Raw genomic sequence first — 72,089 nt, 5'->3', positions numbered from 1 at the left:
CCTCGCGAGGCTGTTCTTCCTTGTATCATTCATCATCATCAGCCCAAGAGGCAATCCACCACACCACACACTGGAGTAGGGTATTACACCACAACGGTGGCCCGAACCAGTATAAACCCTGTGTCTCTTGTGTTGTTCTTTCCATAGCTTAGATCTTAGCGAGGCGGAGGGGTGCAGGTAGGTAGGAAGCGAGATCTCCGCGCGCACCCCAGTGTTCGAACCTCAAGGGTCTGTCGAAACCCGAAATCCGACAGAAAAGAGTAAGAGCCTTAACGGTAGTAGCTTTAAGTTGAGCATAAGACTCAGTGAGGGTAATGAGGTCACCTTTAACAATCTTGAAACTAGTCACAAGGAGCTCATATTCCTCACCGTGATCAACTAGGAGCTTCTCATTTTTAACCTTGAGGGCATCTTTATTCTCAAGAGCAATTTCCAAGGCATCATTAGTTTTAACAAAGTCAATTTGATGGGAAGACATGGATTCCTCAAGAGATGCACACATGGCACTCTCTTCATGTAGTTCATGCTCAAGGAGATTTACTCTCTCTCTCTTTTCCTCTATAAGGATGTTTTCAAAGTTCTCAACAAAATCATCATGTTCTACAAGTGACTTAAGGAGATCGCCAAAATGAGCATGAGCCTTACCACGAACAGTTTTCATGAAAGCCATTAAGGATTTCTCATCATTATCCACACTATCCTCACACTCATCCTCCAACACCTCACATGAGACATTGGGAGTGTGTAAAGTGGGTTCAACATATTTGGACATTGTTTTTACCTCTTTAGCCATGAGGCAAGGATAAGTGAAGGGCTTGTCCTCGTTGGGGGAGCCAAAGAGGTCGGTGGTGGAGAAGAAGGTAATGGCATGCACAACAATGATGGGCGAACCCACATAATCATCATCACCGTCGTATTTGTCTAAACAAGAGGCTTGTCATCTTTCCTCTTGGTGAACTTGGAGAATTTATTCTTCTTGAGAACAAGCTTCTCGGACTTGTCTTCTCATCTCTCATACAAGCAAGCATGCACAAAGTGACTTGGGATATCACAATTGTAGCTATTTCTAGCTCCAAAGGATCTTCAATTGAGATTCTTCCCCTTGTTTGCCATGGTGCCCGAATATTTCTAGGCCAAAAGAGCCAAGTCTTACGCAAAGTTATTTTCCAACCACGAGATATCAACATCTTCCTCACCACTTTTTTCAACAACATCTTCTTCTATTGATGGTTGCACAACCACTTTCTTTGCCTCCAATGCAAGGTTTGTGTTCTTGGTTGCTTGAGCAATGGCAAAGGTCTTCTTGGACTTGGTCTCTAAAATAACATAACTCGAGAAGGCTGATACAACTTGAGTCGCGGTCAACTTGTGGTAGTCTTGGCCTTGATGGATCATCATCACCATAATGTGTTCCATGAGAACCATGGCATTAATGAACTTGTCCTTGATGAAATCGTAATTTTCCCAAGAGTATCAAAAGGCTCTCAAATTTAGCACAAGGGACTTCAACCTATATACACCTCATCTGCAATTTCACCATCATTCTATCACGACCCGATCTAAGAGGGGCCCCAAATCTCTATACTTCATGTGCCAGTCCCTGGATCGATTGCTGGCGCACAAACTTGATGATGAAATACTAAGAATAACACATGTCACAGTATTACATCATAAATCTAGTCTTTAATAAAATACATACCTGCTAGCTCATGGGCTAGCTTAGAATATAGTCATCTAGCGGAAATAATATTCTAGTCTTGTGATGACCATCCACACACATGCAACAGTTGAGTATAGCGTCATAACCCTATTTCCTAACTCTCGTTCATCACAGAAATCCTGCAACATGAAACATTGCAGCCACAAGGGTCAATACATTGAATGTATTGGCACTTAACAAACTTTGAAGTAGCAACCCTACGAGTGTTTAACAAGCCAAGGGGACTGTGGTCGTCTTATTTTTTGAAAAACTATTCGTCTAGCTTCTACTTTCTAGTCAAGGTATTTCAACCATCGTTTCCTAATGAACGTCTTAGGACTTCTCCAGATGGTTTACTTTGAGAGCCCCTCGGGATCATGGTTTCTCAAAAATGACATGAAAGTCACTCAGGATTGTGGGTAAACAACACTGCCATGTGAAAGCGTATGTTATCTCCCAGAGGGGGTGAATGGGAGATTTTTAGAAATTTGTCAAAATCTGAAGAATTTGACGAAGATGAGAGTGAAGAAATAGAAATGGAAGGGAAACTAAGTCATCACAGAATCAGAGTACATGCAATTAGGATACGTAAGAGTGAAGAACATGCAATCATACAATCAAACATGCATGAAGAATATGTACTGAGGAAATGAAGGATAGCGTGATGAAATACTTCAATTCAAATTCATCAGAGCAAAATCGCAAATTCTTTAGCAGTGGAATAATGTAAGAGAGGGTGAGGAATTTGTAACCGGGTTGGCTCGGGGAAGACAAGGCTATTTGCTAGACCAGTTCTAGTTGCTACATCAACTGTACATCTGGTTGAGGCGGCTGAGTCGCAACTGAGAGGACACACAGTCCTCACCGTATTCCTCTTGAGTTAAGACTCGCAGACCTCACCCAATAACTCATGGTAAGTCTTCAAGGTAGACTTCTGAAACCTTTACAGACCTGTTCACCAGCACACCACAATGACTCTTGGTGTACTTAGAACTTGACGCCTAACCGTCTGGAAGAATGACAGTCTTCAAAGGTAACAGGCGTTGGATCACACACATCAATCTCTTCGGTGATGCTCAATCACTTTGGCTCTGTGTTTTTCCTCATTTAGGATTCTCTCAAAGTCGTCAGAGGATGGGTTTCTATAAAATGAAAAATGTCAAGTTCTCTCAAAGCAGCCAACCAACAAGTGGTTGTGGGGGTGGCTATTTATAGCCAGGGGCAACCCGACAAGAATTGTCATAAATTCCCTTCTCTAATTCAACCGTTGTCAGGATATGGATCCATTCGATAGCTGGCACGCGGTGCAACAATGGTCAAAATTTGAACTCTCAAATTCGTCGGGGCACTCAATTTCCTCACTTTTAGGCAGATTGCACTCGCGAACTCCTAACTCCTCAGCATGACCAAATTTGTTAGCGACCAGATGAACATCATCACTGTCGCTAGCAAATGTGTCAGCTGTACTAGAGATTTCCAAAGGCTTCACTCGAAGCAGCTTTTGTGTATGGGTTCGAATTAGTTTGAGCATCACTTTGGAAATATGAAATATGTTTCACCTTGACCCCCTTTGATAGTATGGTTTTTCCTATGACTCAAATACGAAGAAAAGAAACTACGAAAACAAAAGTCCACAAGCTTCAAAGTCTTCACATCAATTTCTTCAAAGGCCATACCAATTTCATCACCAAATTCTTCATTTGAAGAAATCCATTTTAGGGGTCGTCTTCCATGTGTTAAACCAAATATTCAGGGACTCTTTCTCATGTGTATACTCACAAACACATTAGTTCATCAACCTATTTGTCTTCAATACTCCAAATCCACTAAGGGGGCACTTGATGCACTTACAATCTCCCCCTTTTGGTGATTGATGACAAATTGGTTAGGCTTTCAACAGGAGTAAAAATAATTGAAGTGTAAGTACAGAGTTTGAAGAAATTGGTTACAAGATATTTAGGAACTCCCCCTGAAGATGTGCATATGAGGAATTTCTTTGTATTGAAAATGCACATGGCAGGTTCAAATTGTGGAGATCTCCCCCTATATCTTGGAAACCAACCATGCATGATGATAAAACATTTGAAGAATATGAATGCATGATGCAAATTGGTGTCTGACAAAACCGTGCATGCATGAGCAGATATATTTAAGATCAGAGCATGCACGTAAAATGTAGAAAAATAATCAGACGACCAACAATTATTAAGTTACAACTCATCAAAGAGCAAAACCAACAAAGTTCGAGAGTTGCAACTTAAGCCAAAACAACTCATATATCGATCCGCTTGAAGACTAACTCAAACTTCTCCCCCTTTGTCATCAAATGACGAAAAGGTGAGGAATCTAAGGACTAGCACCCCTGAAGAAAAACGTCGTGAAGAGGTCGAGTGAGCGCTAACATTGTTGCGGTCGCGCGGTGCGGAAGGACCACCAGCAGTGTCTTCAACAGCTTCATTGTTGTCAGTTGTGCGTGATGAAGATTTTGACATTAGCATCAAAGGAGGAACTTGAGTTTTCTTGAACTTCTTCCTTGGCGGTTCAGCCTAGTCAAAGTTCATTTGAAATTCCATGGGAACAAGTTCTTCATCGGATTTGAGGAGAGAGAGTGTGGCCCATGATCTATCAAATATCTCATGAAGATAGTAGCGGTTTTTGTGCACTATGTTATGCGTCACAGTCATGTTGGCTTGAACAGTAGCAAACTGATGCTTAACCCAGCGATGCTGCTTGTCAACTTTCTGATGAAGACTGATAAGCAACTCATGATCAGTGATGACATGTGGTGCTTCAGGTGAAGTGGATGGCCTTGAAGCTTTTTCTACAGTATCCTGGCTAGCAGATTCATCGACTATGGAGCTGGAGATAGGCTAACGAAATTGTCCATCAAGGGGACGAATTCCTTCATCATTGATGCTCTTTCCTTTTCCAGGTACAGTGGACAGAGTGCTTTCAAGAATTTTGACTTCGGGCATATAGCTCAGGTAATTTTGATGGCCATGCTTGTAGTGGATTGAAGATCGGGATATGATGAATCTCATAATCCATGGTGCATATGGCTTCAATTCAAAATGACACTGAGCAACAGTGACCAAAGTTCTGAGGAAGAAATCATGAATGTTGATGAGAGTCCCATGAATGATGTGGAATAGTAAGTTCTTCATAACTCCCACAACTTCTTCAGTATTGGAATTGTGGCCTTTGATGAGACTGAGGGTCTTTGCCAATATGCGATAGACAGTCTTCGACACATAGAGAAAATCCTTCACTAAGAAGGTTGTTCATGGAGCATTTCCTTCATCCCTTGGCTTCACAAGCACTTGCATCAGATTGTGGGACAACTCTGGTTCTTCATATATTTTCTTTTCTCCTTCTTAGGGTGGATCAACTAGAAGAGCACAAAGTAATTCGTCAATTGGTGCTTTGTAGTGAGTGTCTTCACTCATCCAGTCCAGAGCCAAAGTTGCAGTGTCGTCAGCATTGCCTATGAAGTGTACAGTTGCATAGAATTAAAGAATGAGTTCATTCCAATCGCATATGTCAGTGTAGAAGTTTAGTAGTCTGACATCATGAAGAATAGCCAGAACTGGCCGAAAATAGGGAGTTGACTCCATATCCACATGAGGAATATGGCAATGCGGGAATACTTCGTTCTTGTCAAATAGTAGTGAGGGATAGTAGTTCATCTGCGTTCTTGTCCAGAACCTGAAATGCCTGAGTTTGGCTGAGTCATATGGTGACTCGCCTATGAAGAAATTATTTTCTTCAAAGAATTTGGCACTATCAAACTTTGGTCCTTTGAGGCCTTTGCCAATCTTGGGGATCACAGGGATGGGTTGAAGATTCTGCCTCTTTGTGCTCACATCAAAGATAGGCCTCACAGAGCCGGTGGAATCATTTGGATCAGTGATTGCAAGTGATTTTGCAACTTCGTCAGTAGTGGCTGTTGGTAAGTGTTAGTGTCTGCTGAGGGGATGGAATCTGCACGTGGAGGTTTTGCATTGATGACATCAATATCAGGGTCATCTTGAGTGATTTCATCAGCTGCTCAGCTGGAATTTCTTCATGGATGCTTTGAAGCGATGGTTGTCGTTCTTCAGAGCCAGTATGTATATCTTCAGGCGTAGGCGACTGAGGCTCTCGTGTGAGGGGAGTCGTGATGGGCAAATTTGGGTGAGCTGCTTCCCAATAATCATCATGGATTGGAGGAGTTGTTTCGCCATTGTTATCCACTTATTCCTCATGTTCTTCAAATAGCAGAGTTTTTTCAAGACTTTTTTAGTATCTTGAGGCATTAGTACATCAGCATCAACCTCAATCACTTCATCCATTTGCTCAGTGGTAGTAGAAGAATGGGTATCTTCTTCATCTTCATCAGCTTGAGGGATTAGATAATCCACCCCACAAGGAACCATTTGAAGGTTTTCCATATTACGAGCAGGGGGTGATGATGAGATTGGTATAGCATCAATTGGAATGACAATTGACAATGTAGCCATCTTCAATTTCTTCACAGAATCAGGCGCAGGCGGAACTGGCGCCTTTCTCTTCTTTGCTTCTCGCTCAGCATCCTTGGCCTTCTTCACTCCTAATGCATAAGGAAGGGTGATAAGCTTCAAAGATGAAGTTGTGGTTGGTGCTGTTGTTGAGGAACTGGTTGGAGCATTTTCATCAGGTGTGACTGATGCAGTCACCCTTGTAGGTTCTTCAGGCACGACAGTTGTAGTCTCCCTAGGAAGTTTCTCAGGCGCAACATTATCCATTGCCCTTTCACTTTCTTCAGGCACAACTTCTTTAGTTTCCCTAACAGTCTCTTGAGGAGATGGAGGCGCGGTCTCACTAGCATGTGCTGTTGGAGGTGGAGCCGAGGAACTTGATGGGGGAGCCATACCACACTTGTCGATTTCTCACTTGTTGTAGTCTTCAACAACCTTGGTTGAGGCGATGATGAATCTCTCTTTGACACAACAACAATGACTAGCTTGTCTCTCATATTCTTCAGGCAGCTGATGAATTTTAGATTGCAATTGCACAAGCTATTGAGGGGATATAGACATCATCTTCTTCCTAAGTTCCTTCTCCTTCTGGATTTTTTGTTTCTTGATACGTCCATTTTGCATCATGCTTTTATATCGATATTTATTGCATTATGGTATATTATTACACATTATGTCACAATACTTATGCCTATTCTCTCTTATTTTAAAAGGTTTACATAAAGAGGGAGAATGCCGGTAGCTGGGATTCTGGGCTAGAAAAGGAGCAAATATTAGAGACCTATTCTGCACAGCTCCGAAAGTCCTGAAACTTCACGGAAGTCACTTTCAGAATATATAAAAAAATACTGAGTGCAAGAAGTTCCAGAGAGGGGCCACACCCTGGCCACGAGGGTGGGGGGCGCGCCCCCTGCCTCGTGGGCTCCCTGTGGCCCTCAGATGCCCATCTTCTTCTCTATGGAGTCGTTCGATGAGAAAAAAACCATAAGCAAGCTTTCGGAATGAGACTCCGCTGCCACGAGGCGGAACCTTGGCGGAACCAATCTAGGGCTTCGGTGGAGCTGTTCTGCCAGGGACACTTCCCTCCGGGAGGGGGAAATCATCGCCATCGTCATCACCGACGATCCTCTCATAGGGAGGGGGTCAATCTCCATCAACATCTTCACCAGCACCATCTCACCTCAAACCCTAGTTCATCTCTTGTACCCAATTCTTGTCTCTAAGTCTGGTATTGGTACCTGTGGGTTGCTAGTAGTGTTGATTACTCCTTGTAGTTGATGCTAGTTGGTTTATTTGGTGGAAGATCATATGTTCAGATCCTATATGCATATTAATACCCCTCTGATTATGAACATGAATATGCTTTGTGAGTAGTTACGATTGTTCCTGGGGACATGGGAGAAGTCTTGCTATTAGTAGTCATGTGAATTTGGTATTCGTTCGATATTTTGATGAGATGTATGTTGTCTATCCTCTAGTGGTGTTATGTGAACGTCGACTACATGACACTTTACCATTATTTGGTCCTAGAGGAGGGCATTGGGAAGTAATAAGTAGATGATGGGTTGCTAGAGAGACAGAAGCTTAAACCCTAGTTTATGCATTGCTTTGTAAGGGGCTGATTTGGATCCATATGTTTCATGCTATGGTTAGGTTTACCTTAATACTTTTGTTGTAGTTGTGGATGCTTGCAATAGAGGTTAATCATAAGTGGGATGCTTGTCCAAGTAAGGACAGCACCCAAGCACCGGTCCACCCACATATCGTATTATCAAAGTACCGAACGCGAATCATATGATCATGATGAAACCTAGCTTGACGATAATTCCCATGTGTCCTCGGGAGCACTTTTCTCTATATAAGAATTTGTCCAGGCTTGTCCTTTTCTACAAAAAGGATTGGGCCACCTTGCTGCACTTTATTTACTTTTGTTACTTGTTGCTCGTTACAAATTATCTTATCACAAAACTACCTGTTACCTATAATTTCAGTGCTTGCAGATAATACCTTGCTGAAAACCGCTTATCATTTCCTTCTACTCCTCGTTGGGTTCGACACTCTTACTTATCGAAAGGAATACGATAGATACCCTATACTTGTGGGTCATCATTTCTTCACCATCTTTGCCTGAGCAATCTTGTATTTCTCATTCAATATGAATGAAAAAATCATGTGTCTCGGACTAGGTGGTAAGTTGAGGTTGTCAAGAGGCATCTCTGGGTTGGTGCACCAGACGTCAATGAAATCAAGCAATTTCTTCGGGTCCAACAACATTGGAACAGAAAAATTATTGGCAACCACAGCTTGCTCTTGCTTTCTTCTGAGGAACTCTGTGAGCTCATCTTCGTCAGGTAGCCCATGTTCGTCAACCTGAGGAGGCACTACAGCCTTACTGTTGGGACTTGGCCTAGTTCCATGACCAGGAGTTGCTTTTTGCTCCAGCTTGGGCATTGATGGAGTTGGTTGCCCACTAGCTTAGGCACTTTATGTAGAAATTGAGGCTATTTGAAAGCCCTCGGTGCGCCGGAAAGATGCGAGCACGACTAGTGTTGAAGCTCTAGCTACAACCATCAAGGAACATGAAGTAGGAGGATGCACTAAAATTTTGACATATTAGATGATGAAGCCTTTGTTACAGCCGGCTGGGCCACTAAGGGCTTTGGGATAGACGGCTTGGGTTTAGTAGCAGGCTTCTTCTGCATAGCCTTCTTGGGAGCACTAGCACTACCACTTGCTTCAGCTAAGGCCTGTGAGGCATGGTTGAATTCTTCAACTGCCTTCTGAGCCTGTTGTGCTAGTTTTTCTTAACGCTTGGCCCATTCCTTGGGGAATTCTTCACCCCTTTTAATACTTGTGCGATCAGCAACTTGTCCAAGAGTAAGCGGTGGCCGCTTGCATGGAGGCTTCATAGCAAAATCCTTCATATATTTGTGAGTGACATATTTGTACTCTCTCCACTCATGCATCCAGTATATTTTGATTTTCTGTGTGCGTGTTTTGCGCAGCTTTTTAGTCTTAGGGCCATATATGTTTTTGTTTGGTGTACAATACCCTGCATACAAGTCATCATGAATCTCAAAAGTTGTGTGTTCTTTCCTTTTGCCACCCTTCTGTGGCCTCTTTCCTTCAGCCATTTTCTTCAACTGAGGTTTTTGAACTTGTGAGGACTCTGATGAACTTTGAAGATTTTCCTCAAGCTTTGCTAGAAATGAATTAATTTGATGAGAACCTATAGATTCGTCGGCAGGCATTGTACCTGCGAATAGAGTATAGTTGCGAGGAAATAGGGAAGAGTCACATGTGTTCTAAGAGATTTTCAAAATAAACCAGTTGAGGAAATTGACCCTTATCATCTTGAAGAATTTCATCAAGTGTTCTTGACTTAGGTTCCAGAGTTGTACAAATTGAAGTAATTGCACAATTGAGGAATCTAGTTGTTAAGTATAAGTGTATAACTATGATGAAATAAACAAGGCTGGCCAAAAGGTTATACTGAAGAATTGAAAGAGTGGTAAAAACATCACTTCAAGATTTTTGAGTAGAGTGAAGATCAAAGCGGGGCAGTAAATAAGCATTTAATTACCCTAGTGATGAAGTCGATGAATTGGATGATGAGGCGATGAAAATCTTTAGCTCAGATCTTTCGTGTCCTAATTTGGCGATGAAAGACGTCTACGGCGGCGGCGGAGGTGAAGAAATCTGTGGCCGGCATGAGTACGTCGACGAGGAAGTCGAGGCAGTGAAGCTCTTCTTCTCCGACGGCAATGAGATTTTGCGCCGGCACTAGAGTTTGAGGAATGAGAGCGACTGGAGCTAGGAGTCGAAGTGAAATAATGTTGACAAGGTCAAGGCTATTTATAGCCGCAGTGAAAACTCAGGGGTCCAAATTTTTTGGACGGATAAGCCCCTAACCATTCGCATCTCGGTGACACGCGTCACACATGCATTTTCACACTTATTCATGCGTGTGAAGTGCGGGATGAAGTTACTGTGGTAACCGCCATAAAAACTTGAAAATTTTAAAATGTGTTCGCAATTTCTTCGGCCATCAAGGACACAGTGAAGACTTTGAACGGTGTCAAGTAGAACGCATATGAAGAATTTGTGAACTGAGTGGGTTGAGCTTAGCATAGAGGGGAGCGAGTCCCATCACATCCACATAGATGAAGAAATCAATTTGAAGAATTAGCAATATGTGGATGCTGTCGAGGACATGAAAAGCTTGAATAAAACATAGATAATAAGTAGTGAAGAATAACCTCAAATGACGAATTTGAAAAGTTTGACGAAATTTCAAATGACGAAAAAACTCAAATTTGATGAATGTCATGAATATGTGGTGGCGTTACCCACCATATAAGAACTATGATGACTTCAGACACCGCATACAATTATCGTAGGGTTCTGAGAGTCAAGTTCTTCATTAATTTCTTCACACTTAGAGGGTTAGTCTTCATTGATTGAAGAAAAATTGTTACTTCGTGTGTTTTGAATCAAAGTCATAAAAAATGCATAAGCGTTAGGATGTGTGTCCACTTCAGAGGACATTAGAAGATTCTAGGATGTTTAGCTCACACGACAACTTGCAGAACCTCTTTTCATCCAAGCGTTAGCGTGTGAGCTAAATATCCAAGAATTCATTTCACAGTCTGGTGGTGCGATTCCTTCAGTGTCGCTTGAAATCGGGCACACATGCAAACTCTAAGAATAATATCTAGCCTAGATGCACATTGGTAAAGAAGCAAACCAATGATGGAGCGATATACCTTCTGATCGAAATCTTTACCATTTTCGCCAGTGCCGAGTTGACCATTAGTAGGCATTGGAATTTTGAGGCCTTTGCAGTCTTACATGCCAAATTTCTTCAGGCAATCTTTAAGGTATTTCTCTAGAGAAATGAAGATGCCATTGGGTTGTTGACAAATTTGAAGAGCAAGGAAGAATTTCAATTCTCCCATCATAGACATATGATATTCTTCATGCATCATATATGCAAATTCATCACTGAAACGCTTGTTAGTGCAACCAAACATAATATCATCAACATATATTTGGCATATGAAAAATTCACCATCATAAGACTTAGTGAAAAGAGTAGGGTCAAGTGAACTGGGTTTGAAACCCCTTTTCTTCAGGAATTCCTTCAGTGTCATACCAAGCCCGTGGGGCTTGCTTGAGGCCATAGAGTGTCTTGTTTAGTCTGAAGAGTTTGTCAGGATGCTTTGGATCCTCAAAACTGGGTTGTTGAGCAACATATACTTCTTCCTCAAGCTTATCATTGAGGAATGCACTTTTCACATCCATTTGATATAAGATAATATTTTGATGGTTAGCATATGCAAGTAATAAACAAATAGCTTCAAGCCTAGCAACAGGTGCAAAGGTTTCACCGAAATCAATACCCTCAACATATGTGTAGCCTTGTGCTACAAGACGGGCCTTATTTCTTACCACTTGGCCACTTTTGTCTAGCTTGTTGCGGTAGATCCACTTAGTGCTGATGATATTGTGCTTGCGTGGATCAGTATGATTCACAAGTTCGCACACATTGTTGAGCTCAAATTGTTGTAATTTTTCTTGCATGGCCAGAATCCACTCAGGCTCCAGAAATGCTTCATCAACTATGGCGGGCTCTGTGATAAAAACAAATACAAAATGCCCACAAAAGTTAGCTAAATGTGAAGCCCTTGGGCGAGTGAGAGGACCAAGTGCATTAATGTTGTCGAGGATCTTCTCAATCTACACTTCATTCGCCACTCGTGGATGGGCTCGACGAGGGCCGTGATGAGGTTGAGTATTTTCCTCAGAGTCATTTTCTTCAGGATTAGTAGTTTCTTCATGACAGGGAATGATCACTCCTTCTTCAGGTATTTCTTCACTGGTCACAATTTCACAAGTGCCCATCAGCTTGATAGATTCCTCAGGAGGCATTTCATCTTGCACAGAGGCAGGTGCTCTCTTTGCGAGCTTTTAATTTCATCGAACCGCACATCTATAGTTTCAACAACCTTGTTGTGGTAGGTGTTAAATACTATGTAGGCGTGCGAGTCCTTTTCGTAGCCAAGCATAAAACCCGCATGTACTTTCAGTGCAAATTTGGAATTGTGATGTGGGTCTCTAATCCAGCATTTAGCACCGAAGACTTTGAAATAACTTATATTGGTCTTTTTATAAGTGAGGAGCTCATATGAAGTGTTCTTGAGGAATTTGTGAAGATATACCCAATTGATGATATGACAAGCAGTATCAATTGCTTTAGGCCACCATCGACGAGGTGTCTTGTATTCATCAAGCATAGTGCGGGCCATCTCAATGAGGAAAAAGGTCTTTGTCGGTGTCAAAACCGGCGGATCTCAGGTAGGGGGTCCCGAATTGTGCGTCTAGGCCGGATGGTAACAGGAGGCAAGGGACACGAAGTTTTACCCAGGTTCGGGCCCTCTCGATGGAGGTAAAACCCTACGTCCTGCTTGATTAATATTGATGATATGGGTAGTACAAGAGTAGATCTACCACGAGATCGGAGAGGCTAAACCCTAGAAGCTAGCCTATGGTATGATTGTTGTTGTCTATGTTGTCCTACGGACTAAAACCCTCCGGTTTATATAGACATCGGAGAGGGTTAGGGTTCCACAAAGTCGGTTACAATGGTAGGAGATCTGTATATCCGTATCGCCAAGCTTGCCTTCCACGCCAAGGAAAGTCCTATCCGGACACGGGACGAAGTCTTCAATCTTGTATCTTCATAGTCCAGGAGTCCAGCTGAAGGTATAGTCCGGCCATCCGGACACCCCCTAATCCAGGACTCCCTCAGTAGCCCCTGAACCAATCTTCAATGACGACGAGGCCGGCGCGTAGTTTGTCTTCGGCATTGCAAGGCGGGTTCCTCCTCCATGCACTTCATAGAAGATTTTGAACACAAAGATAGTGTCCAGCTCTGCAAAATAAGTTTCCACATATTGCCATAGAGAGAACAATATTTACACAGATCCAATCTGCTGACATATTCTGAAGTGCGACACACCACGGCCAAGCCTTTATCCGAGTCGTTTCATTATCCTACCTTAGCGTGTTATGCAAGGCGGTTTCCTTGCCACGTCTTGTCAAAGCAGAGATCATGTCCCCTTATTCCGGGATTCTCATCAATACGGGCGTGGGTAACCCAACCGCGCCATTGATTACGGCGGTTGGAGATAAGCGAGTTTTACCAGGCCGGTGGGGACATGTAGTTGCGTCCACCCATATAAGGGGATAAGGATCCACCTTTCCACCTACGCCTTCTTCCTCCTTTGCCTATCCATTCTTGCGCACTTGAGCTCCAGCGCCTAAGTCCGCACTCACACCTCAACCTTCTCCAGCCATGTCCGGAGCGGGAGGCAAGTGGATGGTCTCGTCCGTCATGGAGGGTCACATCAAAAAGCTGAGGAAGGCTGGATACCTGTCTAATGACATCGCGTACCGGCTTCCCGAAAAGGGGTAGCTCATCCCCACCCCTAGGCCCCATGAGAGGGTGGTGTTCCTCCCCCATTTCCTCCATGGACTGGGCTTCCCTCTTCACCCATTTGTCCGGGGGCTCATGTTCTACTACGGCCTGGATTTCCACGATCTGGCCCCGAACTTCGTCCTCAACATTTCGGTGTTTATCGTCGTGTGCGAGGCTTTCCTCCGCATCCGCCCCCATTTCGGCCTATGGCTCAAGACTTTCAACGTCAAGCCGAAGGTGGTGCGCGGCAACCAGCCGGAGTGCGGAGGCGCCATGGTTGGCAAGATGGCCAACGTCTTATGGCTCGAGGGCTCCTTTGTGGAGACCCTGAAGGGGTGGCAATTGGGGTGGTTTTACATCACCAAGCCGCGTGACCCCGAATGGGTCGCACCCCCCGAGTTTCGATCCGGACCCCCTATGCGGCTCACCTCCTGGAAGGAGATGGGCCTGTCGTGGGGCAAGAAAGGAGAGCTGACCAGACTCCAAACTTGCATCCAAACCCTAGTGGATAAGAAGCTCAAACTTGTCAACGTAATCCAGGTTATGCTCATCCGCCTGATCCTCCCGTGTCAACAACGGGCTTTCACCCTGTGGAGTTCGACCCAGCGTGGCACCAAACTCTGAGCAGGCTCTTCGACACGATGTACGAAGATGCCTGGAAGGTGTTTTTCAAGGGCACCGAGGCCCCCGCATCCGCTACTAAGGATCGCGGATTCAGTACGCAGCGTCATGCTCATGCGGTAAGTTGTTTTTTCCTTTTACAGGGTATCCGTTTTTCATAGTTTGACTCCATGTGGGATCTAAGCTCCCTTACCTTTGACAGGATTGGCAGGTGACGTCCGGACAGATCAACTGTCCGGCTCCTTTGCCCGAAGGCCCAGCGGACGCTCGCTTGGCGAAGCTGCTGGTTCCGGCACCCTATGTGGTGCCGGAGAAGAAGGCCGCGAAAAAGGCCACGGGGACTCGAAAGAGTGCCCAGCGCCAGGAGGTGTCGGATCCATCATCCGGCGGTTCTGAGGCGCATTCCTCTCGTGAATACGAGGAGGAAGAAGAAGAGGCCTCTCCCCCTCCAGCGGGAGGAGAGAAGAAAAGGAAGGCCGCCCTCTCTGGGGAGGCCGGAGGGTCCAAGAAGGGGAAAACCCTTCCTCCGGACTACTCCACCGACGCCGACGACGGCGAAGAGGAGTGGCAGCCCAGGGCCAAGCCCCTGGCAAAATCGTAAGTATCCGGATACTGGAGTAATTCATAGTATTCATTTATTGCATAGCTTTCCCTTACGCCGAATACGTTTATGCAGCCCGCCCAAAGACCGGCTCGATGCATCGTCGAGCGGCTCACTGGATTCATCGGATGTGAACTCGCTTCCGATGGCTTCCTCCCCCCGCCCTACGGACGACACCGAAGTGTTGTCTCAACAGGTCCCAAGCCGGGAGGAGGTGGTCCTGGAGGCGCCGCAAGGCGGCCTCCCGGACTCTAGGAGTAAAGGGGATGAAACCCCCAGGGCTCCAAGTCCGGCTCCAGGCCAGACACCGCTCCAGAACCTTCAAAGGTTCCAGAGTCCAGCGGGGGACCTCCTTCCAGGAGGAGCAAGCCCACCACGCTGGTGACCCCTGTCCAACCGGAGGCGATGGACAATATGTTGGAGGCGCTCCAAGGCGCCTCCATCGACGAGGAGCACCGCGCTATTATGAGTGTGGTGGTCCAGAAGGTTCAGTCCGCCAAGAGCGGACTGACTGAAGCTTGTACTAGCCTTTTAACAAGCTTTGAGGTAAGTAAAGAATGTGTAAATAATATTACCGCATAGACAGTAGCCCCTGATGCTCTGTTGGGCGTTCGGGAAGAAAAGCTGAATAGAGGATCAAAGAATTTGCAGGAGTCTAACAAAAGGAGTCAATATGCGTACGCAGGCTTCTCTGCTGGCGTCCGCCGCACTGACTACGGAAGTGGACACGCTGAAGCAGAGCCTCGAGAAGTCCGAGCAAGAGCTCGGGCGTGCCAAGAAGCAGCTCGAGGAGAAGGAAGGGAAGAAATACCTTGTTTGAGTATGTATAAAAAAGGTGCAATTGCAAAAAATGACAGGACTATCGTGGCTGTTGTAGGGGCCACGTCTGAGGTGGCGACCCTGAAGCACGCGCTGGCCGAGGCCGAGAAGAGGGCGGCCACGGAGCGCACCGAGTGGGAGAAGTGTGAGGCCGAGGTTGGCAAAGTGCGGCAAGAGCTCCAGGTTATCATGAAGAAACATGAGAGTTTGGAGCTTGACTCGAAGACGCGAGCGTCCGAGCTCGAGGCGGCTATTGAAAATGCTAAGTCTGCCAAGACCGAATCCCAGAAGACCCTCCAGGAGTTGCATGAGGTGAAGAAGATAGCGGCGGGTAAGGCATTCTTTATGCAAAGGAAACATATAAACGTGAGTTACTTGTTACTTACCCGAATCCGGAGCTCTCCTGGAGCGTTCGCAGATATTCCCCGGAGTGTGTCCGATGCCGCCACATTCTATCGAGCCGAGGAGGGCAGCTCGACCGAGAAGGTGTTCTGGTCTCAGTATGCTGAGGCCGGACACCCCGTACCCCTGAGCGACCAGCTGAAGCAGCTGGTCGAGCTCCACAATGGCGGCCGAACAGGCCATGAAGGGCCTCTTGGTCCGGCTGTGGCCTGGAGAGGCTTCGCCTGGGAGCTATTTCAGGCTGGTGCGGCGGCTGGTGGAGGCCTGTCCAAGGCTCGGAGTCATCAAGCGCTCTGTCTGCATTGAAGGTGCCCATAGGGCCCTTGCCCGTGCTAAGGTGCACAGGGGCAAGCTGGATGCCGAGAAGCTTGTGAAGGACGGGCCACCGCCGGGGAAAGAGCATCGCAAGCCCGAGAATTACTATAAGGATGTACTGAAGGGTGCCTGCCTTGTGGCGGATGAATGTTCTAGGGATGTAATTTTTGAGTGAAACTTGCTCGTTTTCTCCTGTGCGCTGGAAACTTCTTCATATGCGCTAAGCAATGCTGTTTGTAATTTAAAATATTACCTTTTGTGCGGCTGTTTATCAATTATGAGAGATGGCAAGTCGTCGGCTTCTGCCCCCGTGCCGCTAGTGCTGGGGTGTTCGGGGATAAACCTGAGCGCTCTTTTTTCCATGTTTGGGTCCTTCGAGGGAGGCGCTCAGCCCAATGAACAAGGCAATCGGAATATAATGCGTGAACACTCTCACTTAGCCATAGAATTCTATAATTTTAAATTTCGGCAAAGCAACTGGTATTCGGAAGACCGAGTTCGGGGCGCTATCCATGCCTTGGCCGGACAGAGCCGGCTCCTCGCCCTAAGAGGCATAAGTCTTTAGGGACTCGAAAGACCTCTCGAACAGCAACCAGCTCTCGCCTCATCATGACAGTCAGTTTTAGCTTTCTCCACTAAGGTGCTCGGCCCAACTCAACTGGGGCACAATCGCAGTGGTTCTCCTAGTGCTACCTTAGCCGATATAGCGGAACGTAAGGCACCAAAACATAGGAGCCGGGCAAACCCAATTATTGACCCAAGACATGATTCGGAGCCGATGCATATAATGCTATAAGTTCGGGGTGCCGCACTTGTTAAAGTGTTCGGACTTCTCACACCATATTGAGGGGTACTAAAGCCCCTGGCGTATTTTGGCCGTACCAATATGTACGGGTGCAACATGTCTCTAAGGAGCATATATATATGTATATATATATATATATATATATATATATATATATATATAAGGTAATGCAAAAATAGACAAAAGCTATGCATTGTTTATTAAAAAGGCGCTGCGGTCAAAGCAGAACAATACAAATAATGCGATAAGTGGAAGGTTGGACTATTTAACATGTCCGTTCCAGGGGCAAGCTGCGGAATAGTATGCGGAACAGGTGTACTGCTCGTGATAGAGACCACCTGGGAGTTCCGTGATGCAGCGTGGCTTGTCTGCTTCCCTGGTTCTTGCATCGTTTGTGCGGTAATTGAACTGCTGAACAGGCCTTCCGGAGGATGGAGTCCTGAAAGTAAGAGAAAATTAAAAAATTGGCAGCCCCTGGTATGGTTTAAGACGCATTTCGGGCGTGCCGTAATTGTGCCCCTCCCCCTGTACCCATGGTATCTCTAGAGCGTAGTTATGTATGCGAAGTACTGGCGTCGTCTTTTTGCGGGGGTTGGGGTTGGGGCCGCATTGCTACGCCTGCTCGGATCGTGCCAGGCGGTCTTGTTGTAGGTTACTCCGGGCGCGCTTGACGGTGTCCGGTCATTTAATGGCCGGACTGGAGAACGGCCTGGAGAGGCTGCTTTGTACTTCCGCTGCAAGGGCCCCGGTGTGCTCCTCCGTTCGGAGGGAGTGTTCGGTGTTTCCATTGACCGTAATTACTCCTCGAGGGCCTGGCATCTTGAGCTTAAGGTATGCGTAGTGCGGTACCGCATTGAACTTGGAGAATGCGGTTCGCCGAGCAGTGCGTGATAACCACTGCCGAACGGGACTATGTCGAAGATTAACTCCTCGCTTCGGAAATTATCCGGAGATCCGAAGACCACTTCAAGTGTGACTGAGCCTGTACAGTTGGCCTCTACACCTGGTATTACGCCTTTAAAGGTCGTTTTGGTGGGCTTAATCCTCGAGGGATCTATGCCCATTTTCCGCACTGTATCCTGGTAAAGCAGTTTCAGGCTGCTGCCGCCGTCCATAAGGACTCTAGTGAGATGAAATCCGTTAATAATTGGGTCTAGAACCAATGCGGAAAATCCTCCATGACGGATGCTAGTGGGATGGTCCCTTCGATCAAAGGTGATCGGGCAGGAGGACCATGGGTTGAACTTTGGGGCGACTGGCTCTACCGCGTATACGTCCCTTAGCGCGCGCTTCCGTTCCCTTTTGGGGACGTGGGTTGCGTATATCATGTTCACCGTCCGCACTTGTGGGGGAAAACCCTTCTGTCCACTGTTGTTCGGCGGCCGGGGCTCCTCGTCGTCATCGCTATGCGGCCCCTTGTCTTTGTTTTCGGCATTTAACTTGCCTGCCTGCTTGAACACCCAACAATCCCTGTTCGTGTGATTGGCCTGTTTTTCGGGGGTGCCATGTATCTGGCACAAGCGGTCGAGTATTCGGTCCAAACTGGACGGGCCCCTAGGATTCCTTTTGAATGGCTTTTTCCGTTAACCGGATTTAGAGCCTCTGAATCCGGCATTAACTGTCGTATCCTCAGCATTGTCGCCGTTAATGCGGCGCTTCTGCTTGTTGCGACGCGACCTGCCATTGCTGTCCCTGGTGTCTGAATTACCAGGGTTTTTGGTCATGTTGTTGCTACGAGCGAGCCAGCTGTCTTCTCCCGCGCAAAAGCGGGTCATGAGTGTCGTGAGTGCTGCCATAGATTTCGGCTTTTCCTGTCCAAGGTGCCGGGCCAGCCACTCGTCACAGATATTGTGCTTGAAGGCTGCTAGGGCCTCCGCGTCCGGACAGTCGACTATTTGATTTTTCTTTGTTAGGAACCGTGTCCAGAATTGCTTGGCCGATTCCTCTGGCTGCTGAATTACGTGACTTAGGTCATCGGCGTCTGGGGGTCGCACATAAGTGCCCTGGAAATTGTCGAGGAATGCAGCTTCCAGGTCCTCCCAACAACTGATTGATCTTGCTGACAAGCTGTTAAGCCAATGCCGAGCTGGTCCTTTAAGCTTGAGTGGGAGGTATTTGATGGCGTGGAAATCATCACCATGGGCCTTGAGGATATGAAGGAGATAATCCTCGATCCATGCCGCAGGATCTATTGTGCCATCATATGATTCGATGTTCACGGGGTTGAAACCCTCAGGGATTTTATGATCCATTATTTCGTCTGTGAAGAATAGTGGGTGTGCGACGCCTCTGTACTGGGCTATATCACGACGTAGCTCCAATGAGCTTTGTCTACTGTGTTCGGCCCTGCCGAATTTGTGGCCGGCGTGACGGTTATCGTCTCGAGCTGTGGGGCTCCCACGCGATCCGTAGATCGATCTTGTTTGCCTTGCCTTGTCCTCCAACATATCTCGTAAGTCCGGCGCATATTCCCGTGCCTTGGTACGGGGTGCGGCTTGAGTGAAGGGCCGAGAGGCCTCTCTGTCACGGCCACGAGGTGGTCGGTCGGCCGCATCAAGTGCTTCCTCCTCTAATTGGGGTAGCAACCTGCGTTTTGGGTAGCTCTTGGAGGGGCGTTCGAGTTTATGCTCTTCGGCCGCAAGGACTTCAGTCCATCTGTCGACTAACAAATCTTGATCAGCTCTAAGTTGTTGCTGCTTTTTCTTGAGGCTTCTTGCCGTGGCCATAAGCCTGCATTGAAAACGCTCTTGCTCGACGGGATCCTCTGGCACGACGAATTCATCATTGTCGAGGCATGCCTCGTCTTCAGAGGGAGGTATATAATTATCGTCCTCGACCTCTGTGTCAGCCACCTTCTCATGAGGGCTGGTTTCTCCATCCTCCTGTGCTAAATCTTGCTGGAGGGGGTTTTCTTCGACGCTTTCTGGAGTATTATTATCTCCCATGCTGGAATTGCCGCATTTGTTTTGGCGGGATTTTGAGCGGCGCCGCTGACGCCGGCGCTTAGGCTGTTTCTTGGAGGGGTCATCCTCCGCTGTTCCGTCGCCATCTCCTTTTTTTGGGGTGTCCACCATGTATATGTCATATGATGAGGTGGCTTTCCAGGGCCTAGTAGGCGCTGGTTCTTCATCATCTCCTTCATCGGCGTCCATACCGTCGATGTCTTCGGAGTCGAAGTCGAGCATGTCGGTTAAATCGTCGACAGTGGCTACAAAGTGGGTGGTGGGTGGGCTTTGAATTTCTTCATCGTCCGAATCCCAACCTTGCTGATTGTAGTCCGGCCAGGACTCTCCTGATAAAGAGAGAGACTTCAGTGTCTTCAGAATATCGCCGAAAGGCGAGTGCTGAAAGATGTCCGCGGTAGTAAACTCCATGATCGGCGCCCAATCGGATTCGATTGGCAGGGGCGTGGAGGGTTCGGAGTCCGGAGAGGAGTCCGGCTCCTTGGAGTCACGAATCTCGCGGAGTACGGGGCCGGTGTTTGGCTCAATCGCCATTGGGATCGCATCCCTCGAGGTGGCGTCCAACCGCCCATCCTCGATCGGCGCAGTTGGCTCCGAATTAAGGGTCGAAGCCGACGCGGGTGCGGCCTCCAGGGCACTGTTCCGTGGCAGAGATAGATCATGCTTGTCGGGACAGTGCGGCGCGCTCGGCAGTGGCTTGAATCCGTCGAAGATCAAGTCCCCGCGGATGTCAGCCGTGTAGTTTAAACTTCCAAATCTGACCTGACAGCCAGGGGCGTAGCTTTCGATCATCTCCAGATGGCCAAGTGAATTGGCCCGCAGTGCGAAGCCGCCGAAGACAAAGATCTGTCCGGGGAGGAAGGTCTCACCCTGGACTGCATCGTTATTGACGATCGTAGGAGCCATCGAGCCTGACGGCGACGACACAGAGGAACTCTCAATGAAAGCACCAATGTCGGTGTCAAAACCGGCGGATCTCGGGTAGGGGGTCCCGAACTGTGCGTCTAGGCCGGATGATAACAGGAGGCAAGGGACACGAAGTTTTACCCAGGTTCGGGCCCTCTCGATGGAGGTAAAACCCTACGTCCTGCTTGATTAATATTGATGATATGGGTAGTACAACAGTAGATCTACCACGAGATCGGAGAGGCTAAACCCTAGAAGCTAGCCTATGGTATGATTGTTGTTGTCTATGTTGTCCTACGGACTAAAACCCTCCGGTTTATATAGACACCGGAGAGGGTTAGGGTTACACAAAGTCGGTTACCATGGTAGGAGATCTGTATATCCGTATCGCCAAGCTTGCCTTCCACGCCAAGGAAAGTCCTATCCGGACACGGGACGAAGTCTTCAATCTTGTATCTTCATAGTCCAGGAGTCCAGCTGAAGGTATAGTCCGGCCATCCGGACAGCCCCTAATCCAGGACTCCCTCAGTCTTGATAACCCACAAGTATAGGGGATCGTTTGTAGCCTTTTTCGATAAATAAGAGTGTCGAACCCGACGAGGAGCTAAAGGCAGAACAAATATTCCCTCAAGTTCTATCGACCACCGATACAACTCTATGCACACTTGACGTTTGCTTTACCTAAAACAAGTATAATACTACTTGGCAAGAATAAAACTATGAGTACTTGGCGAGAATAAAAACTAAGAATAAATTGCAAGATAATAAAAGTAGATAGCTTTTGTCAACAAGAAAGTCATTTGTCCCGAGGTGATCGATAACTAAACCGGTAATCATTGTTGCAGTTTTATATGAGGGAGAGGCATAAGCTAACACAATGTCTCTACTTGGATCATATGCACTTATGATTGGAACTCTAGCAAGCATCCACAACTACTAAAGATCATTAAGGTCGTGAAACCCAACCATAGCATTAAGTATCAAGTCCTCTTTATCCCACACGCAATGACCCCCAAACTCGGGTCTGTGTATTCTGTCACTCACGCCACCCACCATAAGCAAGCCATTAACATATTGCAACACCATAAAGTGGGGATCCCTCCGTTTGCGTGACACGAAGGGCACCGTAGGACAACACCAAAATAAAATATACAACTCAAACCAATCATGATCATCTATCAACCCATAGGACAAAACGGATCTACTCAAACATCATAGGATAACCACATATCATTGGGAAATAATATATAGTGTTGAGCACCATGTTTAAGTAGATATTACATCAGGGAGAAGGGGTGTTACACCGCAGCATAGAGGGGGAGAAGGTTGGTGTTGACGGTAGCAAGATTCTTGATGTAGATCAGTGTCACGATCCTTGCCCCGGCGGCACTCCGGCACCATCGGGAGAGAGGGGGAGAGAGAGCCCCTCCTTCTTATTCTTCTTCCTTGGCCTCCCCCCTAGATGGGAGGAGAGTTTCCCTTCTGGTCGATGGCTCCCATGGCGGCAGAGGGGCAGGATCCCCTCCTAGATTGGACATATCTCTCTGTTCTCTTCTGTTTCATGTTCCTATTTTCTGGCCCTTCACCGTTTCTTAAATTATCGGAGATCCGTAACTCCGATTGCGCTGAAATTTTTACATGATTTTTTCCATAAATTGTCTATCTTGCGCCCCAAGAATGGCACCAACCAACTTACGGGGAGGGCACAAGACACCTGGGTGTGCCAGGAGGTGCCCAGCGCGCCCTGGTGGGTCGTGGAGGCCGTGGGCTTCCATTTACGTTGATTCCACCTCCCAAAATCAGAAATATTCCAAAATAATTCTCTGTAAATTTTTATCGCGTTTGGACTTCGTTTGATATGGATATTCTGTGAAACAAAAAACAGGCAACAAACAGGAACTGGCACTGGGCACTAGATCAATAAGTTAGTCCAAGAAATCATATAACATGTTGCCAAAAAGATGTGAAAGTTGTATAATAATGGCATGGAATAATAAAAATTATAGATACGGCGGAGACATATCAGCATCCCCAAGCTTAATTCCTACTCATCCTCGAGCAAGTAAATAATAAAAAAGATAATTTTTGATGTGGAATGCTACCTAGCATAATCTTGATCATATATATAATCATGGCATGAATATTAAGACAAGAGTGATTCAAAGCAATAGTCTATAATTTGACACAAAGACATCAATACTCAGGCATCCCAACAAACAATCATGTCTTTCAAAATATACCCGCTAAAGAAATCTATCCCTACAAAATCATATAGTTTTGTCATGCTCTATCTTCTTAACACAAAGTATTTATCATGCACAACCCTGATAACAAGCCGAACAATTGGTTCATACTTTTCAACGCGCTTTAGGTTTTTCAACCCTCACGCAATACATGAGCGCAAGCCATGGATATAGCACTATGGGTGGAATAGAGTATGATGATAGGGGTAAATATAAAGAAGGCAAAAAGTAAGAAAGTCTCACATTGACGCGGCTAACCAACGCACTATGGAGATGCCCATCAATTGATATCAATGTGAGGAGTACGGATTGCCATTCAACGAATGCACTAAAGCTATAAGTGTATGAAAGCTCAATATGAAAACTAAGTGGATGTGCATATAACTCTATAATGAAAAATTCCCACTAGTATATGAAAGTGCCAACATATGAGACTCTCTATATGAAAAACATGGTGCTACTTTGAAGCAGACGTGTGGAACTAGCATGCCCCTTCTCTCTTTGTTTTTCCTTTTTTCCTTTTTCTTTTTTTAACATTTTTCTATCTTTGTCCGGAGTCTCATCCTGACTTGTGGGGGAATCATAGCCTCGATCATCCTTTACTCACTGGACATGCTCTAACAATGAAAATTGATGATCATCACACTTCTATTTACTTACAACTCAATATTACAACTCGATACCTATAACAAAATATGACTCTATATGGATGCCTCTGGCAGTGTACCAGAATGTGGAATGATCTAGCATAACAACGATATCAAAAAATGGACAAGCCATGGAAATTTCATGCTAGCTATCTTACGATCATGCAAAGCAATATGACAATGAATGCTCAAGTCATCAAAACGGATGCGGTGGAAGTTGCATGGCAATATATCTCAGAATGGCTATGGAAAGGGCACAATAGGTATGTATGGTGGCTATTTTGAGGAAGATATAATAAGGCTTATGTGTGATAGAGCGTATCATACCACGGGGTTTGGATGCACCAACGAAGTTGGCATTGACTCTCGATGCGAGAAAGGGCAATGCACGGTACCATAGAGGCTAGCAAATTGCGGAAAGGTAAGAGTGCATATAATCCATGGACTCACATTAGTCATAAAAAACTCATATACTTATTGCAAATGTTTATTAGCGATCGAAGCAAAGTACTACTACGCATGCCCCTAGGGGGATAGATTGGTAGAAAAAGACCATCGCTCGTCCCCGACCGCCACTCATAAGGAAGAAAATCAATAATAAATCATGCTCCAACTTCATAGCATAGCGAGAGACTATATGTGCATGCTTCGGGATTCACAAACCTTAAAACCAATATTCTTACTAACCAGAACTGAGGGAGTCCTGGATTAGGGGGTATCCGGACAGCCGGATTATATCCTTTGGCCGGACTGTTGGACTATGAAGATACAAGATCGAAGACTTCGTCCCGTGTCCGGGGGGAAATCTACTTGGCGTGGAAGGCAAGCTAGGCAATACGGATATGTATATCTCCTCCTTTGTAACCGACCTTGGGTAACCCTAGCCCCCTCCGGTGTCTATATAAACCGGAGGGGTTTTAGTCTGTAGGACAACATACAATCATACCATAGGCTAGCTTTTAGGGTTTAGCCTCTTCGATCTCGTGGTAGATCAACTCTTGTGCTACTCATATTATCAAGAATAATCAAGCAGGACGTAGGGTTTTACCTCCATCAAGAGGGCCCGAACCTGGGTAAAACATCGTGTCCCCTGCCTCCTGTTACCATCCGCCTTAGACGCACAGTTCGGGACCCCTACCCAAGATCCACCGGTTTTGACACCGACATTGGTGCTTTCATTGAGAGTTCCTCTGTGTCATCGCCATTAGGCTTGATGGCTCCTTCAATCATCGATAGCGATGCAGTCCAGGGTGAGACTTTTTTCCCCGGACAGATCTTTGTATTCGGTGGCTTCACACTGCGGGCCAACTCGCTTGGCCATCTGGAGCAGATCGAAAGTTACGCCCCTGGCCACCAGGTCAGGTTTGGAAGCTTAAACTACACGGCCGATATCCGCAGAGACTTGATCTTCGACGGATTCGAGCCCCTGCTGAGTGCGCCACACAGACTCGATGTGCATGATTTAGCTCTACCATCGGTTAGTGTTCAGGAGATCGCACCGGCAACTACTCCGACCCTCAATTCGGAGCCAATCGCGCCATCCATGGACGGGTGGATAGACCCCGCCACGGAGGCCGTACTCTCAGCGGCGATCGAGCCGAGGATCGTCCTTACCCTTCACGGGAGCCGTGACGCCGAACTACCGGATTCTTCCCCGGCCACGGACTCCGAACCGCCTGCGCCCGTGCCTATCGAATCCGACTGGGCGCCAATCATGGAGTTTAACTCTGCGGATATCTTTCAGCACTCTCCCTTCGGCGACATATTGAACTCATTAAGTTCTCTCTCCTTGTCAGGAGAGTCCTGGCCGAACTATGTCCGGCGGGATTGGGATGCGGATGACAAAGAAATTCGCCACCCACCCACCACCCACTTAGTAGCCACTATCGACGATTTAAACGGCATGATCGACTTTGACTCTGAAGATATCGACGGCATGGACAATGATGCAGGAGGCGAACAAGAACCACTGCCCACAGGGCACTGGACAGCCACCTCATCATATGATATATATATGGTGGACACACCCAAAGAAGGCAATGGCGATGGGACAATGGAGGATGACCCCTCCAAGAAGCAGCCCAAGCGCCGACGTCAGCAGCGCCGCTCTAAGTCCCACCAAGGCAAAAGTGGTGATACCGGCACAGGAGATAATAGCACTCCGGACAGTGCCGAAGACGGCAACAATCCCCTCCAGCAAGATTTAGGACAGGAGGATGGACAAGCCAGCCCTCCCGAGAGAGCGGCAGATGGAGAGGCGGAGGATGATAATTACATGCCTCCCTCTGAAGACGAGGCAAGCCTTGACGATGACGAATTCGTCGTGCCCGAGGATCCCGTCGAACAAGAGCGCTTCAAGCGCTGGCTTATAGCCACGACAAATAGCCTTAAGGAAAAGCAACAACAGCTTCAAGCTGATCAAGATTTGCTAGCCGACAGATGGACTGAAGTCCTTGCGGCCGAGGAATATAAACTCGAACATCCCTCCAAAAGTTACCCAAAGCGCAGATTGCTACCCCAACTGGAGGAGGAGGCACCAAAACCTACATCTCTAGCGTATGACGCGGCTTATCGGCCACCTCGTGGCCGCGACAGAGAGGCATTCCAGCCAAAAGCTCAGCCCGCACCCCGACGCCATTCAAATAAAAATATCAATGCATTGGGAAATACGCAAGACCTGCGAGACATATTGGAGGACAAAGCAAAACACGCAAGATCAATCTACGGATCACGAGGGCGCGCCACTATGCGAGACGATAACAGTCATGCAGGATACAGTAAAAGTAAATCCGGCTAGGCCGAACACAGTGGACAAGACTCATTTGAGCTGCGTCGCAATATAGCCCAGTACAGAGGCGCCGCACACCCCTATGCTTCACAGACGAAGTAATGGATCACCAAATCCCAGAGGGTTTCAAACCCGTAAATATCGAATCATACAACGGCACAACAGATCCTGCGGTATGGATCGAGGACTTCCTCTTGCACATCCACATGGCTCACGGTGACGATCTACACGCCATCAAATACCTCCCACTCGAGCTCAAAGGACCAGCTCGGCATTGGCTCAACAGCCTGCCAGCAGAATCTGTCGGCTATTGGGAAGATCTGGAAGCCGCATTCCTCGACAACTTCAAGGGCACTTATGTGCGACTACCAGATGCCGATGACTTGAGCCACATAATTCAGCAGCCAGAGGAATCGGCCAGGAAATTCTTGACACGGTTCCTAACAAAGAAAAATCAAATCGTCGACTGTCTGGATGCAGAGGCCCTAGCAGCTTTTAAGCACAACTTCTGCGATGAGTGGCTCGCCCGGCACCTTGGCCAGGAAAAGCCGAAATCTATGGCAGCCCTCACGAAACTCATGACCCGCTTTTGTGCGGGAGAGGAGAGCTGGCTGGCTCGCGGCAATAACATATCAAAGAACCATGGTACTTCGCATACCAAGGACGGCAATTGCAGGTCACGTCGCAACAAACATAAGCGCGTCATCAACAACGACAATACTAAGGATACAACAGTCAATGCCGGATTCAAAGGCTCTAAACCCGATCAGCGGAAAAAGCCATTCAAAAGAAGCACTCCGGGCCCGTCTAGTTTGGACCGTATACTCGATCGCTCGTGTCAAATACATGGCACCCCCGACAAGCCAGCCAACCACACCAACCGGGATTGTTGGGTGTTCAAGCAGACCGGCAAGTTAAATGCCGAGAACAAATATAAGGGGTCACATAGCGATGACGAGGAGGAGCCCCGGCAGTCGAACACCGGAGGACAGAAGAGGTTCCCCCCACAAGTGCGGACGGTGAACATGATATACGCAACTCAGATCCCCAAGAGGGAGCGGAAGCGTGCGCTTAGGGACGTATATGAGTGGGAGCCAGTCGCCCCAAAGTTTGACCCATGGTCCTCCTGTCCGATCACCTTCGATCGCAGGGACCACCCCACTAGTATCTGTCATGGCGGATTCGCCGCACTGGTCCTAGACCAAATCATTAACGGATTTCGCCTCACTCGAGTCCTTATGGACGGCGGCAGTAGCCTGAACCTGCTTTATCAGGACACAGTGTGCAAAATGGGCATAGACCCCTCAAGGATCAAACCCACAAAAACGACCTTCAAAGGCGTCATACCAGGTGTAGAGGCCCATTGCACAGGCTCAGTCACACTGGAAGTGCTCTTCGGATCCCCGGATAACTTCTGAAGTGAGGAGTTAATCTTCGATATAGTCTCGTTCCGCAGTGGCTATCATGCACTGCTCGGGCGAACCGCATTTGCGAGATTCAATGCGGTACCACATTATGCATATCTCAAGCTCAAGATGCGAGGACCTCGGGGGGTCATCACAGTCAATGGAAACACAGAGCGCTCTCTCCGCACGGAGGAGCACACTGCGGCCCTCGCAGCAGAAGCGCAACGCAGCCTCTTAAGGCAATCCACCAGTTCGGCGATTCAAGACCCGGACACCTTCAAGCGCGCCCGGAGTAATCGGCAACAAGACCGCCTGGCACGTTCCGAGCTTGCATAGCAATGCGGCCCCCACCCCAGTCCCAGCCAAACGGCTAAATCCGAGCCCCGCCTACATAATTACGCATTGAAAATACCATGGGCACAGGTGGGGAGGGGGGCACGACTACGGCACGCCCCAAGACGCGGCTCAACCGCACTAGGGGCTTCTCGCCTTTTTATTTTTTCTCTCTTTCATGACTTTACTCTCTGGAAACACCATCCGGTAGTATGTTTGCCGGACACACGATACAACAATCAAGGAGGCAGAAAGCTATGTCGCATCATGGAATTCCCAGGTGGTCTCTGATAATGAGTGAAATAGCTGCTTTCAATAACATTCCTCAGCTTGCCCTTGGAGGGGACATGTCAAATAGACCCACTTTTTGCTTATTGCACTACTTGTATCATTTTGCTTTAACGCACCTTTTTGAATAAACAATGCATAGCACTAGACTATTTATCGCATTCTCTATTTTTCTTTTTATATATACATATATGTTCATTCATGACATTTCAGCACCCGTACACTCTGGTACGGCCAATACGCCAGGGGCTTAAGCGTACCCCATAATACGGTGTGAGAAGTCCGAACACTTCTGACAGTGCGGCACCCCGAACCTATAACATTATATGCATTAGCTCCGAATCATGTCTTGGGTCAATAGTTGGGTTTGCCCGGCTCCCATGTTTTGGTGCCTTACGTTCCGCTATATCGGCTAAGGTAGCACTGGGAGAACTACTGCGACTGTGCCCTGGTTCAGCTGGGCTAAGCACCTCAGTAGAGAAAGCTAAAACTGACTGTCATGACAAGGCGAGAGACTGGTCGCTGTTCGAGAGGTCTCGAGTCCCTAAAGACATATGCCGCTTAGAGCGAGGAGTCGGCTTTGTCCGGCTTAAGGCGTGTATAGCGCCCCGAATTCGGCCTTCCGAATACTAGGGGCTTCGCCAAAATTTAAAATTATAGAATTCTATGGCTAAGTGAGAGTGATAAAGCATTATAATCCGATTGCCTTGTTCGTTGAGCTGAGCACCTCCCTCGAAGGACCCAATAATGGGAAAAAGAGTGCTCAGGTTTATCCCGAACACCCCAGCACTCGTGGCATGGGGGCAGAAGCCGACGACTGGTCATCTCTTAGATTTGATAAACAGCCGCACAGAAGGTAATATTTTAAATTCAAACAAGCGTTGCATAGCGCATATGAACAAGTTTTCATAATATAGGATCACACGAGCAAGTTTATTCAAAAATTACATCCTTCGCACATTCGTCCGCCACAAGACGGGCACCCTTCAGGACACCCTCATAATACATCTCGGGGTGGCGATGCTCCTTGCCCTGCGATGGCCCCTCCTTCACCAGCTTCTCGGCGTCCATCTTGGCTCAGTGCACCTTTGCACGGGCAAAAGCCCGGCGGGCACCTTCGATATAGATGGATCGCTTGATGACTTCTAGCCATGGGCAGGCATGCACAAGCCGCCTCACCAGGCCGAAATAGCTGTTGGGGAGGGAGTCGCCAGGCCACATCCCGACTATAAAGCCCTTCATGGCCCGTTCGGCCGCCTTGTGTAGCTCGACCAGTTGGTTCAGCTGGTCGCTCATAGGCATCGAGTGTTCGGTCCCAGTATACTGGGACCAGAACAACTTCTCCGTCGAGCTTTCCTCCTCGGCCTGGTAAAATTTAGCGGCATCCGACACGTTGCGGGGCAAATCTGCGAATGCTCCTGGAGATCTCCGGACACGGGTAAGTAACAAGTAATTTACTTTCACATGCTTGGTTTGCATATTGAATGCCTTACCAGCCGCTATCTTCCTCATCGCCTCAATATCCTGGAGGGCCTTTTGGGCTTCATCCTTGGCATTCTTTGTGCTCTCGATGGCCGCGGCAAGCTCGGACTCTCGTGCCTTCGAGTCAAGCTCCAAAGCCTCGTGTTTCTTCATGAGATCCTGGAGCTCTTGCTACACCTCGCCCACCCATGCCTCTTGCCTTTCCCGCTCGGTGCGCTCCTTGGCCGCTTTGTTTTCGGCCTCGGACAACGCTTGCTTCAGGGTCGCCACTTCGGTCGTGGCCCCTGGCACATTCATGATGATCATGTCATTTCGCAATCGCATCTTTTTGTATATATATATATATATATATATATATATATATATATATAGAAAAGGTATTACTTACCTTTATTCTCCTCAAGCTGCCTCTTGGCAAGGCCGAGCTCTTTCTCGGACCCCTCGAGGTCCTGCTTAAGTGCGGCGACCTTCACAGTCAGTGCAGCAGAGGTCAGCAGCGAAGCCTGCATACGCATATAGACATACTTATATTAGACTCATGCATATATTATTTTCATCCTCTATTCGGATTTTCTTTGTGAACACCGAACAGAGCATCAGGGGCTACTATCTGTGCGGTAATATTTTTCCTATATTTTAAATACTTACCTCAAAGCCTGTTAGAAGGCTGGCACAGGCTTCAGTCAGTCCGCTCTTGGCGGACTGAACCTTCTTGATCACCACACTCATAATAGTGTGGTGCTCTTCGTCGATGGAAGCGCCACGAAGTGCTTCCAGCAGGTTGTCCGGTGCCTCTGGATGGACCGAGGTCACCGGCATGGGCGTCTTGCCCCTTTTGGAAGGGGGGCACCTGCCCGAGTCTGGAACCAATGGAGGTTCCGACGCGGTGTTTGGCTGAGGGCTGAACGTGGAGCCCCGGGAGCCTTACTCCCTTTGCTCCCGAAGTCCGGAAGGTCGCCTTGAGGCACCTCCGGGACTGTCTCCCCTCGGCCCGGTGCCTCTTGAGACAATACCTCGGCATTGTCCGTAGGGCAAGGAGAGGAGGCGGTCGGAAGTGGATCGCTATCCATATCCGACGAGTCCAAGGAACCGTCCGATGAGGATACATCGATATGGGCTTGGGGCGGTCTGCATAATCGTGTTCGGCGTTAGGAGAAGCAGTGCAACAAAGGAATGCTATGGGTTACTCTGGTATCCGAATACTTACGACTTCGCCAGGGGCTTGGCCCTGATCAGCCACTCGTCTTCACCATCGGCGACGGTGGTGGAGCAGTCCGGAAGGAGAGTCCTTCCCTTCTTGGACCCTTCGGCCTCCCCGGTTGGGGCGGCCTTCCTTTTCTTGTCTCCCCTGGCTGGGGGGAGCATCTTCATCTTCCTCCTCCTTGTTTCCATGTGAGGAGTGCGCCGCGGAGATACCACCTGGCGCCGGGAACTCTTTCGGGTTCCCTTGGCCTTCTTCTTGGTCTTCTCCGGCACCTCATAAGGAGCCGGAGTCATCATCTCCGTCAGGAGAGCGTTTGCACTGTCTTCGGGCAGAGGGGCCGGATAGTTGATCTGCTCCGATGTCTCCACCCAGTCCTGTCCAAGGCATCTGAGCTTAGACCCCACACATGGTTAAACTATGGGAAATAAATATCCTTCCAGATGTATGGAACTCACCAAATTCGCAAGGCGCTTCGCGCTTAGCCCGTGGTCCTTGGTAAGAGAAGGAGGGACCTCGGCGCCCTTGAACAGCACCCTCCAAATGTCCTTGTGCGTCGTGTCTAAGAGCTCGCTTAGAGTCTGGTGCTGGGCCGGGTCGAACTCCCATAAGTTGAAATCCCGTTGTTGACACGGGAGGATCCGGCGGAAGAGCATGACCTGGACTATGTTGACAAGCTTAAGCTTCTTGCTTATCATATTCTAGATACATTTCTGGAGTCCGTCCAGCTCCATCGATTAACCCCAGGACAGGCCCTTCTCTTTCCAGGAAGTGAGCCGCGTGGGGAATCTGGGTCGAAACTCGGGGGGCCGCCGCCCAGTAGGTGTCACGCGGCTCGGTGATGTAGAACCACCCCGATTGCCACCCCTTTACGGTCTCCATGAAGGAGCCCTCGAGCCATATAATGTTGGGCATTTTGCCCACCATGGCTCCGCCGCATTCCGCTTGTTGGCCGCCCACCACCTTCGGCTTGATATTGAAGGTCTTCAACCATAGGCCGAAGTAGGGCCAGATGCGGAGGAAAGCCTCGCACATGACGATGAACGCCGAGATGTTGAGGATGAAATTTGGGGCCAGATCATGAAAGTCTAGCCCGTAATAGAACATGAGGCCGTAGACGAATGGATGGAGGGGAAACCCCAGTCCGCGGATGAAGTGGGGGAGAAAAACCACCCTTTCATGAGGTTCCGGGGTAGGGACGACCTGCCCCGCGGCTGGCAGTCGGTGTGCGATGTCTGCGGCTAAATATCCGGCTCCGCGTAGCTTTTTGATGTGTCCTTCCGTAATGGAGGAAGCCATCCACTTGCCTCCCGCTCCGGACATGTTTGGAGAAGGTTGAGGAGAAGGATGTGGACGTGGGCGTTGGAGCTCGAGTGCGCAAGAATGGATGAGCAAGGAGGAAGAAGGCGTGGGTAGAAAAAGGTGAGACCTTATCCCTTTATAAAGGCGGACGAAACTATGCGCCCCCCACTAGCCTGGTAAAACTCACTTATCCCCCCAAGCCCAGTAATTGGTGGCGCGGTTGGGTTACCCACGTCCGTATTGATGAGAATCCCGTAATAAGGGGAACACAATCTCTGCTTTGACAAGACGTGTCAAGAAACTGCCTCGCGTTATGTGCGGGGCTGGTTAAAGAAAAACGGTTTGAATAATTACCGGGCCAGGGCGTGATGTCGTGCTGCCGAAACATGTCAGCAGATTAGATTTGTGGAAATATTATTCTCTCTACGGTGGTATATGGAACTTATTTTGCAGGGTCGGACACTATCCTTGTAATCAAATTCTTCTGTGGTGTATTCGGAGGAGGAACCCGCCTTGCAATGTCGAAGACAACACTGCGCGCCGGACTCATCATCATTGAAGCCTGGTTCAGGGGCTACTGAGGGAGTCCCAGATTAGGGGGTATCCGGACAGCCGGATTATATCCTTTGGCCGGACTGTTGGACTATGAAGATACAAGATTGAAGATTCCGTCCCATGTCCGGGGGGAACTCTACTTGGCGCGGAAGGCAAGCTAGGCAATACGGATATGTATATCTCCTCTTTTGTAACCGACCTTGGGTAACCCTAGCCCCCTCCGGTGTCTATATAAACTGGAGGGGTTTTAGTCCGTAGGACAACATACAATCATACCATAGACTAGGTTTTAGGGTTTAGCCTCTCCGATCTCGTGGTAGATCAACTCTTGTACTACTCATATTATCAAGAATAATCAAGCAGGACATAGGGTTTTACCTCCATCAAGAGGGCCCGAACCTGGGTAAAACATCGTGTCCCCTGCCTGCTGTTACCATCCGCCTTAGACGCACAGTTCGGGACCCCCTACCCGAGATCCGCTGGTTTTGACACCGACAACAACCATTTCCTAGTACCTCCCACATATTATCATCTCTATATCGACCAACTATTGCAAGGAATCAAGCATATCATATCAGTGATCCATAAGTTTTATGTAGGATTTTATGACTAACAATGCAAATGACCAATTCCTGTTGACTCTCTAAATAGATATAAGTGAAGCATGAGATTTTAATTCTTTCTACAAAAGACCATGCTCTAATAAATATAAGTGAAGCAAAAAGAGCATTCTACGAATAACGGTTTTCTAAGTGAAGAGAAACAGGCAATCAAAACTTCAAATGATATAAGTGAAGCACATGAAGCATTCTATAAAGCCATACTCAAAAGTTATATGTGAAGTGCAATGAGCATTCTATAAATCAACCATGGACTATCTCATACCAGCATGGTGCATAAAATAAAAATGAATACTAAACAAAAAATATGCTCCAAGATTTACGCATATCACCTGAACAAAATGAAAACGAAAACATACCGGTACTTGTTGAAGAAAGATGGGATGCCTTCCGGGGCATCCCCAAGCTGAGATGCTTGAGTCTCCTCGGATATTTACTTGGGGTGCCTTGGGCTTCACCAAGCTTGAGCTCTTGCCTCTCTTCCTTCTCCTCATATCGAGACATCCTTGATCTTTGAACACTTCATCCACACAAAACTTAATAAAAAACTGGTGAGATCCCTTAGTATAAAATGCAAATCACTACTTTAAGTACTGCTCCAAACCAATTCATATTTTGTTTTTTCATTTCATCTACTGTATTATAACTTTTCCATGGCTTATACCATCGATAAATATCGATAGTTTCATCAAAACAATGCATCAAAAACAGAATCTGTCTTAAACAGGACAATCTGTAGTAATCTGAACATTCACCATACTTCAGGTACTCCAAAAATTCTGAAAAATTAGGAAAAAATAAAAAAAATAGCAATACTGTGCAAATAAATTCAGAAATTTTTGACGTTCTAGTAAAAAATGTAAAATCACGCACTACAGCCAAAGTTTTTCTTTTTGCATCGCACATACCAACAAGAAATCTAATCATCCTAAAGGCGAATCTTGGCACGTTATTTTTATGACACAATGGATTTGTACAAGTGTTCAAGGTCGACCCTCACTTCTCCAATTGATCACCTTTCAATCGCTTCTCTTTTGTTGAAAGTTTTAGGTTCCCCTCTATATCATTTTGTTTTTAAACTTTATAAAAGCACACAACAGAATAAAATCGCTCTCTAAAACTTTCGGGTTGTCTCCCTGGCAGCGCTTTCTTTAAAGCCATTAAGCTAGGCATAAAGTGCTCAAGTAATGGATCCACCTGGATCCCAAGGTATATCAAAGCCAGTTTTAATTAACAACAATTTGGCATTTAGTAGTGAGCACAAAGCAACATATATCATGCAATGACGAAGTCTAACTCTCTTCCTATGCATCGACATGTCATACAAGAATAATTCATGCACATCAAGTAAAGGCCAATACATAGCATAAGCAATTTCTTGCAATTTTATCATGTTTGAAACATAGAGAGGTGGAGTGTAGTTCCTCTCTCATAATAATTGCAAGTAGGAGAATCAAGCACATGCATATTATACTCATCAAAATTATCATGTGCAATGGTAAAAGGAAACCCATCAATATAATCCTTAATAAGTGCAAACTTCTCCGATATAGTGTAGTTGGGAGAATTCAAAAAGATAATAGGACTATCACATGTGGGTGCAATAGCAACAATTTCATTCTTAGCATAAGTAACTATAGCAAGTTCATCTCCATAAGCATAATTCAAATTGGCAACATGGCCACAAGCATAGCAAGCATCAAGTTCATCAAAAAGGGATATTTCAAATGGACCAATGGGGTCATAGCAATTATCATAGCATTCATCCTTTGGTAAGAACGAAGGGGCACTAAATGATGTATGAGTTGGAGAGTTACTCTCATTAGAAGGTGAGCACGGGTAGGTAATCCGCTCTTCATCCTTTTGTTCTTCGCTCTCCTCATCATCTTTTTCATCCAATGAGCTCACAGTTTCATCATTTCTTCTTCCATAGAGTCTTCAAAATATTACTATCTTCTTGGACAACGGAGACATTCTCAATAAATACATCAATATCATAATTGCATTTATAATTATCATAGCAATATTTAAGTATAGTAAAATTTCCAGGTCTATAAACCGAATCATCAAAATCTTCATACCTTTCAATTTCATAAGCACCCTTAGAAGCAACAAATTCTTCTATTCGTTCCACATAATAATAATCATATCTACCATTACCATAAGAAGCCAATGTTTCATTATCACTAAATTCACATGAAAAGGGAAGGTGTGGAGCCTTCATCCTAGAGCAACAAGTATAATAATGATATCTCAAGCATAAATCCTAAGCATACAAATGCAACATATTAATTTGATCCCATAATAATTTCCCTTTTTGTGTCAAGCGATAATCCCTAAGGTATTCACGTTGATCCAACATGCCACCCATTATCATGTTGAATGGGGTTTTCTCACGATTGTCAAAGTAGTGCATAATATTTTTCACAAAATGAGTATCGAGGGTTTTAGGAGGTTCCCCATCTCCATGAGTAGCAAGTACCACTATTTTTTATGTTTCGTGTTCCATATCCATAACTAAAGATAGAGAAAAACTTAGAACATGAAATAAAAACTACTTACTGATAAAGCAAATAAGCAAACACGAGAATATTCACCCCACGCTATTGCTCCCCGGCAACAGCGCTAGAAAAAGGTCTTGATAACCCACAAGTATAGGGGATCGTAAGTAGCCATTTTTGATAAATAAGAGTGTCGAACCCAACGAGGAGCTAAAGGCAGAACAAATATTCCCTCAAGTTCTATCGACCACCGATACAACTCTACGCACACTTGACGTTTGCTTTACCTAAAACAAGTATAAAACTACTTGGCAAGAATAAAATTACGAGTACTTTGCGAGAATAAAAACTTCAAATAAATTGCAAGGTAATAGAAGTAGATAGCTTTTGTCAACAACAAATTCATTTGTCCCTAGGTGACCGATAACTAAACCGGTAATCATTGTTGCAATATATGAGGGAGAGGCATGAGCTAACATACTTTCTCTACTTGGATCATATGCACTTATGATTGGAACTCTAGCAAGCATCCACAACTACTAAATATCATTAAGGTCGTGAAACCCAAGCATAGCATTAAGTATCAAGTCCTCTTTACCCCATTCGCAATGACCCCCAAACTCGGGTCTATGTATTCTGTCACTCACGCCACCCACCATAAGCGAACAATTAACGTATTGCAACACCCTGCAACGGGGATCCCTTCGTTTGCGCGACACAGAGAGAACCGTTGAATAGCACCAAAATAAAATGTACAACTCAAACCAATCATGATCATCCATCAACCCATAGGAAAAAATGGATCTACTCAAACATCATAGGGTAACCTCATATCATTGGGAAATAATATATAGTGTTGAGCACCATGCTTAAGTAGAGATTACAACGGGAAGAAGGGGTGTTACACCGCTGTGTAGAGGGGGAGACAGTTGGTGTCCATCACTTTTGGGCTAGATTCCTACTTGTTAAAAACAAGATCAAAGATTGCTGCGACGACGATGCGGTATCAGTCTTTTACCCCAACTGTACGGACAAGGGCATCCTCAATGCCCTCAATCGGTACCGCATTCTGCACTTTGCAGATTTGGCAGACATAGTACAGAAGTACTACACAATGGAAAGCGCCTGGAAAGCCTAGACAGCTCGGTGGGAGCCACTGGCCTTTAAGCCACCGACCGGCCGAACAAAATGGATGCACCCTTACGGGGCACCTGATCATTCTTCCACGGAAAGAACAATTTAGCCCTTATCGGGACACAGAACTGTCCTTGATGGATGGCTCGACAATCCCCGTCAGATACATGCGATGCCAAATTCTGAGCCAACTCATAACCTTCGGGCATGTTGGATACACCGGTAGGTGGCTAAAAGCGGGGAGGCTATCCTCACCAACACTACTCCGACAAGGCATTCCCGTGAGGATAACGGCCTTGGTGTGTTTACGGTCTTCGAGACCTTTTCTTCAAACAACCAGCGCAAAAGGGCATTCCGTGACCTCGCCAAATTCAATCATGTAGCCGCAATAAATCCTTGGAACGATATGGCGATAACCTTCAACGCCAATGACGAGCCAAGGGCTCGATCAGTCCGAGCACCAGCCGCTTTGTTTCTAAACCCAATTGTAGACGGCTTTCGCCTCACTAAAGTACTCATGGATGGCGGCGGCGGACTGAACCTCATCTACGAAGACACGCTCAATAAAATGCAGATGGAGAGAAGCAGCATTGAGCAAAGCAATACATCCTTTCGAGGAATCATCCCCAATCGGCAAGCAAGATGCTCAGGGAAAATTAAACTAGATGTGGTATTCAGCACGCCAGAGAATTATAGGTCTGAAGAGATGATCTTCCAGGTGGCCCCTTTCAACAGCGGATATCATGCCCTGTTAGGGAGAGATGCATTCACACGCTTTCAAGCCATACCTCATTACGGGTACATGAAGCTCAAAATGCCCGGGCCCAACGGTGTTATCACTATCTTCGGTGATCCAGACATAGCACTCCGCGCCGAAAACAAAACCGCATCCCTGGCACTCGAGGCACTAAGCGAAGCCCTGGCGGCCGAGGAGCTCACCGCTGTGAGTTCCATGGTGGATAGAGACGACGTAATTCTTGATAAAAGGACTAAATACACTTGTTTCAAGCCAGCAGACAAGATAGTCAAATTTCAAGTTCACCCGATGGACCCCAAGAAGACAGCTTCCATTGGGGCACAGCTGGATCTGGCGGTCGACGCTGCATTGCGTACGTTCTTGCGCGAGAACTGGGACATCTTCGCCTGGCACCCCTCGGATATGTCGGGAATCCCACGCGCACTGGCCGAACATAGTCTCAACATACTAAAGGGATACAAGCCAGTCAAGCAAACACTGCGGCGATTTTCCGAACCCAAACGACAGGCTATGGGGGAGGAGCTAGCCAAGCTACTTGAAGTCGGGTTTATCAGAGAGATTAAACATCCGGATTGGCAAGAAGATCTAGTCATGGTGCCAAAGAAGGATAAATCCTGGCGCTTGTGTGTCGACTTCAAGGACCTTAATAAAGACTGCCCTAAGGATCCCTTCCCACTACCTCGCATCGACCAGATTATTGATGCCACCACAGGTCACGACTCACTGTGCTTCCTCGACGCATACTCCGGATACCATCAAATCAAGATGAAGAAATGCGACCAAGCCGCGATGGCATTCATCACCCCATATGGGCCCTGCTGCTTCAGAACCATGCCCTTCGGGCTCAAAAACGCCGGCGCCACATACCAACGCATGATTCAAACATGCTTGGAAAAGCAAATCAGCAAGAGAGTCGAGGCATATGTAGATGATGTAGTCATCAAAACTAAGCATGTCGAATCATTGGTAGATGATTTACGCCTTACATTTGACAACCTGCGAAGATATGACATACGGCTCAATCCGGAAAAGTGCGTTTTTGCCGTTCCCGCCGGAAAATTGCTTGGGTTCATCGTTTCCAATAGGGGAATCGAAGCAAACCCAGCCAAAATCTGAGCCATGTCACAGTTGGCTACACCAACATAACTCAAACAGGTCCAAAAACTAGCCGGGTGCATGGCAGCTTTGAGCCGCTTTATCTCCAGACTAGGAGAAAAGGCTCTGCCATTATATCGTCTGCTCTGACGCACCGACCACTTCACGTGGACGGATGCTGCTATAGCCGGACTGGAAGAAATCAAAGCTTTATTAGCAAGCAACCCAATCCTGGCCGCACCAAACGTCGGTGAACCCATGCTACTATACATATCTGCAACACATCAGGTGGTGAGTGCGGTCCTCGTCGTCGAACGAGAGGAAGAGGGACAGAAATTCCCACTTCAAAAACCAGTATGCTATGTATCAAGGGTCCTCACACCATGAAAATTCCGATACCCGCACTATCAAAAGATAGCGTACACGGTCTTCATGGCATCCCAGAAGCTGCGGCACTACTTTCAAGAATGTTCGATCACGGTGGCTTCCGAAGTACCACTTAATGATATTATAAACAACCGGGATGCCACCGGCCGGATCGCCAAATGGGCTATTGAGCTCTTACAGTTTGAAATAATATATAAGCCGCGCCGCGCAATTAAATCTCAGGTGTTGGCCGATGATGTCTACTACACAACCTTCTTCTTGTAGACGTTGTTGGGCCTCCAAGTGCAAAGGTTTGTAGGACAGTAGCAAATTTCCCTCAAGTGGATGACCTAAGGTTTATCAATCCGTGGGAGGCGTAGGATGAAGATGGTCTCTCTAAAACAACCCTGCAACCAAATAACAAAGAGTCTCTTGTGTCCCCAACACACCCAATACAATGGTAAATTGTATAGGTGCACTAGTTCGGCGAAGAGATGGTGATACAAGTGCAGTATGGATGGTAGATATAGATTTTTGTAATCTGAATATATAAAAACAGCAAGGTAACTAATGATAAAAGTGAGCACAAATGGTATTGCAAGGCTTTGAAACAAGGCCTAGGGTTCATACTTTCACTAGTACAAGTTCTCTCAACAATAATAACATAGCTGGATCATATAACTATCCCTCGACATGCAACAAAGAGTCACTCCAAAGAAACTAATAACGGAGAACAAACGAAGAGATTATTGTAGGGTACGAAACCACCTCAATGTAATTCTTTCTGATCGATCTATTCAAGAGTCCGTAGTAAAATAATACGAAACTATTCTTTCAATCTATCCTAGAGTTCGTACTAGAATAACACCTTAAGACACAAATCAACCAAAACCCTAATGTCACCTAGATACTCCAATGTCACCTCAAGTATCCGTGGGTATGATTATACGATCTGCATCACACAATCTCAGATTCATCTATTCAACCAACACAAAGAACTTCAAAGAGTGCCCCAAAGTTTCTACCGAAGAGTCAAGACGAAAACGTGTGTCAACCCCTATGCATAAGTTCACGAGGTCACGGAACTCGCAAGTTGATCACCAAAACATACGTCAAGTGGATCACGTGATATCCCATTGTTGCCACAGATAAGCACATGCAAGACATACATCAAGTGTTCTCAAATCCTTAAAGACTCAATCCGATAAGATAACTTCAAAGGGAAAACGCAATCCATTACAAGAGATTTGAGGGGAGAAACATCATAAGATCCAACTATAATAGCAAAGCTCGCGATACATCAAGATCGTACCACCTCAAGAACACGAGAGAGAGAGAGAGAGAGAGAGATCAAACACATAGCTACTGGTACATACCCTCAGCCCTGAGGGTGAACTACTCCCTCCTCGTCATGGAGAGTGCCGGGATGATGAAGATGGCCACCGGAGAGGGATTCCCCCCTTCGGCAGGGTGCCAGAACGGGTCTAGATTGGTTTTCGGTGGCTACGGAGTCTTCTGGCGGCGGAACTCCCGATCTATTCTGTTCTCTGATGTTTTTAGGGTATATGGACATATATAGGCGAAAGAAGTCGATCAGGGGAGCCACGAGGGGCCCACGAGGGTGGGGGGCGCGCCCAGGGGGGCAAGCGCGCCACCCTGCCTCGTGGCCACCTCGAAGGTTGCCTGACGTCTACTCCAAGTCTCCTAGATTGCTTCCGTTCCAAAAATGACTCTCCTGAAGGTTTCATTCCGTTTGGACTCCATTTGATATTCCTTTTCTTCGAAACACTGAAATAGGCAAGAAAACAGGAATTTGGGCTGGGCCTCCGGTTAATAGGTTAGTGCCAAAAATAATATAAAAGTGTATAATAAAGCCCATAAACATCCAAAACAGATAATATAATAGCATGGAACAATCAAAAATTATAGATATGTTGGAGACGTATCAAGCATCCCCAAGCTTAATTCCTGCTCGTCCTCGAGTAGGTAAATGATAAAAACAGAATTTTTGATGTGGAATGCTACCTAACATATTTATCAATGTAATCTTCTTTATTGTGACAAGAATATTCAGATCCATAAGATTCAAGACAAAAGTTTAATATTGACATAAAAATAATAATACTTCAAGCATACTAACAAAGCAATCATGTCTTCTCAAAATAACATGGCCAAAGAAAGCTATCCCTACAAAATCATATAGTCTGGCTATGCTCTATCTTCATCACACAAAATATTTAAATCATGCACAACCCGATGACAAGCCAAGCAATTGTTTCATACTTTTGATGTTCTCAAACGTTTTGAATCTTCACGCAATACATGAGCGTGAGCCATGGACATATCACTATAGGTGGAATAGAATGGTGGTTGTGGAGAAGACAAAAAGGAGAAGATAGTCTCACATCAACTAGGCGTATCAATGGGCTATGGAGATGCCCATCAATAGATATCAATGTGAGTGAGTAGGGATTGCCATGCAACGGATGCACTAGAGCTATAAGTGTATGAAGGCTCAAAAAGAAACTAAGTGGGTGTGCATCCAACTCGCTTGCTCACGAAGACCTAGGGCATTTTGAGGAAGCCCATCATTGGAATATACAAGCCAAGTTCCATAATGAAAGATTCCCACTAGTATATAAAAGTGACAACATAGGAGACTCTCTATCATGAAGATCATGGTGCTACTTTGAAGCACAAGTGTGGTAAAAGGATAGTAGCATTGCCCCTTCTCTCTTTTTCTGTCAATTTTTGGGGCCTTCTTTTTTTATGGCCTTTTTTTCGTCCGGAGTCTCATCCCGACTTGTTGGGGAATCATAGTCTCCATCATCCTTTCCTCATAGGGACAATGCTCTAATAATGATGACCATCACACTTTTATTTTCATACAACTCAAGAATTACAACTCGACACTTAGAACAAAATATGACTATATATGAATGCCTCCGGCGGTGTACCGGGATGTGCAATGAATCAATAGTGACATGTATGAAAGAATTATGAATGGTGGCTTTGCCACAAATATGATGTCAACTACATGATCATGCAAAGCAATATGACAATGATGGAGCGTGTCATAATAAACGGAACGGTGGAAAGTTGCATGGCAATATATCTCGGAATGGCTATGGAAATGCCATAATAGGTAGGTATGGTGGTTGTTTTGAGGAAGATATATGGTGGGTTTATGGTACCGGCGAAAGTTGCGCGGTACTAGACAGGCTAGCAATGGTGGAAGGGTGAGAGTTCGTATAATCCGTGGACTCACCATTAGTCATAAAGAACTCACATACTTATTGCAAAAATCTATTAGTTATCGAAACAAAGTACTACGTGCATGCTCCTAGGGGGATAGATTTGTAGGAAAAGACCATCGCTCATCCCCGACCGCCACTCATAAGGAAGACAATCAATAAATAAACCATGCTCCGACTTCATCACATAACGGTTCACCATACGTGCATGCCACGGGAATCACAAACTTTAACACAAGTATCTCTCAAATTCACAACTACTCAACTATCATGACTCTAATACCACCATCTTCATATCTCAAAACAATCATCAAGTATCAAACTTGTCATAGTATTCAATGGACTTTATATGAAAGTTTTTATTATATCCCTCTTGGATGCCTATCATATTAGGACTAAATTCATAACCAAAGCAAACTACCATGCTGTTCTAAACACTCTCAAAATAATATAAGTGAAGCATGAGAGTTCATCTATTTCTTCAAAATAAAACCACCGCCATGCTCTAAAAAGATATAAGTGAAGCACTATAGCAAATGACAAACTACTCCAAAAGATATAAGTGAAGATCAATGAGTAGTCAAATAATTATGCAACTATGTGAGGACTCTCTAACATTTAAGAATTTCAGATCTTGGGATATTATTCAAACATAAAGAAAAACAAAATAAAATAAAATGACGCTCCAAGCAAAACACATGTCATGTGGTGAATAAAAATATAGCTCCAAGTAAAGTTACCGATGAACGAAGACGGAAGAGGGGATGCTATCCGGGGAATCCCCAAGCTTAGGCTCTTGGTTATCCTTGAATATTACCTTGGGGTGCCTTGGGAATCCCCAAGCTTAGGCTCTTTCCACTCCTTATTCCATAGTCCATCGAATCTTTATCCAAAACTTGAAAACTTCACAACACAAAACTTAACAGAAAACTCGTAAGCTCCGTTAGTATAAGAAAATAAATAACCACTTAGGTACTGTTGTGAACTCATTCTAAATTCATATTGGTGTAATATCTACTGTATTCCAACTTATCTATGGTTCATACCCTCCGATACTACTCGTAGATTCATGAAAATAAGCAAACAACACATAGAAAACAGAATCTGTCAAAAACAGAATAGTCTGTAGTAATCTGGATCAAACATATACTTATGGAACCCCAAAATTCTAAAATAAATTGATGTATGTGAGTAATTTGTCTAATAATCATCTTCAAAAATAATTAACTAAATAGCACTCTCTAGTAAAAAAAAATGGAAGAAAATCTCGTGAGCGCTAAAGTTTCTGTTTTTTACAGCAAGATCGCAAAGACTATCCCCAAGTCTTCCCAAAGGTTCTACTTGGAACAAACACTAATTGAAACATAAAACCACATCTAACCAGAGGCTAGATAGATTATTTATTACTAAACAGGAACAAAAAGCAAGGGACAAAAATAAAATTGGGTGGCCTCCCAACAAGCGCTATCGTTTAACGCCCCTAGCTAGGCATGATGATGTCAATGATGCTCACATAAAAGATAAGAATTTTAACATAAAGAGAGCATCATGAAGAATATGACTAGCACATTTAATTCTAACCCACTTTCTATGTATAGGGGTTTTGGGAGCAAACAACTTATGGGAACAATAATCAACTAGCATAGGAAGGGAAAACAAGCATAACTTCAAAACTTTAAGCACATAGAGAGGAAACTTGATATTATTGCAATTCCTACAAGCATATGTTCCTCCCTCATATTAATTTTTAGTAGCTTCATGAATGAATTCAACAATATAACTATCACATAAAGCATTCTTTTCATGATCTACAAGCATAGAAATTTTATTACTCTCCACATAAGCAAAATTCTTCTCGTTCGGAATAGTGGGAGTATCATAAGAAACTCGAATACTATAAATTGTTTCCATATTAAAAAAGTAATGTTAAGAAAAAGGGTAATCACAATCATAAAGTTTTATAAATATAATCATCACTACTTTTTATAGCATAAGTGTCATCACAATAATCATCATAAGTAGCAACTTTGTTCTCATCATAATTAATTGAAACCTCTTCCAAGATAGTGGAATCATTACTAAATAAAGTCACGACCTCTCGAAATCCACTTTCATAATTGTCACAATAAGATTCAGCATCCTCCAAAATAGTGGGATCATTACTTCCTAAAGTTGACACTCTTCCAAACCCACTTTCATCAATATAATCATCATAAGTAGGAGGCATGCTATCATCATAATAAATTTGCATATCAAAACTTGGGAGACTACAAATATCATCTTCATTAAACGTAGCATCCCCAAGTTTGGGACAAACATTAATTGCAGCAAATATATTTTCAAACTTGTCATTCTCATCAAACATAGCATCCCCAAGCTTGGGCCTTTTCATATCATAAGCATAATCACTTTCATCATTAATAGTATGGATAGCACCAATAGTATAACAATCATCACAATGAGTAATAGGAGCAGCATCATTTGGGAGGGATACATTTTTACCTTTGCTTCTCCGTCTTTTGTTTTTCTTCTTCACATCATGTGTGGGTTTAATCCTCTTTTCGGAGCTCCTTATTGATGAGATTGGTTGAATAGAAGGCTCCTCCTCGTTACCTGATTCATCATAAGAAATAATAGGAGGATATTGGGAAGCCTCTTCCCTTTCATTAATATTTTCTTCATCCTCTATTTCTTTTCTTTTCTTTATTTAATTGGCAATATAAGGATTTTCAATGCAATTCACTGCACAATACATAAGAATTTCTTCTAGATCAATATCGAGGAATTTCTCAAGGTTATATTCTGGAATATGCTTAGTTATACGTTTCATTTCTTCATAACCCAAAAGAAAACTAAGTTCATTATGATGTGCAAGGGAAATCAAATCATCACAATTTTTGGACACGACACGATCATGAAACAATTTACATTTGAGATTTAAATGACCATGTTCATTGCAAAGTTCACAAGTATGGTGAAGAAATTGTAAATTTTCGGCACAAACATCTAGCCTCTCTTGCAACCATTTAGTTTCCAAATACTTATGCCTCTTGCAACATCTATTTTCCCTGATTGGTGTGTACTTGCAAGCTCTATGCACTACACAAAATTGACATGCTTATAAGAGACATTTTCATTATGACTAGTGCAATCATCATTAGTACTATGGATATTCAAGGAGTTCATACTAACAACATTGCAATCATGCTCATCATTCAAAGATTTAGTGCCAAACATTTTATAGACTTCTTCTTCTAGCACTTGAGCACAATTTTCCTTTCCATCATTCTCACGAAAGATATTAAAAAGATGAAGCGTATGAGGCAAACTCAATTACATTTTTTTGTAGTTTTCTTTTATAAACTAAACTAGTGCTAAAACAAGAAACAAAAAGATTCGACTGCAAGATCTAAAGATATACCTTCAAGCGCTAACCTCCTCGGCAATGACGTCAGAAAAGAGCTTGATGTCTACTACACAACCTTCTTCTTGTAGACGTTGTTGGGCCTCCAAGTGCAGAGGTTTGTAGGACAGTAGCAAATTTCCCTCAAGTGGACGACCTAAGGTTTATCAATCCATAGGAGGCGTAGGATGAAGAGGGTCTCTCTCAAACAACCCTGCAACCAAATAACAAAGAGTCTCTTGTGTCCCCAACACACCCAATACAATGGTAAATTGTATAGGTGCACTAGTTCGGCGAAGAGATGGTGATACAAGTGGTATATGGATGGTAGATAATAGTTTTTGTAATCTGAAAATATAAAAACAGCAAGGTAACTAATGATAAAAGTGAGCACAAACGGTATTGCAATGCTTTGAAACAAGGCCTAGGGTTCATACTTTCACTAGTGCAAGTTCTCTCAACAATAATAACATAACTGGATCATATAACTATCCCTCGGCATGCAACAAAGAGTCACTCCAAAGTCACTAATAGCGGAGAACAAATGAAGAGATTATTGTATGGTATGAAACCACCTCAAAGTTATTCTTTCTGATCGATCTATTCAAGAGTCCGTAGTAAAATAACACGAAGCTATTCTTTCCGTTCAATCTATCCTAGAGTTCGTACTAGAATAACACGTTAAGACACAAATCAACCAAAACCCTAATGTCACCTAGATACTCCAATGTCACCTCAAGTATCCGTGGGTATGATTATACGATATGCATCACACAATCTCAGATTCATCTATTCAACCAACACAAAGAACTTAAAAGAGTGCCCCAAAGTTTCTACCGGAGAGTCAAGACAAAAACGTGTGCCAACCCCTATGCATAAGTTCATGAGGTCACGGAACTCGCAAGTTGATCACCAAAACATACATCAAGTGGATCACGTGATATCCCATTGTCACCACAGATAAGCACATGCAAGACATACATCAAGTGTTCTCAAATCCTTAAAGACTCAATCCGATAAGTTAACTTCAAAGGGAAAACTCAATCCATTACAAGAGAGTAGAGAGGGAGAAACATCATAAGATCCAACTATAACAGCAAAGCTCGCGATACATCAAGATCGTACCACCTCAAGAACATGAGAGAGATAGATCAGACACATAGCTACTGGTACATACCCTCAGCCCCGAGGGTGAACTACTCCCTCCTCGTCATGGAGAGCGCCGGGGTGATGAAGATGGCCACCGGAGAGGGATTCCCCCCTCTGGCAGGGTGTTGGAACGGGTCTAGATTGGTTTTCGGTGGCTACGGAGGCTTCTGGCGGTGGAACTCCCGATCTATTCTGTTCTCTGATGTTTTTAGGGTATATGGACATTTATAGGCGAAAGAAGTCAGTCAGGGGAGCCACGAGGGGCCCATGAGGGTGGAGGGCGTGCCCAGGGGGGCAGGCGTGCCTCCCTGCCTCGTGGCCACCATGAAGCTTCCCTGATGTCTACTCCAAGTCTCCTAGATTACTTCCATTCCAAAATAACTCTCCTGAAGGTTTCATTCCGTTTGGACACTGTTTGATATTCCTTTTCTTCGAACACTAGAATAGGCAAGAAAACAGGAATTTGGGATGGGCCTCCGGTTAATAGGTTAGTCCCAAAAATAATATAGAAGTGTATAATAAAGCCCGTAAACATTCAAAACAGATAATATATTAGCATGGAACAATCAAAAATTATAGATACGTTGGAGACATATCAGCCGACTTCGTCGCCGAATGGACAGAGCCCGAACTCCCTAAAGAGTATGACACATATTCCAACTGGGTGATGCACTTCGACGGATCTAAAATGCTAGCCGGACTTGGGGCTGGTGTCATCCTGACATCCCCCATAGGAGACACAGTCCACTATATGCTCCAAATAGTGTATACAGACTCTAATAACGTATCCAAATATGAGGCCTTGTTGCATGGTCTTCCGATGGTCGTCTCTATGGGCATACAACGCGTGGAGGTGCGCGGGGATTCGAACCTGGCAATATCCCACATAAATGGAGAATTTGATGCCAAAGATCCGAAGATGGTGGCTTACCGCAACGCTGTACTTAAAATACCAGCTCAGTTCGAGGGGCTCGAGTTTCATCACGTGGCCCGAGAGAGTAATCAAGCAGCAAACACCCTTGCTCGCATGGGCGCTAAACGCGACCCCGTCCCACCCAATACCTTTGTGGAAAGGCTCTTCAAGCCATCTGTGGCATAGCAGGACGAGAACAGCAATACTAGTCTGGATCCGGTCATACCCCCTGATTCCGAACACAATTCTGATATCATCGGGGGCTCGGCGACCGAAATAACACCATCGGCCCATGTAATCATGGTAGTAATCGCCCCATGGACCGAACCTTCCCGGCCTACCTTAATAGGCGAGAGCTCTCCGAATACCAGAATGAGGCTCGATGCATTGTTCGTCGTTCGAAAGCCTACAAGGTTCATGAAGGAGAACTCTACAAGAAAAGTACTATCGGAGTCCTTCAAAGATGTATCTCCGAAGAAGAGGGACGACAGCTCTTGGCTGAAATCCATGATGGTCTTGGCGACCATCACGCCGCAGCTTGGGCCCTCTTAAGTAAGGCCTTCCGTGCCGGTTTTTTCTGGCCCACGGCCCAAGCAGATGCACAAGACCTCGTCCAACGTTGTGTAGGATGCCAACTTTTCGCCAATCAAAGCCATATGCCGCCTACCGCCCTACAAACAGTCCCCGTTACTTGGCCTTTCATGGTCTGGGGGCTTGACAAGGTCGGACCCCTTAAAGGGGGAAGCCACAAGGAAAAATATTTGTTGGTCATGATAGATATATTCACCAAGTGGATAGAGGCCAAACCAGTTAAAATGGTTGAAGCCGGACTAGTGATAGACTTCATATCCGGTGTCGTACACTGTTATGGTGTCCCACACAGCATCATCACCGACAACGGCTCTAACTTTACAGCCGACGAAGTACAAACCTGGTGAGCTAATCTGGGCATCAAGCTCGATTATGCCTCCGTCTATCACCCTCAAACTAACGGCCAAGTCGAACGGGCTAACGGCCTGATAATGAGCGGCATTAAACCTAGACTAGTGCGATCCTTAAAGGAGTCAGATAAACACTGGTTTGAAAAGCTCGACTCCATGCTCGGGGGACTATGGACCATTCTCAATCGCACGACCGGGTACAAACCGTTCTTTATGGTGTACGGAGCAAAGGTTGTCTTGCCCTGCTATATTATACACGACTCACCTCGATTACGCATGTACAAAGAGAGAGAGGCCAAGCTCGATCGGCAAGATGACTTAGATGGCCTGGAGGAGGAGCGCGATGTCGCAAAAGCTCGCTCAGCATTCTATTAACAACAAGCTCGAAGATACCAAAGCAAAGAAGTGCGGGCCAAGACTTACAATGTTGGTGAACTCATTCTACGCCTACCAGAGAAGAGAAAGGACAAGCTCAAGCCCAAATGGGAGGGTCCCTTCATTATAGATGAAGTTCTCACTGGAGGAGCCTATCGCCTTTGTAATGCACTGGACAATCGCTTAGAACCGAACCCTTGGAATGCTGGCAGACTCCGAAGATTCTACGCCTAAGTCCGGACTCACAGTTCGTTACCTTTTTCTCTTTTTTCTCTTTCTTCTTTTCGCTTTTATCCGATTTCTAGCCCGTCTTCGGATAAACCGCACACTTAAGGGGTATACATCCTTAAATGTACATACCCCCCAATACCTGGGGGCTTCTTGTCATATAAGCTTATTATTATTTTTCGAGCATCAAGCTCACCGCATATATGCGTCGTCTTCTCATATATGTATTTTCATCGCCATTATATGCACCTTTATGACTTAAGTTTTTGCCAAGGTGGGTTGCCTGGCTCCTGTGCTTATGCCCTACGTTCTCGTTTGTTCAGCTAGGGCATAAAGGGAGCAACTCTACGATTGTTACAGCCGGGTTATCCAGACGTGTACCTCAGACGGGTGAAGCCGAAAGCTAGCGTTCTTAAGGTAATAGTAGGTCGGCGAACAAAATATGAACTGCACTCTGTTGCGCTGCAAGCCCCCAAAATATAATGTACTATGATTTTTAGCATCACAACTCAGGCGTGCACAAACAATGCACGCTGGCCCAGGGAAAGGAACCCTTAACAGAACTATTCCCTCTGGAAGATGTTTCTTACGATCAAATGTAATATAGCATAACTCCCCGAATACAACTTGCCTGTTCAAGCAACTATGACCGGACTGCCTGGTTTCCGAACATACTTCGGTGTTTACCATCAGTACAGTGTTCGGAAACACTCCAAACTTTGGATTTAGGAGGTTAAAGTGGAAGTTCTACCATGCCAATCGTTTTACAATTCGGCTGGAGATACGTTTGTCGATAAAAGTACATTACTACTTGGACTCGAAAACTTCCTCCTCCTCTAGAGCATATAATAAGTTGTCTAGCTTACAATCCTACTGAGAAAACTTGGCGGCTATCTTTACTTGGTCATATACTAAGCTAACAGGAATTTCCTGTCCATCTGGTCACCGAGGCCCGACCCGGGCCATATGATTCGGATCAAGTCCGGTGTACCGTGTTTTCACCATGGCCCAGGCCTCTTGTGCACCTTCTTGGCACGCTGATATCTTCCATAGTGCAAAGCGGCGACGAGCTCCTTTGAATAAATTCACGAGCCCCTCCATACTTCTTGGAGGAGAATCGGCTGGCCATAGAGCTTTGGCTATGTTCCTCATTGCCCTCCGGGCTCACTCATGCACTCTGGACAACTCGTGTAGTAGATCGCCTTGAAATCCGGACACCTCTTCTTCGGGCCGCCCAGTCAACACACCTACAGGAAAAACTTGTTTACACCTCGCATTAGGGAACTATACAAAAGTAAGGTTAAAAGGCATACTGTAGATGCCGCCTTTAAGCTTTTTGTTCTCTTTAAGGCATCCGCTAGTTGGGCTCATACGTCCTTCAGCTCTTCAGCTTGCTTGGTGTTAGCATCCTGTAGCTTGTTCTTCTCATCCCTGGTCCGTGTAAGTACACGTTGACCAGTGGCCTCTTGCCTTTCAGCATGCTGTTTATCTGCCTGCGTAGCCCTTAGTTCCTTTTCTAACTGATCCGTCGATCCTGCTGTCATAAATGCAACGGTGCTTATGTTAAAACATCTCAGGCATAGAATCATATTTTCCGGACAGTAGTTGACATTACCAGTCGGTGCCTTCTTGGATTTCTCTAGCTCGGCGGTGATTGCAGTTAGCTGGGACTGGCACTTTTCAAGCTCCTGAGATAGCAGGTTGTTCTTCTCCGTGAGTACCTAAATTGTAAAATGATTCTTAAATCATTTGTGCCAACTACTTTAAGTCTCGGGGGCTACTGGTGCACAGGATTATTGAACCTACACAAAAGTCGTACCCGCATATCCATTGAAAGCTGGTGAGTGGCTCCAGCAAGCCCATCCCGAGCAACTCAGATATATGCATCTGTCGAGCTGAAGGCATTGAATGTCTCTTTGGTAAAATTTGCGTCACGCATAGCCGCCCTCCGGCACCGATGATTCATCGCACTCTCCACTTCAGAGTTGGTAACAAATAGATCATCTGAATCCTCGGGGAGAGGACAATCCGGCGTCGCACCTGTATCAACCCTAGTCCTTGGAACGGATTCCGGGGTTGGATTGGGTGGTGTATGACTCGCGAGACCTCCGGACACAGTTCGTTGTATGCTTTTCCTAAAGACAATATGACAAGCGGGAAACATCACAATTCGGTATAACTTCCAAGGGCATATTAAAAACCATACCTTTTTGATGAAGGTGGGGGCTCGGCAGTATCGCCGTCCACTTTTCTTTTCAAAGGTCCTCCCTGCGCAGGCGTCGCTTTCTTAAGGGACGTTTCGGATGCGGCATGCGAGACGAGCGCCGCCCCTTTGGAGAACGAGATAGTGTGGTGGGTGGGAAAACTCTTGTGAAGGAGACGTCTCGTGAGTACTTACGTGGGAGGAGGGGAGAATGTCGGGATAATTGTCTACGATGGCCACTTCTGTGCCATCATAACTCGCCTGATAAAAAAACCTCCTTGAACATTATGAATATATCCGGATCCTCTTCAAATCCGGGATCCAGGTCTCGGATATGATCCTCCGGCTGCGAAGCGGGGCTATAGATCGCTGCGACAACCTTCCTCCATTTCTATTAAGAATAGTCGGATTAAGTTCAACTAGGTGTGACTCAGGAAGAGGATTGAGTATGGTTAGGAAGCGAAAGCTCACCTAGCTAGGAGGGTTGTACATGGCAAAGCCCTCTCGGCACTTAAGGTGAGTAAAATCTTCTTTCTCCCCTTTAAAAAGATTAGCCAACATGGCGGCCAAGGCGGCAAAGGTGTCTGGACCCTCATGTCCGCAGCGTGATGCATCATCTTCCCCGTTGTAGTGCCACATGGGGAGTCCTATGGATTGAAGTGGTTGAACACCTCGCATTATTGAAATTGCCATTACTTCAATTATGGATAGTCCGGTTGGGCGAGTGCCTTTATCTTGCTCATTAACTACTTAACCTCCACACTATCCTCCTCTTCGAAACTCCGAGGACACCAGCTGTGGCGTTTCTTTAATGGAGCATTGCCAAATTCAGGAAGGCCTCGCCGGATTGGGTCTGGGAGAACAACGTCTTCGATATAAAACCACTCTGAAGGCCACTCTTTGGTCGCCTTCTTCGGAGTGCCGAACAGATATCCTGTCCCACCTATGCGCCATACTTTGACGCTGCCCACCTCGAATATAGATCCCTTCTGGGAGCGGGGGACGAGGCAGAACAATTTTCTCCACAATTCAAAATGGGCCTCGCAGCCCAGGAACAGCTCATAAAGAGCAACGAAGCCCGCGATGTGCAGAATGGAGCCCGGCGTGAGATTGTGCAGCTAAAGGCCATAGTACTCCAGGAGACCTCAGAGGAAAGGGTGAATTGGGAATCCAGCGCCTCTTAAAAGGAAGGGGAAAAAGCACACTCGCTCCCCTTCTGAATGATTGGGGAAATTTTCCACCAGGGTTTCACCATTTATCTAAGTCAATCCCACCCGGATGGGGACCATGTCTGCAGGAGGGAGATATCCTTGTGCCTGGAGCTTGATCAGCTGGGCGTGGGAGACCGAGTAGCTCTCCCAATTGCCTTTTTGAGGGACGTGAGGGCATGAGGAAGAACTGGGAGTGCTAGCCATGCTGGTGCGGTTTTTCGGTGGCCAGCTCTAAAGATTTCCTCGCTTGGTTGAGAATGGCATCTGAGATCCGGTCTCCTTAAATACATGCCTTCCATATGCCGTCAGGGTGTTATTTGTAAAAACGATAGGACCCTTCATATTCGTCTAACATGTGGAAGCTGAGGCGACGGCGGCACAAAAGCTGAAGGGTATTATATTTAATGTGAAGACGAAGCTTTCCGAAGCACTAGGGGGAGCCCACTTTGCAAAGTTGAAGGTGTAAGCTGGATATAGCGCCATCGCCGAAAAGCCGAATACAGTTCCTTTTGATCAAATTGCTTTGAAGTGTTTGGAGGAGGAACCCACCTTGCAATGCCGAAGGCAATCTGCACGCCGGACATATCGTCATTGAAGCCTGGTTCAGGGGCTACTGAGGGAGTCCTGGATTAGGGGATCCCCGGGCGTCTGAGACATGTGACATGGGCCGGCCTGCTGGGCCGTGAAGATACAAGATAGAAGACTTCTCCCCGTGTCCGTACAGGACTCACCTTTGCGTGTGTGGCAAGCTTGACGTCTGAATGTATGGTTTCCTTCCCCTTTAAATCAACCTTGTACAACCCTAGCCCCCTCAAGTGTCTATACAAACCGGAGGGTTGAGTCTGTAGAGGCAATCATAATCATATAGGCTAGACATCTAGGGTTTAGCCATTACGACCTCGAGGTAGATCAACTCTTGTAACCCCTATACTCATCAAAGTCAATCAAGTACGAAGTAGAGTATTACCTCCACCAAGAGGGCCTGAACCTGGGTAAACATCGTGTCCCCTGCCTCATGTTACCTTCGATCCTTAGACACACAGTTCGGGACCCCCTACCCAAGATCTGCCGGTTTTGACACCGACACCAATACCTTGTTTTTTTCCTTTGTAAGCGTAGGTGATATGCTTCAGATGAGACAGAGCAAGGGGAGCATTGGTGAGGAGATTCCTGCCACCAGTCATGTGATTGGTGCAGCCACTGTCCAGAACCCATTCAGTAGCTTTTGGAGTATCATCCTATAGAAGCATTAGTCACACTTACAAATTCATATACTTCAGTTGAAGAATACGATGATCAATTCCGTTAGTGAATTTCATAGTAAGCATATAACTAGCAGCATGGCGATGTGTGAAATGAGGAACTCATTTCATCATGATTAGCTTGCATCCCAACAAGCATTATGTCAGGCCTTCAACAAATTCATCAGACATTTATTATGTCTGAAGACCTAACCCTGCAAAAGAGATTAGTTCTTCTTCTTAACCACCCACATATGAATGGGTGGCTCAGAAGCACTGTAATGCAAGGCATTGATAGAGAACTTAGGCATTGAGGAATATACATTTCTCTTCACAGGACGAGTGTAGTACTCATAAGAATACGCAGAGAAATTCTTAGCAGTTTTGTGCACATAGTGATTTGAAGAATAATGCACATATTCATCAGATCGTTGTCTGTTTCCCTGCATAGCAGTGTTAATACGAACATGACTTGGTATGCATCCATTTGAAGACTTTGGTCCAGGTGAAGAATTTGCCCTGGGGTTGTTCCTTTTCTTCGGTGGAGTCATGATGACATTCACCTAAAGATTTTGAAGAACACTTTTGGGCACCCAGACTTTCTTCACCGGGGGACCATTCCGATAGTTAGTGCCAACAAATCTAGCAAATACTTCACCATTCTATTTTGAATAGCTTATAGTTGGAGTGAAATGACTCATTAGAAGAATGTGGAGTATCACAGTTATAGCCAGATAGAGTGGATGGATCAACTAGAGGTCCTTTTGCAGCAACCCATGTGGTTTTAGGAGACTTCTCAGGTTTCCAATAAGATCCAGCTGTGTTCAGCTTTCTCTCAAAATCAATACCCTCTTTCCTGGGTTCCTGATCAGAATCTTCTTCTTGAGCACATCACAAAGAGTTTGGTGCCCTTTGAGGCTTTTGTACATGCCTGTGACATACACTCCCTTCAGACCTGCATTTTCATCAGTAACACTTGTGGTCTCCTCAGATGAGGGTATGGAAACCATATAAACAGTTCAAGATATAGCAGCATTTGAAGCATTAGAACATTCAGCTGAAGAATTTGCATTATCACGTTCAAGGCATTTTAAGCATGGAGCAAAAAAAAATTCTGAGAGGTACTTATCTGTTGAGCAAGTAATGAATTGTTGTCTTTCTGAAGATCATCATGAGACGCTCTTAGCTTCTCGAGCTCTTGCTTCCTTTGAAGAAATTCATAGGACAGCTTCTCGTGTGCAGCTGAGAGGGCCACATGACGATTTGCATGTCCATCATATTGTGACTTTAGGCGCCTGAGATCCTCAAGCAAACCTTGGTTGCGGTCCATTTCCTCATCTAACATAACATCACTTTTGTCTAGCAATTTTGAATATTTTCCATAGCACTTTGTTGTTCAATTGCAATTTTAGCAAGTTTCTTATAGCTAGGTTTTGCTTCACATTCAGAGTCATCATCATGTGAGGTATTAAAGTTGGTTTATCACGAGGATACCTTGGCACCTCTTTCCATGAATAATTAGGTGGGGGCGTAGTCATCAGCACAGTCTTCAGAGTTAGTGGAGTCGCCTTTTTCTTCATGGTCGAAGATGGACTTGCTGAAGAACTTCGTAGCGAGGGCCAAGCTTGCAACCCCAGAGTCAGATTCCTCCTCGGATTCCTTAGCTTCCTCATAATCTATTTCCTTACCAGTGAAAGTGCGGGCCTTGCTAGAGGTACTTTTCTTCTTTGATGATGACTTTGATGAAGATTTTGATGACTTCTTATTCTTGTGATCAGAGTCTTCATCCTTGCTAGACTTTCTCTTCTTTGAGCCCTTTTTCTAGAGGGGGCAATCAGCAATGTAATGACCAGCCTTTTTGCACTTTTGACACGTTCTTTTGTCATAGTCTTGAGCCGAAGCTTCAGTGTTCTTTGAGTCATACTTTGAAGATTTTTCAAAGCGATGATACGTCTCCAACGTATCTATAATTTTTTATTGTTCCGTGCTATTATATTATCTATTTTGGATGTTTAATGGGCTTTAATTTACCTTTTGTATATTATTTTGGGACTAACCTACTAACCAAAGGCCCGGTGCAAATTGTTGTTTTTGCCTATTTCAGTGTTTCATAGAAAAGGAAAAAAACATGATTCAAACGGAATCCAAACGGAGTGAAACCTTCGGGAGAGTTATTTTTGGAACAAACATGATCCAGGAGACTTGTAGTGGCCGTCAAGAAAGAAGCGAGGATGCCACGAGGCAGGGGGGCGCGCCCCCACCCTCGTGGGCCCCTCGCAGCTCCACCGACGTACTTCTTCCTCCTATATATACCCATATACCCCCAAAACATCCAGGAGCACCACGAAACCCTATTTCCACCGCCTCAACCTTCTGTACACAAGAGATCCCATCTTAGGGCCTTTTCCGGAGCTCCACCGGAGGGGGAATCGATCACGGAGGGCATCTACATCAACATCATGACCTCTCCGATGATGTGTGAGTAGTTTACCACAGACCCTTAGGACCATAGTTATTAGCTAGATGGATTCTTCTCTCTATTTGGATCTCAATACAAAGTTCTCCTTGATCTTCTTGGCGATCTATTTGATGTAGTTCTTTTTGCAGTGTGTTTTTCGAGATCCGATGAATTGTGGGTTTATGATCAAGATTATCTATGAACAATATTTGATTCTTCTCTCAAATCTTTTATGCATGATTTAAATATCTTTGCAAGTCTCTTCAAATTATCAGTTTGGTTTTTCCTACTAGATTGATCGTTCTTGCAATGGGAGAAGTGCTTAGTTTTGGGTTCAATCTTGCGGTGTCCTTTCCCAGTGACAGCAGGGGCAGCAAGGCACGTATTGTATTGTTGCCATCGAGGATAAAAAGATGGGGTTTATATCATATTGCTTGAGTTTATCCCTCTACATCATGTCATCTTGCCTAATGCGTTACTCTTTTCTTATGAACTTAATACTCTAGATGCATGCTGGATAGCGGTCGATGTGTGGAGTAATAGTAGTAGATGCAAAACCATTTCGGTCTACTTGTCACGGACGTGATGCCTATATACATGATCATGCCTAGATATTCTCATAATTATGCACTTTTCTATCAATTGCTCGACAGTAATTTGTTTACCCACCGTAATACTTATGCTATCTTGAGAGAAGCCACTAGTGAAACCTATGGCCCATGGGTCAATTTTCCCATCATATAAGTTTCCAATCTATTTTACTTTGCAATCTTTACTTTCAATCTATATCATAAAAATACCAAAAATATTTATCTAATTATCTCTATCAGATCTCACTTTTGCAAGTGGTCGTGAAGGGATTGACAACCCCTTTTTCGCGTTGGTTGCAAGGTTCTTATTTGTTTGTGTAGGTGCGCGGTGACTTGCATGTAGTCTCCTACTGGATTGATACATTGGTTCTCAAAAACTGAGGGAAATACTTACGCTACTTTGCTGCATCACCCTTTCCTCTTCAAGGGAAAACCAACGCAGTGCTCAAGAGGTAGCAAGAAGGATTTCTGGCGCCGTTGCCGGGGAGATCTACGCACAAGTCAAGACATACCATGTACCCATCACAAACTCTTATCCCCCGCATTACATTATTTGTCATTTGCCTCTCATTTTCCTCTCCCCCACTTCACCCTTGCCGTTTTATTCGCCTTCTTTTTCCATTCGCCTCTTTTTCACTTGCTTGTTGTGTCGCCGTGTGTCATCATGGCTAATCCTTCTATCATTGTTAGTACTCCCGATCATGAAGTTCTTCATTTTAAACAAAGGGAGGGAGAAAATCTAAAAGATGCTTGGCATAGAATTTGCAATGCTCAGAATAGATCTACTAGGAAGCAATCCACTTCCGTTCTTCTTCGCAATTTTTATGTGGGCATCACTCCTTGGAACAGATATATTCTTGATACCATTACCGGAGGGAATTTCTTGGGTAGCCCTACTTTTGATTCTTATAATGCTATGATAGATTTGTTTGGCCCACCACCTCTTTTGGTTAATGGAACTATTTTAACTTTGGAACATATGATGCAAAGGCTTGAAATTATTGAAAATAAAGTTGCCTCAGTGGAGTTGATTCAAAATTTGGATAAAAATATCCACAACCAAATCACCCAATATGGATCTAAGGTAGGAGTTACTCTGAATTTTTTTAAAGAAAACTAACAAACATGCCCATGCGTTGCTACGTGAGAAAAGAAAACATTGCATTACACACGCCTACAAAATAAGCATGGCTTAAGACGCACCCCTCTCTTCGATGCACATACTCTATTTCAAGTTTTCAACACGGCACTCCATCCCACTTGTGTCACCACTCATCATCCTTCCTACCCTTGCTAGCGGTGGCCGCGATGTTCATCTCATCACAAACATTGTGAATGTGCTCAATCCTAAAGTTGTGAGCTTGGCAACAATATGACACACATGTCATTGAACCGCAACGGCGTTACAAAAATGTTAATTTTGAAATCTATAAATTTTAAGGTTAAAAAACTTATCTCATCGAGCTAGACTTGAGGACCTCCTTCTATGAGTTTTCCCTACACCTATATAAGAAACTCTAATCTTTCAGCTCCACAACTGAAACTTACATATCTTGTAAATTCAACTTTTGTGTTGTTGTGCAGAATAATTGCTCAATTGTCGAGATGAGAAAACTGAAGCAACAATGGTGTAGTTGGGAGAGCGGTATGCAGTTTTGGTTTTACAACGATGAAACACCTATACACCACACAACAATAATCTAGCATGAAATTCTAGGCATTGCAATCCAGCCCATGATGGGCATGTTTCAGCTTTGAACCATCGGGTTACCCGATCATCCAAATTCCACATAAACGCAATACAATTAATTTATCAGTCATCGTAACCACTTATTTTAGAGACACCATAAGAATTACTGGATAATAGAGAACAAGGTGACATGTCTTATTAGGATTCCCTTATGAAAAAGAAAAGTTCAAGGCAGATAAATCTAGATTTAATATTTGACCAAAATTTATACAAAACGCTAATTTGCATCAGTGTGCACGACTAAGATTGCTACTTTCTCTTGCTTTTTCCTTTGCGCTGCAGCCGGCCCATCTTTGGGGAACAGCCCGCCTAAACCTACCCTCCCTCCCCATCTCCACTCATTCCCGTCCCCGCCGCCACACACCCAACAACAGCCAGCGACAATAAAGAAAAAGAACCTATAGTTAACGAAAGAATAGATCAAGGTTCCACAAGAGTTGGTAAACTTGAGGATATTATTACTAATTTAGGGTCTGCCTTTTCATCCATGAAAAATACTCCAAATCCTCCTACTTCCAAAATTGCCAAATTAATGTATGTTCCTACAAATAAGGGTGAATCTTCGAGTAAGGAAAATGCGGATCTCAAATCAATAAGTGTTCACCCCAACTTCTTCGCTATCATTAAGGAACCTTTTGCTACAAATGAATTTCTTGATTTCTTGCCTAGGAGTTTGATCATTAATAAAAAGAAGGAAACTCCCAAGGGTTATAAGTGTTATATTGAAGAATTGCCTACCAAAGATGATAATACCTAGATCTATTCTTGTTTTTATGCCTAGCTAGGGGCGTTAAACGATAGCGCTTGTTGGGAGGCAACCCAATTTTTTTGTTTCTTGCTTTTTGGTTCTGATTAGTAATAAATAATTCATCTAGATTCTGTTTAGATGTGGTTTTATGCTTTTAATTAGTGTTTGTGCCAAATAGAACCTTTGGGAAGACTTGGGGGAAGTTTTTGCGATCTTGCTGTAAAAAACAGAAACTTTAGCGCTCACGAGGTTTGCTGCCATTTGTTACTGGAGAGTGATATTAGGTTGATTCTTTTTGCAGATGATTAATAGACAAATTCCTCACGTCCACCACCTTATTTCAGAATTTTTTGGGTTACATAAGTATTCTAAACCTACATATTACTACACACTTTTCTGTTTTTGACAGATTCTGTTTTGCGTGTGTTGTTTGCTTATTTTCATGAATATATGGCTAGTATCGGGGGGTATGAACCATAGAGAAGTTGGAATAAAGTAGGTTTAACACCAATATAAATAAAGAATGAGTTCATTACAGTACCTTAAGTGGTGGTTTGTTTTCTTATACTAACGGAGCTCATGAGATTTTCTATTGAGTTTTGTGTTGTGAAGTTTTCAAGTTTTGGGTAAAGGTTTGATGGATTATGGAATAAGGAGTGGCAAGAGACTAAGCTTGGGTATGCCCAAGGAACCCCAAGGTAAAATTCAAGGACAACCAAAAGCCTAAGATTGGGCATGCCCCGGAAGGCATCCCCTCTTTCGTCTTCGTCCATCGGTAACTTTACTTGATGCTATATTTTTATTCACCACATGATATGTGTTTTGCTTGGAGCGTCTTGTACGATTTGAGTATTTGCTTTTTAGTTTACCAACATCATCCTTGTTGTACACACATTTCAGAGAGACACACATGAATCGGAATTTATTAGAATACTCTATGTGCTTCACTTGTATCTTTTGAGCTAGATAAATTTTGCTCTAGTGCTTCACTTATACCTTTTTAAGAGCATGGTGGTGGTTTATTTTATAGAAATTATTGATCTATCATGCTTCACTTGTATCATTTTGAGAGTCCTCTATAAAAGCACGATAATTATCTTTGGCTATAAAATTAGTCCTAATATGATAGGCATCCAAGATGGGTATAATAAAAACTATCACAAAAAGTGCATTGAATACTATGCGAAGTTTGCTACTTGATGATTGTTTTGAGATATGAAGATGATGATATTAGAGTCATGCTAGTTGAGTAGTTGTGAATTTGAGAAATACTTGTGTTAAAGTTTCTGATTCCCGTAGCATGCACGTATGATGAACCGTTATGTGATGAAGTCGGAGCATGATTTATTTATTGGTTGTCTTCCTTATGAGTGGCGGTTGGGGACGAACGATGGTCTTTTCCTACCAATATATCCCCCTAGGAGCATGCGCGTAGTACTTTGTTTTGATAACTAATAGATTTTTGCAATAAGTATGTGAGTTCTTTATGACTAATGTTGAGTCCATGGATTATACGCACTCACACCCTTCCACCATTGCTAGCCCCTCTAGTACCGCACAACTTTCATCGGTACCATAAACCCACCATATACTTTCCTCAAAACAGACACCATACCTACCCATTATGGCATTTCCATAGCCATTCCGAGATATATTGCCATGCAACTTACCACCGTTCCATTTATTATGACACGCTTCATCATTGTCATATTGCTTTGCATGATCATGTAGTTGACATCGTATTTGTGGCAAATCCACCTTCATAATTCTTTCATACATATCAGTCATGAGTCATTGCACATCCCAGTACAACGTCGGAGGCATTCACATAGAGTCATATTTTGTTCTAAGTATCGAGTTGTAATTCTTGAGTTGTAAGTAAATAAAAGTATGATGATCAACATTGTTAGAGCATTGTCGCATGTGAGGAAAGGATGATGGAGACTATGATTCCCCCACAAGTCGGGACGACACTCCGGACGAAAAAGGGGAGAAAGGCCATAAAAAGAGAATGCCCCAAAAAAATGAGAGAAAAAGAGATAAGGGACAATGTTACTATCCTTTTACCACACTTGTGCTTCAAAGTAGCACCATGATCTTCATGATAGAGAGTCTCTTATGTTGTCACTTTGATATACTAGTGGAAATTTTACAATATATAACTTGGCTTGTATATTCCAATGATGGGCTTCCTCAAAATGCCCTAGGTCTTCGTGAGAAAGCGAGTTGGATGCACACCCACTTAGTTCTTTTGTTGAGCTTTCATACATCTATAACTCTAGTGCATCCATTGCATGGCAATCCCTACTCACTCACATTGATATCTATTGATGGGCATCTCCATAGCCCGTTGACACGCCTAGTTGATGTGAGACTATCTTCTCCTTTTTGTCTTCTCCACAACCACCATTCTATTCCACCTATAGTGCTATATCCATGGCTCACGCTAATGTATTGCGTGAAGATTGAAAAAGTTTGAGAACATCAAAAGTATGAAACAATTGCTTGGCTTGTCATCGGGGTTGTGCATGATTTAAATTTTTTGTGTGGTGAAGATGGAGGATAGCCAGACTATATGATTTTGTAGGGATAACTCTCTTTGGCCATGTTATTTTGAGAAGACATGATTGCTTTCTCAGTATGCTTGAAGTATTATTATTTTTATGTCAATATTAAAATTTTGTCTTGAATCTTTTGGATCTGAACATTCATGCCACAATAAAGGAAATTACATTGAGAATTATGCTAGGTAGCATTCCACATCAAAAATTCTGTTTTTATCATTTACCTACTCAAGGACGATCATGAATTAAGCTTGGGGATGCTTGATACCTCTCCAACGTATCTATAATTTCTGATTGTTCCATGCTATTATATTATCTGTTTTGGATGTTTAATGGGCTTTAATTTACCTTTTTATATTATTTTTGGGACTAACCCACTAACCAAAGGCCCAGTGCAAATTGCTATTTTTTTGTCTATTTCAGTGTTTCTCAGAAAAGGAATATCAAATGGAATCCAAATGGAATGAAACCTTTGGGAGAGTTATTTTTGGAACAAACGTGATCCAGGAGACCTGGAGTGGCCGTCAAGAAAGAAGCAAGGAGGCCACGAGGTAGGGGGCGCACCCAGGGAGGCAGGCGCGCCCCCACCCTCGTGGGCCCCTCATAGCTCCACCGACGTACTTCTTCCTCCTATATATACCCATATACCCCGAAAAAATCCAGGAGCACCACGAAACACTATTTCCACCGCCGCAACCTTCTGTACCCAAGAGATCCCATCTTAGGGCCTTTTCCGGAGCTCCGTCGGAGGGGGAATCGATCACAGAGGGCTTCTACATCAACACCATAGCCTCTCCGATGATGTGAGAGTAGTTTACCACAGACCTTCGGGTCCATAGTTATTATATAGATGGCTTCTTCTCTTTATTTGGATCTCAATACAAAGTTCTCCTCGATCTTCTTGGAGATCTATTTGATGTAATTCTTTTTGCGGTGTGTTTGTCGAGATCCGATGAATTGTTGGTTTATGATCAAGATTATCTATGAACAATATTTGATCCTTCTCTGAAATCTTTTATGCATGATTTAAATATCTTTGCAAGTCTCTTCGAATTATCAGTTTGGTTTGGCCTACTAGATTGATCGTTCTTGCAATGGGAGAAGTGCTTAGCTTTGGGTTCAATCTTGCGGTGTCCTTTCCCAGTGACAGCAGGGGCAGCAAGGCACGTATTGTATTGTCGCCATCGAGGATAAAAAAGATGGGGTTTATATCATATTGCTTGAGTTTATCCCTCTACATCATGTCATCTTGCCTAATGCATTACTCTGTTCTTATGAACTTAATACTCTAGATGCATGCTGGATAGCAGTCGATGTGTGGAGTAATAGTAGTAGATGCAGAATCATTTCGGTCTACTTGTCACAGACGTGATGCCTATATACATGATCATGCCTAGATATTCTCATAATTATGCACTTTTCTATCAATTGCTCGACAATAATTTGTTTACCCACCGTAATACTTATGCTATCTTGAGAGAAGCCACTAGTGAAACCTATGGCCCCCGGGTCTATTTTCCCATCATATAGGTTTCCAATCTATTTTACTTTGCAATCTTTACTTTCAATCTATATCATAAAAATACCAAAAATATTTATCTTATTATCTCTATCAGATCTCACTTTTGCAAGTGGCCATGAAGGGATTGGCAACCCCTTTATCGCGTTGGTTGCAAGGTCCTTATTTGTTTGTGTAGGTGCAAGGTGACTTGTGTGTAGTCTCCTACTTGATCGATACCTTGGTTCTCAAAAATTGAGGGAAATACTTACGCTACTTTGCTGCATCACCCTTTCCTCTTCAAGGGAAAACCAACGCAGTGCTCAAGAGGTAGCAAGCAGTTCCTCTTGGAGAACTTCTGGAACTTCCTCACAAGCATAGCCACTTCTCTCTCAATTTCCTCAACACCATCAATGCTGACTTCTAACACTTCTTCTTCTTCAGATGAAGAAATTGCCTTGGCTTTAGCCTTAGCCTTGAAAGCATGAGATCGTCCATAGCTGGGACCATACATATCTCTCTTCTCAGCTTGCTGAAATTCATGATTATTGAATCTCTCAAGAATATCAGCTAGATCAAGTGACTTGTAGTCTGTGCGCTCTTGAATCATCAGGGCCAGGGTGTCAAAGGAGCTGTCAAGACACCTTAGTAATTTCTTCACAACCTCATAATCAGTGATGTCAGCAACACCAAGAGCTTGAAGCTCATTTGAGATATTAGTGAGGCGGTCAAAGGTCTGCAACATTCTCATTATTGAGTCTTCTAAAGCGGTTGAAGAGATTGCACAACACATCAACACGTGAGTCACGTTGAGTGGAAATGCCTTCATTGACCTTGGAAAGCTTATCCCAGATAAACTTTGTTGTTTCTAGAGCACTCACTCGACCATACTGTCCTTTGTTGATATGTCCACATATAATGTTCTTTGCTTGAGAGTCAGCTTGCTTGAATCTCTTCACATCAATGGCATTGATGCTAGGGGCAACAGTGGGAACACCATTCTCAACGACAAACCAGAGATCATTGTCAATTGCCTCAAGATGCATGCGCATTTTTTTCTTCCAGTAAGGATAGTTTGTGCCATCGAAGATGGGGCACGCATCAGAAACCTTGATAATACCCGCAGTCGACATAACTAAAACTCCAGGTGGTTAAACCAAAATCACATAGAACAAGAGAATACCTTGCTCTGATAGCAACTGAAAGCGCGGGTTATCTCCCAGAGGGGGTGCATGAGAGATTTTTAGAAATTCGTCAAACTCTAAATAATTTTACAAAGAGTGAAGAAATAGAAACGCAAGGGAAACTAAGTGTGGCACCCCGGCTCAGAGGGACCGGTTTACCCTGCATTGCCAGCCCAGAGACCATGTCTTCTGGCAACACACAACATATTGGTACAGAAAACAACCACTTTATTGATGCTAGCGGAACAGAGTTCATATTACAACAGCGGTCGAGGCCAAGCGGCACACTCGGTACGGCTGAACAATATGTACATTATTTAGTGAATGATGTCTACTACACAACCTTCTTCTTGTAGACGTTGTTGGGCCTCCAAGTGCAGAGGTTTGTAGGACAGTAGCAAATTTCCCTCAAGTGGATGACCTAAGGTTTATCAATCCATAGGAGGCGTAGGATGAAGATGGTCTCTCTCAAACAACCCTGCAACCAAATAACAAAGAGTCTCTTGTGTCCCCAACACACCCAATACAATGGTAAATTGTATAGGTGCACTAGTTCGGCGAAGAGATGGTGATACAAGTGGTATATGGATGGTAGATAATAGTTTTTGTAATCTGAAAATATAAAAACAGCAAGGTAACTAATGATAAAAGTGAGCGTAAACGGTATTGCAATGCGTGGAAATAAGGCCTAGAGTTCATAATTTCGCTAGTGCAAGTTCCCTCAACAATACTAACATAACCTCAAAGAGTGCCCCAAAGTTTCTACCGGAGAATCACGACAAAAACGTGTGCCAACCCCTATGCATAGGTTCATGGGCGGAACCCGCAAGTTGATCACCAAAACATACATCAAGTGAATCACGTGATATCCCATTGTCACCACAGATACGCACGACAAGACATACATCAAGTGTTCTCAAATCTTTAAAGATTCAATCCGATAAGATAACTCCAAAGGGGAAACTCAATTCATTACAAGAGATTAGAGGGGAAGGAGGAACATAAGATCTGACTATAATAGCAAAGCTCGCGATACATCAAGATCGTATCACCTAAAGAACACGAGAGAGAGATCAAACACATAACTACTGGTACATACCCTCAGCCCCGAGGGAGAACTACTCACTCCTCGTCATGGAGAGCTCCGGGATGATGAAGATGGCCACCGGAGAAGGATTGTCCCCTCCGGCAGGGTGCCGGAATGGGTCTAGATTGGTTTTTGGTGGCTACGGAGGCTTCTGGCGGCGGAACTCCCGATCTATCATCTGTTCTGGAAGTTTTAGGGTACGTGAAGATATATGGGTGCAGGAAGTACGTCGGTGGAGCTTCGGGGGCCCCACGAGGCAGGAGGCGCGCCCACCACCCTCGTGAGCTCCTCCCTTGGCTCCTGACGTGGGGTCCAAGTCCATCCGGTAGCTTTCCTTCCAAAAATAACTTCTCTAGTTGATTTTGTTCCGTTCCGACTCCGTTTGATATTCCTTTTCTTCAAAACACTGAAATAGGCAAAAAAACAACAATTCTGGGCTGGGTCTCCGGTTAATAGGTTAGTCCCAAAAATAATATAAAAGTGGATAATAAAGCCCAATATTGTCTAAAACAATAGATAATATAGCATGGAGCAATAAAAAATTATAGATACGTTGGAGACGTATCAAGCATCCCCAAACTTAATTCCTACTCGTCCTCGAGTAGGTAAATGATAAAAACAGAATTTTTGATGCGGAGTGCTACTTGGTATAATTTTAATGTAGTTCTTCTTAATTGTGGTATGAATATTCAAATCCATAAGATTCAAGACAAAAGTTCATATTGACATATAAATAACAATACTTCAAGCATACTAACTAAGCAATTATGTCTTCTCAAAATAACATGGCCAAAGAAAGATATCCCTACAAAATCATATAGTCTGGCCTTGCTCCATCTTCACCACACAAAATATTTAAATCATGCACAACCCCGATGACAAGCCAAGCAATTGTTTCCTACTTTTGATGTTCTCAAACTTTTTCAATCTTCACGCAATACATGAGCGTGAGCCATGGATATAGCACTATAGGTGGAATAGAATGGTGGTTGTGGAGAAAACTAAAAGGGAGAAGATAGTCTCACATTGACTAGGCGTATCAACGGGCTATGGAGATGCCCATCGATAGATATCAATGTGAGTGAGTAGGGATTGCCATGCAATGGATGCACTAGAGCTATAAGTATATGAAAGCTCAACAAAAGAAACTAGTGGGTGTGCATCCAACTTGCTTGCTCACGAAGGCCTAGGGCATTTTGAGGAAGCCCATCATTGGAATATACAAGCCAAGTTCTATAATGAAAGATTCCCACTAGTATATGAAAGTGACAACATAGGAGACTCTCTATCATGAAGATCACGGTGCTACTTTGAAGCACAAGTGTGGTAAAAGGATAGTAACATTGTCCCTTCTCTCTTTTTCTCTCATTTTTTTGGGCCTTTTCTCTTTTTTATGGCCTCTTTTCTCTTTTTTATTTGGGCTACTTTGGCCTCTTTTATTATTATTATTTTTATTTTCGTCCGGAGTCTCATCCCGACTTGTGGGGGAATCATAGTCTCCATCATGCTTTCCTCACTGGGACAATGCTCTAATAATAATGATCATCACACTTTTATTTTTCTTACAACTCAACAATTACAACATGATACTTAGAACAAGATATGACTCTATATGAATGCCTCCGGCGGTGTACCGGGATGTGCAATGATGCATGAGTGACATGTATGAAAGAATTATGAACGGTGGCCTTGCCACAAATACGATGTCAACTACATGATCATGCAAAGCAATATGACAATGATGAAGCATGTCATAATAATGGAACGGTGGAAAGTTGCATGGCAATATATCTCGGAATGGCTATGGAAATTCCATAATAGGTAGGTATGGTGGCTGTTTTGAGGAAGGTATATGGTGGGTTTATGGTACCGGCGAAAGTTGCGCGGTACTAGAGAGGCCAGCAATGGTGGAAGGGTGAGAGTGCGTATAATCCATGGACTCAACATTAGTCATAAAGAACTCACATACTTATTGCAAAAATCTATTAGTTATTGAAACAAAGTATTACACGCATGCTCCTAGGGGGATAGATTGGTAGGAAAAGACCATCGCTCGTCCCCGACCGCCACTCATAAGGAAGATAATCAATAAATAAATCATGCTCCAACTTCATCACATAATGGTTCACCATATGTGCATGCTACGGGAATCACAAACTTCAACACAAGTATTTCTCAAATTCATAACTACTCAACTAGCATGACTCTAATATCACCATCTCCATATCTCAAAACAATTATCAAGTATCAAACTTCTCATAGTATTCAACACACTCATAAGAGAATTTTATTATTCTTGAATACCTAGCATATTAGGATTTTAAGCAAATTACCATGCTATTTAAGACTCTCAAAATAATCTAAGTGAATCATGAGAGTTCATCTATTTCTTCAAAATAAAACTACCACCATGCTCTAAAAGGTATAGGTGAAGCACTAGAGCAAATGACAAACTACTCCAAAAGATATAAGTGATGATCAATGAGTAGTCAAATAATTACGCAACTATGTGAAGACTCTGTAACATTTAATAATTTCTGATCTTGGTATTTTATTCAAACAGCAAGCAAAGCAAAATAAAATGACATTCTAAGAATAGCAAACATCATGCGAAGAAGCAAAAACTTAGGATCAACAAAAACTAACCGATAGTTGTTGAAGAAGAAAGGTGGGATGCCAACCGGGGCATCCCCAAGCTTAGACGCTTGAGGCTTCTTGAAATATTATCTTGGGGTCCCTTGGGCATCCCCAAGCTTGAGCTTTTGTGTCTCCTTAATTCCTCTCATATCACGGTCTCCCTAAATCTCAGAAGCTTCATCCACACAAAACTCAACAAGGACTCGTGAGATAAGTTAGTATAAACCATTGCAAAAACCTTATCATACTCTACTGTAGAAAATCACTAAAAATTATTATTCAACATTGCATACTAAATGCCTCTGCATATTTAATAGTCCTATCCTCAAATAGAATCATTAAAGAAGCAAACTTATGCAAACAATGCAAACATAACAGCAATATGCCTAAACAGGACAACCAGTAAAGAATGCAGCAACATCCATACTTATCTAGCTCCAAAAATTATGAAAGAAAATTCCCACTGTAGTAAAATTATCATAGCTTAATATGCAAAAGGTTTAAACATTTTATCACATTCTGACTTTTCTAGGGAATTATTGCAACAGTGGTAAACTTTCTGTTTTCAAACAGCAACATGTGGACTTCTAAAATAGGCATAGTAAAGGCTATCAATGCCAATTTTATTGAAATAAAAGATGAAAAACATTGTTCTAACTAACAGCAAGCAAATCCTAACAAAATAAATTAACGCTCCAAGCAAATCACATATCATGTGGTAAATAAAAATATAGCTCCAAGTAAAGTTACCGATGAACGAAGACGAAAGAGGGGATGCCTTCCGGGGCATCCCCAAGCTTAGGCTCTTGGCTATCCTTGAATATTACCTTGGGGTGCCTTGGGCATCCCCAATCTTAGGCTCTTTCCACTCCTTATTCCATAGTCCATCGAATTTTTACCCAAAACTTGAAAACTTCACAACACAAAACTTAACAGAAAACTCGTAAGCTCCGTTAGTATATGAAAATAAATCACCACTTCAAGGTACTGTAATGAACTCATTCCTTATTTATATTGGTGTTAAACCTACTGTATTCCAACTTCTCTATGGTTTATAAACTATTTTACTAGCCATAGATTCATCAAAATAAGTAAACAACACATGAAAAACAGAATCTGTCAAAAGCATAGCAGTCAGTAGTAATCTGGATCAAACGTATACTTATGGAACTCATAAAATTATCAAATAAATTTCTGGACGTGAGTAATTTATCTATTAATAATATGAAAAAAGAATTAACTAAATATCGCTCTCCAAATAAACATGGCAGCAATTCTCGTGAGCGCTAAAGTTTCTGTTTTTTACAGCATGATCAACAAGACTCTTCCCAAGTCTTCCCAAAGGTTCTACTTGGCACACACACTAATTAAAAGCATAAAACCACATTTAAACAGAGGCTAGATGAATTATTTATTACTAAACAGGAACAAAAGGCAAGGAATAAAAATAAAGTTGGGTTTCCTCCCAACAAGCGCTATCGTTTAATGCCCCTAGCTAGGCATGATGATTTCAATGATGCTCACATAAAGGATAAGAATTGTAACACAAAGAGAGCATCATGACGAATATACCTAGAACATTTAAGCCTAACCCTCTTCCTATGCATAGGGATTTTGTGATCAAACAACTTATGGGAACAATAATCAACTAGCATAGGAAGGCAAAACAAGCATAACTTCAAAACTTTAAGCACATAGAGAGGAAACTTGATATTATTGCAATTCCTACAAGCATATGTTCCTTCCTCATAATAATTTTCCGTAGCATCATGAATGAATTCAACAATATAACCAGCACCTAAAGCATTCTTTTCATGATCTACAAGCTTAGAAATTTTATTACACTCCACATAAGCAAAATTCTTCTCATGAATAATAGTGGGAGAAAATTCAACAAAATAATTATCATGTGAGGCATAATCCAATTGAAAACTAAAATCATGATAACAAGTTTCATGGATATCATTATTCTTTATAGCATAAAAGTCATCACAATAATCATCATAGATAGCAACTTTGTTCTCATCATAATAAATTTGCACATCAAAACTTGGGGGACTAAAAATATCATCTTCATCAAACGTAGCTTCCCCAAGCTTGTGGCTTTGCATATCATTAGCATCATAGATATCCAAGGAATTCATACTAACAACATTGCAATCATGCTCATAATTCAAATATTTAGTGCCAAACATTTTATGTAATTCTTCTTCTAGCATTTGAGCACAATTTTCCTTTCCATCATACTCACGAAAGGTATTAAACAGGTGAAGCGTATGAGAAAAACTCATTTCCATTTTTTATATAGTTTTCTTTTATAAACTAAACTAGTGCTAAAACAAGAAACAAAAAGATTCGATTGCAAGATCTAAAGATATACCTTCAAGCACTCACCTCCCCGGCAACGGCGCCAGAAAAGAGCTTGATGTATACTACACAACCTTCTTCTTATAGACGTTGTTGGGCCTCCAAGTGCAGAGGTTTGTAGGACAATAGCAAATTTCCCTCAAGTGGATGACCTAAGGTTTATCAATCCGTAGGAGGTGTAGGATGAAGATGGTCTCTCTCAAACAACCCTGCAACCAAATAACAAAGAGTCTCTTGTGTCCCCAACACACCCAATACAATGGTAAATTGTATAGGTGCACTAGTTCGGCGAAGAGATGGTGATACACGTGGTATATGGATGGTAGATAATAGTTTTTGTAATCTGAAAATATAAAAAAAGCAAGGTAACTAATGATAAAAGTGAGCATAAACGGTATTGCAATGTGTGGAAATAAGGCCTAGGGTTCATACTTTCGCTAGTGCAAGTTCCCTCAACAATACT

This window comes from Triticum dicoccoides, chromosome 7A (assembly GCF_002162155.2).
Source record: "Triticum dicoccoides isolate Atlit2015 ecotype Zavitan chromosome 7A, WEW_v2.0, whole genome shotgun sequence".
NCBI lineage: Eukaryota > Viridiplantae > Streptophyta > Magnoliopsida > Poales > Poaceae > Triticum > Triticum dicoccoides.
The sequence above is the reverse complement of the archived record's forward strand: the minus strand, read 5'-3'. Positions refer to the sequence as shown.